General features: G+C 45.1%; 3 protein-coding genes and 1 long non-coding RNA gene across 5 annotated transcripts; 2 read left to right on the top strand and 2 right to left on the bottom strand.

Annotated features, from left to right (window-relative positions):
* The first annotated feature begins 6,199 nt into the window (after positions 1-6,199).
* Positions 6,200-8,535, top strand: LOC136493010 (dolichol-phosphate mannose synthase subunit 3-like). Its single transcript, XM_066489038.1, has 4 exons — positions 6,200-6,453; positions 7,278-7,398; positions 7,492-7,599; positions 8,139-8,535. The coding sequence occupies exons 2-4, from the start codon at positions 7,297-7,299 to the stop codon at positions 8,196-8,198; spliced, it is 270 nt and encodes an 89-aa protein (XP_066345135.1). The 5' UTR covers positions 6,200-6,453; positions 7,278-7,296; the 3' UTR covers positions 8,199-8,535.
* Positions 8,536-8,644: 109 nt separating this feature from the next.
* On the bottom strand, positions 8,645-10,757 carry LOC136493009 (putative HVA22-like protein g). 2 transcript variants are annotated; one of them, XM_066489037.1, is made up of 6 exons: positions 10,432-10,757; positions 10,219-10,317; positions 9,661-9,717; positions 9,508-9,571; positions 9,201-9,407; positions 8,645-9,100 (listed from the first exon to the last, which is right to left on the bottom strand). In XM_066489037.1, exons 2-6 carry the CDS (start codon positions 10,296-10,298, stop codon positions 8,984-8,986), a joined length of 525 nt encoding a protein of 174 aa, XP_066345134.1. In that variant the 5' UTR covers positions 10,299-10,317; positions 10,432-10,757; the 3' UTR covers positions 8,645-8,983. The 2 variants fall into 2 exon arrangements, with proteins under 2 accessions (XP_066345134.1, XP_066345133.1); XM_066489036.1 differs by having other exon boundaries at positions 10,436-10,757.
* A 6,973-nt stretch (positions 10,758-17,730) lies between these two features.
* LOC136490765 (transcription repressor OFP13-like) lies at positions 17,731-18,932 on the bottom strand. Its single transcript, XM_066486958.1, has 2 exons — positions 18,394-18,932; positions 17,731-18,295 (listed from the first exon to the last, which is right to left on the bottom strand). The coding sequence occupies exons 1-2, from the start codon at positions 18,916-18,918 to the stop codon at positions 17,849-17,851; spliced, it is 972 nt and encodes a 323-aa protein (XP_066343055.1). The 5' UTR covers positions 18,919-18,932; the 3' UTR covers positions 17,731-17,848.
* A 14,567-nt stretch (positions 18,933-33,499) lies between these two features.
* Positions 33,500-34,524, top strand: LOC136494288 (uncharacterized). The gene is made up of 3 exons (XR_010768551.1): positions 33,500-33,601; positions 33,972-34,082; positions 34,403-34,524. It is a non-coding gene; the product is annotated as an uncharacterized lncRNA (long non-coding RNA).
* Positions 34,525-65,928: the final 31,404 nt, after the last annotated feature.

The following is a 65,928-nucleotide window of genomic DNA, read 5'->3' as shown; positions in this document are numbered from 1 at the left end:
AATGCATATATTTTAGAAACCCTCGAAGGGGTTGTGATTCCCAGAGCGTTAAATGAAAAATATTTAAAGAAATATTACCCTAGTATCTGGATAGATGCATAAAAGTATAAGTGCCGATAACAGTACTATCGGCTAGAATTATGCAAGGATGTCAATGTCTCATAAAGTGCCGATACAATAAATAAGATTACACGTTCAACAAGGATTGGATAGCTAATATCGCACGCAGGCGAATCTGGTCGGCTTCCTCCATTTCTTTGATATCGTCATCGGCAGCACCCTCCACAGGCTTGAGTTTTTTCTTCATGGCTAAAGCTTTGCGAGCTTGGATATCTCTTTCTTGCTGAAGGGCTTTGACGGCATTGGGTAGCTGGCTTTCTTCTTGTTGAGCATGAATTAAGGCTGCATCGATTTCTTTCAATTCAGCCAATAGAGCTATCTTCCTTGCTGATAGATCCAAGATTTTCTGCTTAAGTGCAGCACCCGAAGTCTGCAAGTTGACGATGCCCTTGTGCTTCTCATCAGCGATTTGTTTCAGTTGTAGCATCTCTTCTTTGAGTTGAGCTTGAGCTGCTCTATCGGCAATGCGCTGAGCAGCCCGTTGATATTGCAGTTGGCGGCTTTCTAAGTGAGCTGCTGGGAAGAGTACTTCTTCAACATCGGCAGGGACCTGGCCACGAATTGTTTTGAAAATTGCCTTTGCGGGGTCCGAGTCATCTACCAGTTGGGCGGTACCTTGCTGTAGCAAGTTCAGGAGGGTTTCCAACTTGGATTTAGTCTCTGCCGATATTGTTCCCAGTGCAAGGGAAGAACTTGTTTCCTCTCCATCGTCGTCAGAAATGTCAATGGCAAAGGAAAATAGGCTGTTCGGGGAATCTTGTTCCTGAGAGAGAGAAAAGGAGATCAGTTAGGGGTAAGTATGAGTATTGTAAAATCAGCTAGGTTGATCGGTTTACCTGTTTCAAGGCAATTTCCTGTGCTTGACTGGAGGAAGCAACCTGGAGTATGTCGTGTGGGGGATCGGCTGAGCTTGCCGATGGAATATCCTCTGTGACTTCATCGGTGGTGGGCTCTTGAGGTATGATGACCGATGACATTGGGGCAGATGTAGGGATCGGCATAGACCTTTGTCGTTTTGGCTGTGCTTCAGTATCTGTTAAAGCTTTACGCTTTGCTTGGGCATCGGCAATGATTGGCTGGGGGGCATCGACACTTGTTGGTTGTGAAGCTTGGACATCTGGTACGTTTGCCGATGTACCCAATTGTTGTTGCAAAACAAGTGTAAGATATGATATTTAACAGATAAAATGTAAAGTCAAGAAGCTACCTCTGAAGGTTCATCGAAAGAAGTGGTGCTTGATATCGGCGGAATTGCCGATGACGATCCAGTAGCAGCTCTTACCCCCTGATGATTAAGGTTAATACAGTTTGTGATCGGCATAAGTGAAAATAAACAAGGTTGTTACCTTAAATGCTTTGACCAAGGTTGTAGCAGCAGCCGATGGAGTAGCCCTGGATGTAGCCAATTTGGACTTAGAAGTGATGGTCTTGGTACGAATCTTCTGGTGGGTCAAAGCGGCTAAGGTGGGAGCATTGTAGCCGATCGGCGATGTTGGGGAAACAGGCCGGAGATTGAAGGGTTTCCCACTTTTGCTCACCGATGGTGCTGGGTTGTTAACCTGTTACAAGAGAATCAGTTACTGATATATGAAGGGAAAAGCAGAAGGGAGTTAAAGGAAACTTACCGCGTCGTCAGGGATGGCATATTCAGGGTCGATCATGTGCCGATATGTGTGAGCAGAAGTTGCGAACAGTTGTTCTTTCCACTCTCGCCACCATTGCTTATATGACTCGGTGATGAAAGATATTGGTGTCCAGGTGGATATATCAACATCTGTAGTATCGGCATCGGGGGAGAGTTGTACTACCTTGTTCCAATCTGTTCCGCAGGTGATTGTTTCCCTGGGTTTGATCACATCGGCAAAGCAGAGTTTGATTGGCAGTTGCCCAAAAGCCAATTGGCGGGATACTGCCGATGGGTTGTAAAATTCATATGTAATGTTGGTGTTTTTCCCGCTACCGAATGTGTTTACTGGAATTGCCCTGGGAGTGATGATAGCCATCATGAGCTCATTATCTTGATTTAGAGTGTCATCGGCAAAGTTGAAAAGAAGGGGGAATCTGTTTTCTTCATCAATATAAGGCACCCAGGCCCTATGATCACGAGAAAGACCATTGTAGAAGCTTTGAAAGAATCTGCCGATTTGGTCTTCGTTGGCTTCTGTTCCAGGAAGGACAATTATGGCTTCACCAAAATTGAGGGGTGAGCGTGTTGCCGATTCATCATCCCCAAGCACATAGTCTTCAGCAATTTCTCGTGGGAATTGTTGAGCAAAAAAGTCCCATTGCAAACGTTTGTGCATATGGGCATTCAGCCACATGTTGATAAACCACCACGGGCCTCCCAGGTTGCCGATGGGTTCGCCAAGCAAAAGTTTCTGAGACACTTGATGAAGAAGATGATAAGTGGAGCTCAGAAGGTATCAGCCAAGAGGAAACCTTACGCCATTAGCCAAAAGTTCAGCTGCAGGGAGGAAGGCGTTGGTTGGTCCTACTGATCGACCACAGAAGATAAATTTTTCTAACCACATATTCAGGAATGTGGCATGTTCCCTCTGGCTAAGTGTCCCGGTTTTCTGGTATTCTTGAATATATCCTATCCAACCGCCGATGTTGCGGGTATTCACCCTATATTCAGACTTTCTACCATAGATGGAGCCTTCATCGGCAGTTGAGATGTCCAAGCCAGTAAGCATGTGGATATCGGCAAGGGTAGGAGTAGCTGGGCCATGTCCAAACATAAAAGTATTGGTCGTGTCTGACCAGAAATAAGCAGCTGCAATTATCATTGATTCATTTTTCTGCATATCGGCAATAGAGAGCCTAATGCATTGGTCTAACCTTCGTTCTGCCCAGTATACTTGCATCGATCTATTAACCCTCAAGTACCAATCTTTCCACCCTTTGGTGGTTTTGGGCCAAGATCGGAATGTGTCTTTCCACAAATTCAGAGAGAAATTTTGGGCTCTAAAGGGGATTCTGTTAACCTCTGCATTGATCAGATCGGTTGGATCTGGGTTGCCCATTGGTCCAAGGCATTGGACGTGCGGCTGATCGGTTGGGATAACTAATTTGTTGCGCAGTTCCTAAGGTTATGGAATCCAGAAGACAGAAGAAAGGAAAAATCACCAACTGAATGAATTTGCAAAAAGATCAAAGTAAAAGGTAATGGAAGTGGAGCGAACCGCGGGGACGTCGAAGTTGATGGCCATTGTCTTGAGGAAGGTGGAGGTACGAGCCGGAAACTTGAAGTTAGCGCCGGAGAAGGGTTCTTGTTGGTTGAGGTCGCGCGGTTGTTCGTCGGAGTCGCCGCCGGAGAGAGAGAATGCCAAGGATTGGAGGCTGAAGGTAGAAAATGAGGGTTCCGGAGAAATCTATTTATAAGCCGCCCAGAATAAGGGTATTTTGGACTTATCTCTATGTCGCGCGCATATGGGTCAAGGCGGTTCAGAGGGATATGGTAACTGTTCGCGCGATAATCAGGGGATTGTACAGATGAGTTGATGACAAGTAATCATGACTTAGAGGGGATATCGATACATGATATTTTAATTCTGAAAATGGCAGCATTATCATGTTAAGATCTTGCCGATGGGTTATTGTTTTGGTATCTTAACCATAATCAAGGCAAGAGTGGTTGGCGATTGTGCGATATTTACTGAAGTGCGTGAATCAAGATTAGATTTGATTGGATTTGATAACAAATCAAGTTTTGGCTTGGAGAATGAGTTACGGTAATCGGGCAAAGGCAAGCATTATCTGGAGTAAATTTCGGAGCATTAATGGTTTTATACTCCGAAATTGGGGGGCATGTGTTGACACCGTTTTTTGCACGTGTCAAAATAATCGGAGTGGACTAATCGGCAAGGGGAAAGTTATTGAATACTTTGATAGCCGATGAAAGCCAGTTTGTAAAGATGGTTGCCGATAGCTGGTGATGGTCGATGGAAGGGTTGATTTGGACTCGGGCGTTGCCGATGAGGTTGGAGGTGTTATTGTCGATGCCGATGAAGGGAGGCTTGAGGACTACTGCCGATGAAACATGGAGTATGCCGATGAAGGGAGGCTTGAAGACTACTGCCGATGAAACAGGGAGTATGCCGATGAAGGAAGACTTGAAGACTACTGCCGATGAAATAGGGAGTATGCCGATGGGAAGGAGGACGGTGAGATTTCCATCGTAATTGAGACGGACAGGGAAATAGATAGGAGTTGATTTCCTTTTCTATATTTGTTAGGGTATGATTCATGTAAGAGTCACGTGTTTCCTTAGATATGGGATTGGTGTCCTAGTTGTGTTTGGTTGTGTCTCTTTAGATCAGGGTATAAATATGGAGTAAGGGGCAATGTAATAGATATATCAATCAAAATCAAAACCAATTTTTACTCCTATTTGCATCTACTTACTTTTCAGCGACTTCGTCAATTTGCATATTTTTTTCTTTTTTTACGAGTTCTCATTGATTCGGCGAGCTGCATCGTTTCAGTGCGACCTTCGGCGATTCTCGAGTTCCGCGTGAGCACCTCTTGGCCGTGACTTCTGGGCGTATCGCTGTTGTCAGGACCAAAGTGTTCGTATCTTCATCCTTGTCGATTAGCAGGTCAAATCGACTGGCACGCTTTGGATATCGATTCGGGTATTAGCCCTTTGTGTTTGCAGATCCACTTTTGCATCAACAAATTCTAAAATACCTAGTCTTGTATTCCGTGAATCCCGCTAGCTAGAAAGAGCGAGCTGGCGCCGCTCCCCATTACACTATGTGCCGATATGTCCACCAATGAGCGTGGCCTCACGTTCCTGCATGTGTGCATGCGGCGGAGGAAGATGGGGTCTGTGATGACGTGACAGATTATAAAAAATAGAGAATCGAAAATTTAGAAAGACTGTTGCATTGCACTACTTTTTTTAAGAGATGTTTTATTTTAGACCATGGCTAAATCTTTAATTTTAGAATCTAGTTTTAGACAATCTTTTTGAGTTGCTCGGTCTCAAAATTGGTATTCTTAGCTATTTTCTGGCTCTAATTCGCGTCAAACACAAAGTAGCCCACAGGCCACACCAGGCCGAACGGCCCAATGGCCCATCTGGCCTTCCCACTCCCCACTCCCCAATTCCCCCACTCCCCCACCCATCTGGCTCAGGGTGGGCAATCGGTTTAAACCGATCATTCGGTTCGGTTTGTTCGGTGTTGAAAAACTTCGGTTTGCGCAAAACAACAACCGATCGGTGGACGTCAAAAACAGAAACCGACGTGTTCGGTTTTCGGTTTAATTGGCTCGGTGTTCGGTTTCCCCCAAACCTCAGCATATGTCCCTGCTGCTCATCCGCTCCATCGACTCTTGCTCACGTCTCCCCAACAAGCCAAGAACCAATGAAAATTAATACCTGTGTGGGTGTCGCATGCCACCATCGTAGTTCAAAGTGGGTTGGTGCCTGATTTGATGACCAACAGTGCTCGCTGACCAGCTTCGCTGCACTTGCATCTTGCTGCGCTGCCTCCCAGGGCGCTCAACTCGCACTCGCTCCCTGTGCCTGCGCCATCTGCCGCGCTGGCCGCCGGGCTACCACGCGCAGCCGCGCCGCCTAGCTTGCCATGCGCGGCCACGACGACAAGCTTGCCGCTCGTCCGCACTCCACACTCGCTGCTCACAAGCACGGCTGCGTCGCATGAGCGGATAGATCGAGATTTGAGACTCGAGAGAAGAGCGAAGGAGAAAGAGATAAGGATGAAGGAAAAGGAAAGGAGAGAGGGATGGCAAGACAGGGACACGGGCACGGGAGTCCTTCCTTTTGGCTGCAGGCTCTGGGAGCTTCACGTGATGGGCCTTCTTGGGCCAGGACTGGTGCCGTGCGATTGCGAGCGGCAGGGTGCGCTACAACAGAGTTCGGTTTGATCGGGTGTTCGGTTTTCGTCGCCTGCAAACCGACGCCGAAGCCGAACACCGAAACACTGGAAACATGAAACCGAAACCGAAACCGAAAGACCGAAAAACCAAAAGTTCGGTTCGGTTCGGCTCGGTTCGGTTCGGTTCTCGGTTAAAATATGCCCAGTCTGACATCTGGCCCGCCGTAGGGCAAGCCGCCAGCAGCTTCCGAGCTTCGACGGACGCCGGGACGCGGAATCACTCCGCGCCGCCGCCACCCGCCCGCGCCTCCAGCCCTCCAGCCGCGCCACGCGGTCGCTCGCGGCGCCGGCCGCCGGCGCGCTGCCCGCCGCCCTGCCCCCGTGGCCCGCGCGTTCGGCCGCCGCCCGCTGGGCGAGATCCCGCAGGAGCCGGCCTGCTCCAGTTGTCTGCTGTCTGCTGCGAAGTCCGACTGTCCGAACCTCCGAGGTAATGAAAATTCGAACCCCCTTTGGCCTTTGCTATGTTCTGTGTCATTGCCAATTGCAAAATTTCATAGATACGCATTTGGTTCCTGGTAGGCAGTGGCATTTCCTTTCAAAAAATGAAGAAGTCAAAGTCGATTGATCTAAAAGTCAAAGTCTATCGAGTTTATGGTAAACGGGCCCTCTGTCCGATCCCATGAAGTTGGCTTAGTATTGATAGCACAAAACCACATAGTATGTTGATGCTGCTGGGTGACCTAGATCTGTTCGTGAAATTGTGAAGGCTCCCACAATAATCCACATGTTTAGCTGCTGCTCAAAGAAAAGGTGCATAGGATCACCATTCATGTATTGTACCTTTTCGTTAACCACCTGGATCGCAACTGTAATGCTCTAGGTGCTAGCATTTATGGTTCCCCTCCAGCAGTGTATCCTTCTCAAAGATCTATACATTTTGCCCAGCTTAAATCAATCTAGAGTACCGTGTGCAACTAAGGGCGCGTTTGGTTGGTTTACATGGCCAGCTCGCCTTGCTTTGCTCGGCCAGGCCAGGCTTTGCCAGCTACAGAGAGTGGTTTCAGCTCGCTTGGGTTGGCGACCGAGATTCTCGATAGCGCAGGAACCGAGAACGGAAGCAAACCAACCAAACGGGTATCTTGATGCCGAGCCAAGCAAAGCAAGGCAGAGCGAGGCATCCAAACGTGCCCTAAACCCACCAGCAGCAGCATGAACATAATTAAGCTGTGCAACTGCTTGTATGTTTGGAATAAGTAATCGTATCAGCTATGTTTTGTTTGTCATCCTTTTATTTTTTTTCTTTTATGACAGGAAAGCACCTCATCCCCAAATGAAGCACATATTCAAGATTGCTGCAATACTGGTAGCAATCTCAGCTACCTGGATTGCTCTACTTAAAACCTCAACTGTTCCTCGAAGTTATACTTGGCTGGTCAGCGTCACTGATTTTTTCTAGTAAATATCTTTAAAAAATAGTGAAAGGCGATTAGTTGTTTGTTTATGAATTTGGTTGTTCCTGTTTCAGCTTCCCATCTACTTGGTCGTGGCTCTTGGATGCTACGGCCTTTTTATGGTTGGATTTGGACTTATGTTCTTCCCAACTTGTCCTCAGGAAGCTATACTACTGCAACAGGTTAGCTATTTTAGTCTTAGGGACTAAATTTCTTTTCTGAATCTATCCATGACTAAACTGAGGAACCTTGGAAACTTCTTGAGCTGTCTTTGCAGTACATCTCATGAATCTTCATACATACCATGACAAAGAAATCCATGCTAATTGCTAAGGCCCCGTTTGGGAGAGCTCCGCTCCGTGATTCTTCAGCTCTGCTCCTTGATTCTCTAATGTAGTGATTCCATTGGATTCCTAGGAGGGAGCAGGGTGGGGAGTTGATGAGAATTGATTCTCTGCTGATCCCCACCAGAATATAACAGGGAGCAGGGTGAAGCAGGTTTTTTTAGCTCCTAGCTCGTAGTGTAAATGGAGAAGTGATTCTCTGTTGATGCCCTGCCCACCTGAATCAGTTGGCATTTTGAGCGTTTGGCTGGTTAGAAGTGATTCTGTTCGGAGAAGCTGAAGCTTGAGCTCTCCCAAACGGCGCCTAAATGATTTTTGTTTTGGCTGTATGACCATACCTCGTTTTATTCTATGTCTGAGATTGACGTATTATGCAGGATATTGTGGAGGCAAAGGAATTCTTAGCAAAGAAGGGTGTTGATGTGGGCTCTGAGTGAGATCAATTTTAAGTGGTTGACAGTCATGACCGTCTTGAAGGTTCACCATTCTGTTCCTAGGAATAGGTTGCTTTTTTGGATACTTACTGTAGATAGGAAACATATCGCTATGTTCAGCTATTACTAACACAGTTTTAGTGAGTTGGCATGTTACAGTTATGCTTTTCAATGACGGGGCTCACGTTGACTTGCTGGTATTTTTTTAAGTTTGAAAAGTGAACTTTTCTAGGAAATATTTGGTTTCTATCTCGATTTCCAGGCAGTGGACCCTTTACCAATTCTGCTGTTCAGTATATCACCTTATGCCTTATGACAGTTGCTTGTACTCGCAAGTCCTTTTGTGGATTCAGTTGTGTTGGTTTCAGTCAGGGCTTATCAACCATGGTACAGTATTTTCCTATCACAACAAACCAGTATCAGCCGGGCTTATCAGCCCAGAAATCAACTAGTGTTTGAAATTTTGTCCAGAACTTCCAAAGTTTCTTCCTTTCAATATGGCATGTTACAAATTTACAATTAACAGATATTCTGATTTGTTTAATGCCACAATTGCTAACAATGAGCTCTTTGAGATCAGAATGTCAGATGGTAAATATTCTTGCTCAAATAATCAAAGGTTTCCTAACCTTGAAAAGATAGAATCCTGAAAGTTTTGTCCGTAAGCCACCTGTGTTCAAATCAATCTGGTTCACAATGGTTTGCTTGAGTTGATCCTACCTAAGCCTATACGAGTAATCGTTTCTGTTTCTGTGCACATCCTATACATCCAGTGGCTACTTGGTCTACTAGTAGCCACTGCGTGGCCGGCGGTGCCTTCCCCCATCCCTCCGGTCGCCGCCAGTGGCATAGTCATCGGCGAAGCTTGGCCTCTCCGCCCGTTCCCCTCGGAACGAGAAGAATCTCTGCACCCCACGGGAAACAGACACAATTCACAAAACTTGCACTAACCTCTGAAGAAGAGAAGAACATATAGCCAAATTGGTGAAGGTAGTGTGTGTGTACCCGTGTTCTTGACCCTCTGGACGCCTGCGACCGGACGTAGTCGAGCACCCGGAGGAAGAGGTCGTAGCCCCTCTCGGTGAAGTTCTTGAGGTAGAAGACGAGGATGTCCCCGGCGTTGGCACGCAGGTACTGTAGCCTGGCCTCGATGTTGGGCTGGTACTGCATCACCAGCGGCTGGAGAAAGGTCTCGTACACGATGTCAGTTCCCTGGTTCACAGCACAACAACATTCAGTTCCGAGATTTGATCAGCGGCTTGCAAGTACATCTTTTTGTTGGTGAACCGCAGACAGTATTTCTAGTACATACCCTTGTCTTTGGGTACCACAAGTAGACGAGGAAGGCTAGCTTCAGCTCGTAGTACATTGGAATCCTGTGACAGGAATGGCAGGGGGGAAATCGTCAGACCACTGTCACTTTTCTGAAGGAACATGAGTTTCAGATTTGTGTTTTGGTGATTACTTAGAAATGAGAACCCCGGCAATTTCATCCAACATGACAAGGAGGACCAGGATGATCCTGCAAGATTGCTGAAACTAGTCAAACTTAGCAAGACCAAGACCCAAAAGTGAACGTTATGACACTGCAGACTTTCAGTTTCAGTTTATCGTCTGAAGTCAACCACCACAAAAAAAATCAGCAACGAACTAGAAGATGGTGTGCTTATTTATCCCAACTACGAACTTGCTACATATATAATCCTTATCATAAAGGAGAATGGGATTTGCTACTGAATTTATTTTACATAATTCTTTGATTCATAGAAAGGGGTAAACAATAATAATTTGCTACTGAATTCCACATCAAGCGAAACAAACACTGTACCTACTAGATAGAAGAAATCGATCCCCTTTTGTGGACGAGCATCAGGTTCGACAGATCCAAGTATCCAGCCCTCTCTATTAGTACCAGTTCGAATTCGCATCACCACCCAACACCCAGTTGAGGAAATGAAATCACATGAAGCTAAAGGCCTAAAGCAGATTAATCACCCAAAGAAAAAGGATTCTGAATCATTACCAATACTCGCACCAGAAGCGGAGCTGATCTGTCCGGCCGGGCCGCTGCTCGATCGCCTTGAAACACTCCAGCGCTGGCATGGCATACCCGAACAGCAATCTGCAATAAAGTCAAATTAAACAACAGATGAGCCCAGCAACACAGTCGCCCGGCACCGCAAAGCCCCACCAAATTTCAGGCAAGAAAGGCCTGGACTGGGGTTGAAGGGGGCACCTACGTGAGGAATTTCGTCAGGAGCTCGGTCGACATCCCGGACCAGCGTGGAATTCACGACGGGAGGAAGAGGAGGAGGACGCCTTGCCTGAGTTCTCGATTTCTTGGTCGCGCAAACGATGGATGGGTGGGCAAACAGCCTATCCTAACGACTTGCTTGGTGAGAGCCGTAAGACTCGCTGGTGGCTGACGGGTGACGACTTGCTTACCAGCCAAGTTACAGACGACGAGACAAGAGCCCGGCAGGTGGTTTAGCTCAGCTGCTCCGGCACCGGCAGAACTCCTCTTCGGGTGGGAGAAATTACGGAATTGCCCCTTGCAGCTGCACCTGATAGCATTGGATTTAGGACACATGATGATGATTGATGAGTTGTGGATCAGGGGAGAATTTTGTGAATATACTAAAGAGAAAGTTGAATTGGGTGTGTGTGGAAAGTAGAAACTTAGAAAAAAGGAGCTGAATAATTTAGTCATAATTTGGGGCCGTTTGGTGTGATGTGACATAAAACCCACCAAAACTGAAAGTGAAGTCAGAATTATTGACGGAACAAGGAGAGTCAATTAGTGATTGTATCTTCTGTTTGTAGTCATGACCCACTCTATCCAATCCAATTGGAAATGAACTGTTCATACTGAGTCATGAGACGTTTTAATTTGGGAGAAGTGTTCAGGTGGTTTCTGATTTATAGCCGAATTAATTTCAAGTGCATTACGTCTGAACTAATAGCAGAGGAGGGCCACTGCTCTTTGAGTTTTCTTTTATTCAGCGGTCCCATATTATTAAAAGTCTAAATTGTGTATATATTATTGTAATGATTTGCGTTCAGTAGCGAGATAAGGTTTAGGTAGTGGCCAAGTATATATGCACCTCTAAATCCTTATCCATGAGCTTTTGCTTCGAATTGCTACTGGAGTGGTGTTGATGCTGGGACACCTTACAACTCTGTTGCAGCTAGCATACAGAATTGCATGGGCAAGTTTGACAGTCTCCGTAAAGGGAGGCAGGCAAATTATTAACAGTAAGCTACTTTGACAACTGCTAATATCTTCAGCGCTGAAAATTGTCGTCAGGTTGGTGCAGCTTTGATGAATGATACTCCAAGATGCCCACCTTGGAGAGATTCTCTTCAGAAACACCAATCCATCTATCAGTAACGCAAGCTGGATGTTTAATATTGTTTCTTTTTCAGTGCGGTGGATCTGAAGGTACTGAATGTCTGAATAAAAGATTTTAATATTTTTTGGTGCAGTGGATCTGAAGGGACTGAATGGAAGAGTGTGTGTTTTTTTTGAGTGACAAGGGCAGCACTGCGGTAGAAGAAAAGAACAACAGAGGCTGATACTTTCCAGGAAAAAAAAAACTCATCACGGGATCTTTCACTTTGCGCATGGCCTGATACTCGTATCCCCCACAACACGCGTGGACCAACCAACAACCTTTGGTCCTGGCTTGGCTGTACTTGTTCATCTCAACAATCAGCTGCAGCATAATCCATGCGTACGGGACGATGGCACGCACACGCATCAAAATGGCACACGGCTGGCTGGCTGGCAGAGCGGCGCACGGTTGGTTGGTTACGTTAGGTGCTCGCGCGATTTCGACGCGGCGGAACGCGCGCTGGTGGTCCTCGTCCTACAAGCATGCTGGCGCGCGCGCGCGATCGCTGTTGCCGCCGCCGCGTCGCCCTACCAGTGCAGTGCAATGAAGGCGCAGAAGCCCGGTGGGCCGGAGCCCGGAGGTGCCCAGTGCTCTGCAGCTACCTAGCCCGTTCAAGCCAATGGCCGCCAGGGTATGAGCTACAACATTACAAACTCTGGGTACATGAGAAATAATACATGCAGAAAACTCAAAAAACATTTGAGTTTTGATCTCAGCCATCAGAATTCCAATCACTGATCTATCCGTAGTTGGGTCTGATAAAGCTTTAGCAACGGTAGCTGCATCGGTCTCCAAAATAACACGATCCATTCCTAATGCAGCTTGCGATCTGTTTGTTTGGGGCTGCTGAGCTGCGGCAACCATCAGGGGGAGCAAGGCGGCCCCGACGGGCTCGTGCTGTTGCAGAGCAAGCACCTGTTGGCCTGTGACTCTGTGAGTCCGTGGCTCCAGCCATGCAAGCATCGCTGCAGCAGTCTAAAAGCTAGGAGCTGTGTTCTCCAGGGCCACACAGGAGGAGGGTTAGGCCTGGTTTAGTTCCTAAAAATTTTCAACCCAAACTATTACATTGAATCTTACGGTACATATATATGGAGTATTAAATATAGATGAAAAAAAATTAATTGCACAGTTTGGTTGAAAATCGCGAGACGAATGTTTTAAAACTAATTAGTCCATGATTAGCCATAAGTGCTACAGTAACTAACATGCGCTAATGACGGATTAATTAGGCTTAATAAATTCGTCTCGTAATTTCTAGGCGAGCTATGTAATTAGTTTTTTTTTATTAGTATCCGAAAACATTTTCCAACATCCCCGAAACATCCGATGCGACATCCAAAAGTTTTTATTTCGCGAACCAAACGCACCCTTACTTGGAATTGGAACGACAGTTGCAAATGGTGTACTCCGTACTGTAACACGGTAAAAAGAAAAGAAAAGAAAAACTATCGGTCAGGAAGATTCGTGTGGAGCTGTACAATGCCAAGGAGAGAGAGCGATACGGAACTTCTGTTCTGATCACTCAAGAGACTCTATACCCCTTCTAACGGTTAGAAATAGAAATTTTGTTAAAATACCCTTCAACAACTTCTGTAATTAGTTATCCAAATATATCATATTTTATTTCAGATTTTCCGCAAGCTCAAAATAGAAAACGAAAATAGCTTTTTAAAGTGCACACAAGATATAGAAAAATTGATTGGTTGTGAAAAGACATAGAAAACAATTTTTATGCAAATGACTCTCAAAATAATAATATTAAATGTGGGATTTACAAAGACTCTTAAAAATGTTTTAAGTTATTAAGGCCCATTTGGGGAACTTTTGCATAAGTTAATGGTCTGTTTAGTGAGGTTCTCGCTCTGGCTTCTCTTTTCGCTCGACGGGCGAAGCCACACCAAACACCCTCACGAGGAAGAGGGCTTCTAGGCGGTAAAACCTAGAGTCGGAACATATTTCGTGTATAAACGTGGAGCTGCAAAAACTGGCTCTGTCCGAAGGGCTCCAACTTTGCCCGCAAAGCACATGTGGCTTAGCGGTACCAAACATGCTCTAAGTTTCTTTCAAATAGCACTAAAGTTGTACACGGTAGTTTATAAGAGTGTAGCATTTGTAGCAACAGCTGTGCTTTTATAGAAGTAAAAATGTTTAATTGAGTTTTGGTTTATCTTTTCCTCTTTGGTTCCCTTATTAAGTAGGTGAACCGAAAGAAAACTCTTGTCTAGAACTAACTGCCACCGCGGTCGCAGGTGCGCGGTGCGCTTTGTTTTAGTAGGCTCTTTCTGAGTCGAGCTCTGGCCTCTGACAATTAATAAAGTTGAGAATGAAACTCGAAATGATGCAAAATAACATCTTATTAGGTTCTCTTTGGATTCATTACCATTAAAAAGTAGTAGCTAAAATTAGTACAAGTATTTTTAAACTGACTTGCTAATTATTAACTAGACTAGAGGATGTTAACTTATTAGTCATATTAGCTAGTATGAAGTCGCTAATAGATGCTAACTGTTTACATGGATCCAAAGAGCCCATATCGAGCAACGATTTTCAGCTCAACTTGGCAGCCTAGGCTAATAGGGCAGCATTTTACTTTTACGGATGTACTACGCCCCATGGAAATTTTCACACGGGTAGCTCTTGACGACTGGTCAACATGAGACTTGGATTGTTGTCCAAAAGAAAAAGAAAAAAAAAACATGGGACTTGAATTGGATGGCTGTTCGCTTGGGGGGTGTTTAGTTCCCCCAATTTTCAGAATTTGGCACTATGCAAAAAGAAGATTTCCCGTCACATCAAACTTGCGGTACATGCATGGAGTACTAAATGTTGATGAAATCAAAAACTAATTGCACAGTTTTGTTGTACTTTACGAGACGAACGTTTTGAGCCTAATTAGTCAACGTTTGGACAATTATTACCAAATACAAACGAAATGCTACAGTAGCCACTGTGGCTACAGTAACTCCGACGGCGCCGATTCCGCGCTGAACTAAACGAGGGCTTGGTTGGATTGGACGGAATCAGCTGGGACCTCACCTAGCTGAGGACGATATGTCCTGTGAGGCTGTGAGATTGTCAAATCATGATGAACAGCTATAGATTCATGGACCCCCTTGTACGCCTGCTCCACGCGCATTCAAACCGAGAGGGACTGCCGGTGACGTACTGACGGACGTGGGGACAAGGCCCTCATTTATCCTCCGTAAGGCGTATTAATATATCTAGAAAGTGTTTAATATGACTACATCTTACTAGTAGCTATCAATTTCTCTTACAACATTCATCAGTTATTATTATAAAAATCATAGCCATATTAAAAGGTTTTCTGCAATACGAGTCTCTTAATATGACTTTCATACGGTAAGTTATATTGGTATATAATTTGAATTATTGTTAGTCAAGCTTTGGAAAGCTTAATGATTTCAAATCCTAATCTGCGCCACAAAAGAAGAGGGTGTATTTCAGCTAGCAATGACAATCTCCCGTGGATGTGGGTATCCACAGTTTTCGTATGACTTTCTCCTATGGTTCTGTTTGGCTTACCTCATATTCAACTGGTTCGATTTTTTTAGTTGGAACAATATTTTTCTCTCACAACAATTCAGTCGGAACAGTGTTTTTCGGTCAATTTTAGCCAAAGTTTCAGACCAGTGAACGAAGCCATAGAGTTTGTGTGGGTACCTAATTTTATCTGCGGGTGTCTATCGGGTACCTGAAATACGGTGTAATGATTGTGTAAATGTGATGTAACTATTAAGTCCTTGTGTTATTTGTGTGAATTTTGATGTACTTGAGTCCGTGTTTTGAACGGTTATTCGTGTGAACCGTGATATAGTATGAGCATCGACCTACTGGTACTCAACTTATACCTCATGTTTTCGGTTCATCTCTTATCTGTGATGAGTGTGAGTTTGTGAACCATGAAGTGTGAAAATGAGACTTTGCTTAATTATTTACTAATTTTTTCATTCTTATTCTTATAAACATATGGGTGGTAAAGCTGGTACTGTACATGCTGTTGTGACTATATATAACAACACGTTATTTGTTCTATCATGGGTAGACCTAACGGGTACTCGAGACCCAGCAATTGCGGATACAAAATCCTGCCGGTTAGGCTTTACTGATGTTGTAAGCTATAGGTTTTGGCGTTTTAAATATTCTTGTAGATGAGTATTTTTTCGATCAATCGGCCTGTTCGCTTCTAGGCTGATAAGCTTGGCTGACACTGGTTTATTGTGAGAAGAAAATACTATTGGCTGGCTGATAAGCCCTGACTAAAACCAACACGCGAACAGACTGATTATCTTATTGGCCCCGTTCGGATGGTATGGTTCTGGAGAAATTTAGATGGTTTGGAGAAATTCTAGATAAATTTATAAGAGAAAAACACTGTTTCAAATAAAAAAAATAAAAAAAGATTTAAGTGCACGCGAACAGAGCCATTGGACCCGTTGATATTTCTAATTTTAGTAGGCTCTCCTCGTAAATCGTAATAGCATTAGAGTATTCCTCGTGGAACTCAACTTCTTTCCACCCATCAAATTGCTCAGAGTTCTTTGGTCCTGTTCGTTTGACTTATAAGCTATACTTTTTTAGTTAATGAATAATATTTTTCTCTCGTAATAAATCAGTCTAACAGTATTTTTAGTCATTGCTTATCAGCCAAACGAACAGGACATTTACCATTCTCCATTGTATATACTCCGTCCATCTGAAATTATAAGTTATTTTAACTTTTTTGAGAGTCGAAACATCTCGAATTTGACCATATTTATATAATAAAACAATAACATATATAATACCAAATAAGTGTCGTTAGATTCTTCATTGATTATATTTTCATAGTACACATATTTGATGTCATAAGTTTTTGTAATTCTTTTTATAATTTGGGTCAAACTTGAGATGTTTTGGCTCTCTAAAAAAGTTAAAATGATTTATAATTTGAAATGAATTGAGTAGATTTTAACAATCTTGCATTCCAACGAGTTTCTTACCGTTCCCCGTTTCAGTAATTTCGAGAGAACGTGCCAACCGCATCTCCCTTCTAAAATACCGACGTCCCAACGCAACTCATTGACTGAAGAATGGCGCGTAAGCAAAATGTGCTCGCCCTTCTAAAATGCCATACTTCTCCCTCCATTTCAAATTATAAAATATTTTGATTTTCTTAATCTATTACTTTAACTATGTATTTAGACATTCTGTATATCTAAGTGTACAGCAAAAAAAAAAACTATTGTATATAAAAATGTTAGAATATCTTATAATTTAAAATGGAGAGAGTACTAAATAAAAAAAATCATTCTAGCTATTAACCCTCAAAATTAGCCAAAAGAGATAAACCTGGACTGATTTTACCGAAATCGTATACTTAAATAAGAGCTAGTGCAACCATGGGGCTCGATCATATGATGGTTGCCTAGGATTAATATGGTTGCGATCTGGTAAAAACATAAAACCCAATTAAGTAATAGCTACTAGTAGTAAGTAACCAGCAACGTAAATCGGAATGGACACTGCTCGGACCACAGACGACCTCTGCTAAGACCCTGTTTGGATACCAATGTATTCATCTCAATTTGTCTCTTTGCTAAGGCCTTATTTTTATAACAGTGTATTCACCTCAATCCATATGGATTGTTCATTGGAGTATAGTTTGGTATGGAACTTAAATTCTCCAGCATATGGATTATTAGAGTGAATATATGAGTATCTAAACAAGGCCTAGCGCATGGAAGGGATGCAAAAATCTCAAAATCATGACATGTTGGTGAAGCATTTATACAGAACTGAGGAAAACACCAACACTGCTTAATGCTTCTGCAAGACTAAAGGGCCAATGTTTGATTCACTCCTGCATAAATAACTTGGGCCAAGCTAAGCTGCTCAAATGCCATGGAAATCGTTGAGACAACAGCTAATCGCAGCTGCTAACAGCAACAGGCACAGAGACGAACATGCTTCAGAGTTAGTAGACAAGTTAGTTCACACGCAAGAGACAGGCATCAAAAGGACAAATAAAAAACATGCAGAGAAAATAAAATATGGTCAATTAGTTGTCTAGGCATTAATCTCTATTCTGATGGTAAGCATCAACTAGTTTTAGCAACTGTACATCCATGGGCTGCATTCAGACCTCACCTTCCATTCTTCCATAGGCGCACAAAATAATTCACAAAAAAAATGCAATCTCTGAATGAGACAAGAAAAAAAAAATTAAAAACAGCGAACACGGAGCACCTCGGCCTCAGCTCAGCTCTTGCCGTCTTCCTCGTCAAAGGTTGCCGAGGAGTACTCCTCGAAGGTGATGCACGACGACGAGGGCGACGGCGACGGCAGCGACGGCGGGGACGACGCCTGCGGCTGCACGGTCACGAGAAGGTCGATGAATGCACCGACGATGGCAGCGTGGACGCCCTTGGCGTTGAGCTTGAGGTACCACGCCAAGAGCTCCTCCAGGGCCTCCCAGTCGCGCAGCCCGTGCGCCGCCACCATCTCCGCCATGGACGCCCTGAAGTCGCCGTACGGGTCCTTGGACTCCACTGTCACCACCACCGCGCTGCTGCCCTTCGCCGCGACGGCCTCCGCCGCCGGCTCGTCCTTGTCGCGCGGCGCGTCTGTCGTCGCTGGTTCCTCGCTCTTGACGCCTGCCACTGCCACGGTGGCCGCCTCGTTCTTGCCTCTCGACGGAGCCACACCCTGAAACCTCTCTCGGGTTAGAATCAGAACTGACCGGCCCGAATGGTGCCTTCTCGTCGGACGACGGACGGCACAAGAAGACATGCAGAATGCGTTACCTGCTTGGGCAAGAACTCTGCGCCGGCCGGCTCGAAGAACAGCCGCTCCGAACGCATGCCGCGCACGACGGCCGTCTCTCGCAGCTCCTTCTCCTTCTCCTCCTCCTCGTCCACCTGCTCCGTAACCGCAACGGCCTCTCCGAGCAACGACAGGGGGCTCGGCCGGTCGACGCACGCCGCCTCATCGATGGACGAGCGCCAGAGGAACTGCTCCGAGGTCGTGTCGTAGACGCTGTTCACGGTCCGGAACACCGCGGCGTCGTCGTCCTTGGGCCCGCGGAACGAGCTGGTGCGCGGGTGCCGGCACGACGGCCAGGGCCACGCGGACGGCGGCGGCGGGTAGCAGCGCTGGGCGTAGTGCGCGGAAGGGGTCGACGGCGCCAGCGGCGACGCAGAGGGCGGGCGGTGCACGTCGCGGAACTTGTAGAGGATGGCGGCCAGGCCCTTCTTGGCCATGGCGGCGGGGTGGTGGCGGCGCTTGAGCTTGTGGAAGTGGAGGTGGGGAGGGTGCAGGGAAGGAGGCATTGTGCCGCTCTCGAGTCTCGAGTGGCCGGCGGGAGCTGGCCTTGCCGCCCTGTTCTGTTCCCTTGTTTTATAGAAGGGCAGGGAAGAAGACGAGAGGGAGGAAGTCTTGGTCAATCTCCATGCTCATTTACTGTAGGGGTTGGAGAGGTTTCAGTGAATACACCCATTGTATGGCTACTGATAAAATATACAAGACCACGTCAAATCTTTTTTTTTTCTTTGTTCTGAAATTCTTTACCAGGACCGGCCAATATTCATCAAGTGAAAAAAAATGATTAGGAGTAAATATCATATACTATTTCCTAAATGTTTAATTCTGCCCACATAGGATTTAAGAACACAACGTAAAAAAGAAATAAACAACTCACCTACTACTATCGCCGCCCGAGACAGAAGTTTGCTGACTTTAGGGTTTATGGTTTACGGTTTTTTTGGGTGGGGTGGGTTCTACAATTTAGGAGGAGGCCGTCGGAGAGGATGCCGAATCGGCGACAGTGGTGTAAGTGACTAGACTGTGGGCACAGCTTGACGATGAGATAGGAGAGGCCAGTTGGGCAGTGGGAGTGGCAGGGGCGTTGGCTAGAGGAAGAGAAGAAGCCGACTTCGATTTAGCAATAACGGCGACGGAAGGAGGCGGTGCCCAGGTGGGGTGGTGCGGTGGCGAGGGCACTGGAGCTCAGACTAGTGCAGCTTGGATTTAGCAAGGGCAGAGGTGGAGGCAGTGTGGGCGCCGCAAGATCTAGGCGGAGTGGGGCTAGTGGCGGGGGAGTGCGGAGTGGAGAAGATAAGGTAGAAGAAAGGAGTGAGCTGGCCTAGTACTTTTTGCGTGCGCGTCCACGCGTTAGTGAAGTCCATACTATTTTCTTTTTTCATAAAATGGATACTATTTTTCTTAGTTAAACAGAGTATATATATATGGTAACATGGTAATCTTTTAGGAAACAGAAGGCAAAATAGTATTTTTCATCCCCTAACTTTTTGATGGATACATATGTCATCTCCGTATTTTCCTTTTCAGAGTCCTTGCTTTTATGTTGAGTGACAAATTTACATGCCTAGTTGATTTTGATATGTTAGAAAAGTCAAATAACCACATCAATATGTGTTTCTATATGGATCACATGGGCCGATCCTGTGGCGAGACAAGGGATATAAATTTTTGCCATGGTTAATAGAGGAGGAAAAGAGGTAAAGAAATAGAAGAATAGAATGAGTCAAGTGGAAGAACCCCGCTCATCTAGTGCTGAAGCGATGAAATAAAACATATTGTATGAATATACACCATTTGTTCTAAAAAGAATGTTATTTTAGCTATAAATCTAAACAATTTGTTAAGATCCATAGCTAGAATGACATTTTTTAAGACAGAAGGTATACCTTATAGCCAATAGAGCATGAGACGGCATGGCTTAGATCATGAAACCCTATACCGTTTATCCTAAGTGAAGACATCTAAAGTCTAAAGAAGAATAGAGGAAGGACCTTCATAATCAATTAAATATGCCACTATGTGCATCTATACCTAATATAGTGAAAAAAAAATTCTCCTAAATTTCCATCCTTCACTTTCTTCTGAGTTCTTCTGTACCTCCCTTGAGCTAGCGCAACCATGCCTAGTTTTACTAAAAAGTAGTCGTACGTGATGAATTAGAGAGTTCTAATTGATTTATTATAGAGTAGGTGACCTGAACTCACGGCCTGTGCTTATAGGAGTTTGAATAGTGTGTGTCCAATCACGATACATGTCCTGAAGCAAATGTGCGGATGACTAAGACCATGCTCATTTCATCTTTAGTTTTTAGATTGTAGCTTTTATAATCACAAGCTGAAACAGGGCAAACATTTTTTGTATCTCAGCATTCCACAAATCCAGATGCCAGATTATCACAAATTTCATAATCCACTCTACACCAATTTTTGCTAGTACCCACCTTATTCGTGAGGTCTAAGGTATACTTATTTCACTAGGGACGAAGTGGAGAAGCTTGAGATTGAAAGATGTACGTACCCTTTAGAGCCAATATGACCTTCCACATTGGATCAAGAAATAGTTTGATCCAAATGAGATGTTTGGAAACCTCTCCATCCACTGTTGCTATTCCGTTAGAATTTGGGAAATGATTTTGGCCTTGTTTAGTTCGCGGAATTTTTTGAGAAATAGTACTGTAGCATTTTCGTTGTTATTTGACAATTAGTGCCCAATCATAGTCTAATTAGGCTTAAAAGATTCGTCTCGTGAATTTCGTCTAAACTGTATAATTAGTTTTATTTTTTATTTATATTTAATGCTTCATGCATGCATCCAAAGATTCGATATGACGGGGAATCTTGAAAAATTTTACAAAATGAAGTGCAACTAAACAGACACTTATGCCCGGCTTCCGACTAATTTAGAGACATGCATGGTCAGTGCGTGAATTCAAGTTGCACTTTTGAAAGGTTGACCGTGAAAGGCCTTTCAAATTCTAATCCTCACATGTTGGAAAATCTGTAATGAGCGACATGCTAGAATTGTCAACCGAAGGCATTCTTCGGTGGTCTCCCTTTGGTGAAAATTAAGGAAAAGGTGACGACTTGGGCCCTTGTGCACGCAAGGTGCCTAAAGAAGATCCTCCCAAGCACTTACGAATTGATTGGTTCTGGAAACAATGCTCGCCTCACCTTGTCGAGTCAGAATATAATTGCTACCGTCAGCGAGCCAATTTGGCTCATTCGAGCTGACAAGGATTGGCTTGCTCACATGAAACCAAACAGGCCCTTAGTTTTTCCTTGCTCCCTTTTCATCACGTTTGTTTTAACAGTACAGTTTTGGATTTAGGTTCCTTCCTCTATGTTAACTAGCCTGTTTGTGTTTGCTAGTGGGGATGATTCCATGTTAACCCAGGTAACGTTCTTGCCTGTTTTGCGTTTGCTAGTGGATAGTCTGTTAGCCATTTGCTACTGCGGACGATTCCACATTAGCTCAGCTAATGGATGCGTAACTGAGAAGTACTTCTCATGGATGGAATGGACGCACAGAATAGAAAGTAGTTGTACAATCCGACGGACGGAGTTTTGCCGATGACGTGACTTAACGTGAGAGTAGAGAAATAAACATTAATAACTTTTAGTGGGTTCCATCTATATATAAACTATATATGGATGATTAAATGGCAGGTTATGTCCTTTTTACATACATTAAAAAAAGAGAAGTTTGCATTAAAAAAAACAGAGAGAGAAGTTTAGAGGCTCAGGGGCCAATTTAAGAGATGTTGAGGGATAAAAACATAAAACTAAGCCATGGGCAATCGAGGGGTGAAAATGCCTATTCCACCGAAGGTAGCGAACTTTTTAAACAGTCGAAGCTTTCTGGTTTTGTGACAGATTGACAGAGCTCCAGATTAGAGACTAGTAGTTAATTCTTGGCAGAAAGTTATGTGCTGTTCTACGAAACTTTTCGACTTTTTCCTCTGAGATTGACATGTTTGTTGCAAAGATTGGGTGTGCTCATCATGTTTGTAGTTCGTTGCCCTGTGGCTCTGATCAACAGCTTTTGTTTGCGCTTTTTTAATTCCATTTTTCTATTATGTCCCAAAGCTGCATTTATAAACTATTCTTGTGCCTAGTAGCTGTTTTCTTGCTTCCTGCTAGAAGGAAAAACTCAGACATTTATTTATTTATTTGACAAGCGTCGCTCAGCTGCTTGCCTCAATCCGTCACTTGGCAGGCCAATGGATGCTAGCGGGAGCGACGAGCCTAGCAGCCCGTTCAGTTGGCTGGTTCGTATCGTTGCTGGTTTATTTATGTGAGAGAGAAATACTGCTGGCTGGTTCAGATGAACAGTACTCATGTGAGGGGGCTGGTCGGCCCGACCAGCCCCAGCGATCAGGCTTAGGTTGTTTAGTTTCTGAGTAATAGGCTTTGGGAGTTCTTGGCTAGGGGAGGGGTGTGCTCATTTCATATACTTTGCCTCGCGCGTAGCCATGGCAACTATTTCTCGATCTTAATATAAAAATACATAAATTTTTTGCGTATTCGAGAAAAAAATTATTTATTTTTGAAGGAGAGAGAACAAACAGAGTGTTCGGTTGGGATGAAATAAAGTATTGCTTATACTGAAAACACTGTTTATATTGAAATTTTGTGAGAGAGAAATACTGCTCCGACGAAAAAAAAAAACAAGCCAAACTTGGTCAGCCGATCAAGCTGAAAATCTAAACAGCTGTGCTGGTCAAATAATGTCATGCTGTCTACAGGTATTGCGGGCATTGGTCCTATTTTGACCTGTGGATTGCTGTCCATCTCCTGAGAGCATTTACAGTGCACCCTGTGCATTTCTCAGCTTCATGCTGGCACTCCCTGAATGGCTGAATCCCACATTCAATATTTTCCTGAACTGCTAGTACTGTATACTGTTCTCCTGTTGGTTTTTGATTGTAAAAAAAGACAGATGCAAAGATCTACAGGATGCCTGGCACGATCTGCAAGCAATTGAATGAATGCAAGGTGGCAGGTGTAAGATGTTACTTTATGGTCCTGCTGTCCTGCAAGTCAAAAAAAAAAAACTTGCATTGCAACAGGACATTCATCCATCTATCTGCAACGTGTTCGGTAGGCTGGTTGGGGCTGGGGCTGGACCAGCCAGCCCAGCCAGCCAGTTGTAGTCTCCAGCCAGCATTCAGCCCACTGTATTTTTTTAAAAGTTCAAATAATGGCACCAATAGTAGGTCATGGTGATTTTAACATTTCAAATTCAAACTACCAGCCATGTCATGATCATGCTGAGTTCGAAATTCCAGCCAACAACAACAGGTTTAACCATGCATCTACAGTACATATGTTACATCCACACAACACACAATCAACATTTGTTCCATGGATTCACAATAACTTGTACAACACCATACAGATTCATTCACCAAGCGTCGATACTCAAAGTTCCCGCTATTGGATCTCTTTTCATATGATGCCCATAAAACTCTTTTCCAGAGTACTTCGTACCATCAAGTTCAACCATATCCTTCTTTATCACTTGCTTCAACTTGCCTGATTGCAGAGAACAATGTCAAAAGATACACTGGAAGTGACAAATGATGCAGCACAAGTTATAGCCAAAATATGATTGCTAATCAACCAAAAAGGGAACAAGAAAGTCATGTCACACATTGGTTGCTACTTGAATAAACATCAATAAGAATTTTACGATAACACAGTAGAGTAGCCGTCAGTTGGAAACAAGGTCAAGCAAGAAAATTACCGTGCCTCCTCTCGACATCCATCAGTGATGTCAATGGTGTTACACCAACAGTCCATTCTGCTACCGGACCTGCAACGTTGCCAACCTAAGCCAAGAAAAAAAAGTACAGCAATCAAAACATGCAAGTACATAAGATCAGCCACAATCACATTATAAAAGATCTCCCAGGTACTCCTAATACTGTAGGTGTCTGTTTGCGAATCTCATGTGTCTACATGCCATGACTTTGTATCTGTAACCACTTCGCAGCGCAAGGTGAAATCAAATGTACAAAATTTGCTAGGCAACTTTGAATATTGGGATGGTCATGTTTACATAATTGAACACTGGTGCCTATCTTTTACAAGGTACAGTGCATGTATGCCTCATTTGAGTATGATGGTGCTAATTCAAAGTTTTGAAGAAGATAAGCTATTGGATCTCTTTTCATATGATGCCCAGAAATCAAAATAAAGCATTGGTGCTTTGGCGCCATCTGATTCTTATGGATTAGTTACGAGGAATAATAGCAAATGCATCTTTTTCATAAAAGAAAGATTCTAAGTTTTGATCAACATGTACTGAAGGCAAACTAACACCTAAAGAAAGGCAAACCATCTGGACACCAAAACAGAAAAGAATAAATTTAGTTGTAACAATCTGAACCCTTTTAAAGTGCAAGAAACTAATAGACAACTGTTCGTAGCATCTCAAGAACATCTGATATAAAAGGCACAGCTATACGTACCACATGTCAATTTATCTCCTTTATATACACTAGGAAGGGCAGGAAGAGTACCTTTCACTGGTGGGAAGCATCATGACAAGGTCGCCATCCCGAACTCCAATGGCGCTGAGCTTCTCAGCGTTCTGTAATTCCTTCCCATTGAGGTGAAGCAGCTGCTGCTGCAACAGTGTTCGGTTCTGGCCGCACACACACATAGATAGGCAAGACATGCAATGTAAGATCAAAGCAGTAGCAGCAATGTTTTGTTCACATCACCGATCAGTACAGAACTGACACTTGTAGTTCTGTCACTACAATTCATCATACATCAATTAACACAATATCATTCAACATACATCAATGAACCTTTTTATTCAAACGACCATAGTCCCACACAACCTTACACACGCACACGACAAGACTGCCATGGAATTGAACCTACAGCTACTGGTTAGTTAAACAACTGCCTGGACCTAAATCAGATATGGCTCCACACCGCCGTGGATATCAGCTCCCTAAGTCCAGAGATAGGGGTGTCTAAATTTAGGTCAACCCACTGTGGCACCTCGTACGAGGGTGGATCTGCGCCGTACTTACGCATCCACAAAAAAATATCTAAAGCAAAGCATGAAATGATTATCATAGCCTGCTTCATCCTACTGCAGTACGGCACCCCGCCTAGAATATGCCAGCGTTCTTTCAACACCCCAAACCTCCTTTCAATTACATTCCGCAACTTTGCATGAATGTAGTTGAACTTCTCCTCCCTCTGCAATTGCTGCAAATCTATGCCCCTAAAGTCGTTGCTGTGATACCTTGTGTTTTTGTAGGGAGTCATGTAACCTACCATCTCCTTGTAACCCGCGTTCGCTAGGTAGTACCGGCCTACAAGCAATGAAAGCAGACATCAGCTGTGTTAGCAAATTGAACACCAGTATGCTTCAATTCATGTACTGCAAGCAAAAAACAAGGACTGTGAACAGTTAGCCATCACGAACCTGGTGGGGGATGTGGGAACGAAGTGTCGTCCTGACAGTCTTTCAACACCGCCATGTCATGACATGCCCCCGCCTTCCCAGCCCCACGTATGTGAAACGGCCATCTATATCAACGATGGCACAAACATTAATTGTTGTTTTGCCTTTCCTATTAAAGAAATCAGCCTTTGCTTGGTGGTTTACCTCAACTTTTATGTGCGTGCCATCTATAGCACCTATGCATCCATTAAACCATGGTGAATGTGCAGCAAGTTTGTGGCTTACACGTGCGTAGTTCCTATCTGCTGGCACTAGAACAGTATCTGCCCAACGATACATTACCTCGGCAACTAATGTGATCTTTCTACTAACTGTATCTAAAGACATCTCAAACCTATCCTTGCACTCTCTACTAGCTGATTGGTGGGCACAGGTCTAGATGTACATGCCTAGAGCTTCTACCGACGTGCACTTATCTGTTTCTGGCAGCCCAAACGGCAGCAGGATTTCATGCAAATGCATGAAGGCATCAGGTGCCATGCGCAAATTCTCTAAGCATCTGGTATTGTCGGCTAGTGTAAGATGCATCCACTGGGCTCCCGTTAGCTTTGGAATGGGACAAGGAGGATTTACCTCAGGCCTTTGCTGTGACATAAGCCCTTTGAGCAGGACAAATGCTGCCTTTGCCACGATCACAGTACTCGGTCCTTCACTGGAAGTGTCGCTGTAGGACGACTCATCAGTGCTGCTCATGCTGCTCATGCTGCTACCTGCAATTGGAAAGACATAAGATAGATTGTAATGCCGATATTAGGAACAAATCAAGTGCAAATAACTAAACATGTGACGATACCTGAACTAGGTAGGACCTTCAAAACAGGTTGGAATGTACATGGGAAAAGTGAAACACGCATAATTTGTTACAACACTCACAGCAGTACACTAATTTTTTATTCAAAACACGTGACAACGACATGCACTTAGTTCTCAACAATTGTCTTTGGTTATAAGAAAAAAACAAATATAAGGATACAACAACCCAAATGAACTCAACATGCACATGGTGGATATTCACAAACAGGTGAAAAACAAGGAATGCGCTGATCAGTGGGACTTGTTGGAGCACTCAAAGGCCCACGTCACTTTGATCCAGTTCAGCCGGCCCTCTTTAGATTCCATGTCTAGAAAACCCTGGCGACTGAGCCTGTCTCTGCAAAGGTTCAGGGCTTGCACGAATACTTCATCAGCCTTGCTAATACCATCTTGTAGCAGAATGTTTCAGACTTTGGCCAACTCCTGAGCATCGGTTTTGTGACGGGCCTTTTGGGACTTTGCCTCTCTGAGAAATTGGCCGAGGTCTTCAAGGCACTCTTCTACAGATGGAGTTTGGCTACTCTTCTTGTTGCGAGGACTGTTAACTGAAAATTCCCTATGGACTCTCTTCGAGGGCTGATGAGTACTAGGTGGGTCGACCGGCTCGTCCGACAAGGCTGGAGGAGTGCGAGGGCTTCCATTAGTGGGTGACTTGTCAGATCGATGGCCCCCCGCCGATACCAACTAGGCCCCTGTCACGTGGGGTGCGTCCCAAAATCGTGATCAGTTGCTCACAGCATTGGGGCCGTTTATACTTGTTTCTAGCAGGTTGGCTACTTTCCTGCACGTGTGGCAGTGATGTCGAAGTTAGTACTTAGTTAGTAGGAAGCCAAATGCTACAAAAAATCAAAGAAATGCGTGTAGTTAGTACCCCGGGGCTGGCGCCGTACCACACGGGGTCAGCTGTAACCTCTCCAGTCAGCGGGTCACGGCCTAGCCCAGTATGGGTCTGGCCGTCGCGCCAGTTGAAGTAACAACGTTTCAGCTCATTGTACTTGTTCTGGCAAGTTTTCTTGCTGTACCCAAGGTCCGTGATTTGGTTGAAGTCATGAGTGATTTTGGTCCACGCTAGTGAGGTTGGACCGTGGGCAGAGGTCCAGTGGCATAGCTCTTTTTGCTGGAGGATAAGATCAAGAAGGACAGAGGTTGCTCTGTCCTCCCACACAGCATGGTCCTGGCTCATCTAATTCAAGGATCGACAAAGCTATTAGTAAACCACCAGTCGCAAAATCTACTGGTATAGATATACTAATTGATTTGTAATGTTTTGTTCTATCACGGATACTACTAGTTGCCTGAAATGGTATGCAGCATAGAGCAAACCAAATAACTCAATAACTAGAACACTTGTCCCTTAAATAAATTATAGGAATCAATTGGTACTGTGCTAGTTCTGCACCATAGCCAAACCCTCGAAAAATGTTGAAAACTAAAAAGGAGACAACAACAAAGGCAACACACACAAAAAAAGAGAGAAATCACAGCCATGTGGCTTGTGGCAACAGCCTAGAGGATGGAACTGCACACAACCAAGAATCTGCTGCAAACTGAGAGCTGAGCATAGATTTGCAAAGGACAACGGAAACCCAAATGCATACTGCAAAATGATAAATAGTAGCCCTAACTTGCCTTTAGCGGCCGTTTTCGGCCTTTTGAACGGAGGTTGTAGTGCCTGGCAGCAGTTGGAAAGCAAGACAAAGCCGACGACGCTGCCAGTTTGGGCAGCGCTGCTCACAACCGGACGAAACGTCCCTTCTATGTCTGCACTGCAAGCATAGAGCACAAAAGTAAGATGATTCCACACCTAGTTGCATGAAAATCAAATAACACAAGTGCACCGGAGATATATATCTGAGTAACCTAGCATCTCGTCATGTACAGATGACTTTTAGTAATAAATCTAGAATTGAAATATCAAAAAATAGGACCTATTAATAATTCATGAACATGCAAAGGATTTTCTAGTTGTCAGTTATCACCTAAGTCACCTACTAAAGACAACTGAATGCCGGCGACACTTGGATGAACCAACTGAATGCTGAATGCAATGAAAACCAAGAGTTGTAACACTCCATACTTAGCATTCAATATACAAGTATAGAATAAACTCATTAAATCAGGTCCAGTTTGAAATATATGTTATCTCCTACTGATATAGTAAAATAGCACAAATATTGTTCAAATAAATAGCACTTCAATGAAATGGAATCATATGGAATGCTGGTAGTGACTGAACACAGTAGTTCTAGCACTCAACTAATACTTTGCAAGCACATAGTGACACAGGAGGCACAGTACTGATAAGGAGTTTAAACCTGCATTCTATAGAATACTTAGCAGGTATAAAAAAGCAAGGGGAAGAGATCGAACTTAGTTGTGGTAATAATACATCAAAAAGAGACATGACTACATGTTGGATCTCAGATCCGGCGGGGACAAAGTGCGCGGCGTCGGGTTGGAGGGGGCTTACCGTGGTGGAAGGAGTCGCCGTTGATGGAGGCGGGGTCCGGGGAGGAAGGCCGAGCCCACTGTCACCGAGGCCGGCGAGAGTGGGGGAAACCCTAGCCGCGCGGAGCTCAACCTACAAGACAACCAACTGCGACTTAGAGGCGGCCAGGTGAGATGACGGAGGCGTGGGATCCGGGTTACCTCGCTGGCCGAAGTCGTCGTCGACGGAGCCGGGGTGGGGGAAGAGGACGACGACACTTTCACCGTAGCCCCGCCGAGGAGGACGGAGTACAGAGGCGGCCGAGCCCGGATCTAGGGGCCACCGACGGCGGCAGTTGACGCGGCGCAGGCTACCGCCCGTACTTGCGCGGCGCGAAGGCGAGGAGCGGCGCGTCAGTGGGGAACCCTAGCCACCGCGAGCGACGGGAGGAGCGGCGCGTCAGTGGGGAACCCTAGCCACCGCGAGCGACGGGAGGAAGGGGAGAGAGTGACGAACATGAGTCCGCAATGGATATAAGCCCAGCCGTTCGGCTGGGCCCAGCACCAGCCAGCCCAGCCAGCATACCGAACGGGCTGCTGAACTTCTGAAGAAGCCATGCTCAGCTCAGGTACGGCGTGCTTGCGCGTCAGGTGATGGTGTTGATGCATCATGCATGGATGAATGAAATGCATCTCGGACATCTCTGAAGAAAGAAGTGAAGATTATAAACGGAGATTGGAGAGATCCATGCCTGACAGACAATCACAGGGTTGGTTTGTTGGTTGGGTTGGGCAATGTGACAAAAATTTGAAACCTCCCATAGAAAAATCTCTCGCTTGGCCTCTCCTTCCCAGTTCCAAGAGAGATTATAAAACAAGGCACTCGCCACCCCTGTCCTGCTCTCGCCGTCAGGCCCAACGCCACAGTGGGCAGTGGCCATGCCTGCAGCTCCCTCGAGACGAGCTTAACCTCCACGCGCGCGAGCGTGTCGTCGTTCTCAAGGCGAGAAAAAGGCCGTGTCCGATCGCTTAACTATGCGTAGTCCTCCGCCATCGCTGCTTTTCAGGAGGAAAAGCTTTGTCTGTTCGTGTCATGGTTAAAAAAGTATACTACTGTTTGTCACTAGTGTTCTGCTGTTCTTTAAGTTGGTGTCGACTGGGAGTTGTGCACGTGTGACAGCCCGCCGTCGGATCAACCAACCGACGGTCCACCGGTCTTCGATCGAGCAGTGCATGCATGTATCTTTATAGTTTGTGTTTGCCGCACACCATGGCCAAGCAGTTTTTCTACATGTCTTTGCCTCTCTTTGTGTTTCTGCCACTAGTGTATGTATCGTGGAAGTGCAGATGCAGGTCCTGAAAAATACTGTTCTGGTTGAATTGTTGTGAGAGAAAAATACTGTTCCGACTGAAAAGACAAGCCGAACAAACCGGTTTCTGAGTAAGCCGAACGAGGCCGCAGCTTTCAAAAGATGAATATAATGCAGTATTGTGTATATAATTTGATTTGAAGGGACAAATGGCCATGAATCCTTGGAATGCATATGGTCCCTGAGGCCATGTTTGGCTTGCTAGAAAAACGACTGATGCTGATTTGTTGTGAGAGAAAAACACTGTTATTTTGCTGAAATGGTACGGCTGATAAGTTCAAGTGAACGTGGCCGTCTTCTTCGAAGCTTTCCTTCCCTGTTCCTCAGGACAAGAAAAAGCTAGGTGGCAATGGAATATACAACCGAGCCACTTGCATTGGTTTGGTTCCAACAGAGAAAGCTGATGGATCCTACGGCTAAGGTTGACCCAACGTGGCAGCAGTGCTGACTCTTTCCAGGGCTAATGGCCTGTTCCCTTAGCAAAAGAATAACAAGGTTTCAGGCAATTATAAGCCGACAAATGCACGGCCGTTTAGCTTTGGAGGAGGCTTTCCTCCATGTTTTTGGCTGTGTTTGGATGCCACCTTCTTGTTCTCTTATGCCGATGTCCTTCTTGTTGTTGTTCAGGTTGTGTGGGTGGAGCAGAAGCCGCTGTCTGTTGTTGCAGGTGTTTTAAACTAGATGAAAAAAAAATACTAGTACACAAGCTGACAAGTACATAAACAATATTGAGTGTGTTGGCAGTTTACTTAAGAAGAGCCGTATAATCTGGATGTTTAGTGTGTTGCAGCTGGTCTGTTCAGATGGATTCGGTCTGTTCATCATCATATATAAGTAGCTTTTGTCGTATACTATCATCAGCATGTGAGAAATCACGGGAAGATCAGAGAGTGCATGCATGCATACTCTCTGAAGTCTCTGAACAAACAAACCCTGACTTGCAACCGTTGGATCAGCGTCTAAGATAATTGCATTCTTGTTGATTTTTTCTTTAGAAAGAAATGACTCTTCTACTTATCATTGGACGTAATCACCTTCGTATTAGTTAACTAGTTATGAAGGTTATTAGGCTATTCCTCTGATGGTGCCGAATTATGGGAAACAGATTTATAGCATCAGACTGGGAGCACAAGACACATACGTCTCTGACGGCCTGAATTAAATAAGGGCAGTCCCAATGAAAAAAACTAGTAGTTTCTATAACATAGGATACCGCATAAAAAAAGTACTGTTTTCCAACCCATGGTTTCTATGAGTAATAACTATTTTCTCTTTCTCTCTCTCAACTCTATCTTTTCCTCCAATGGGAGTGCGACACGAGCTTCCTAGAAACTGGTGGTTTCTCTCCAATGGCGATTTCATGATTTCTTGGTGCATTGGGTCAAGAGTAGACCTGGTTTCTTCATGAAGAAACCATTTCTATGATTTTTGCTCTCTTTCTTCATTAATTATGTTGCCATGTCAGTATTTTGCCTACGTGGCAAGTCATTTAATGAGGATAGAAACCATCATCAATGCACCATTGGGACTGCCCTAACAACATCGGCGTTCTATATACAGCAAATCTTCATAGAACGAGTTCCAATCCAAATGAATAAATGATATGGAACGGAGTCAACAACTACGTACGTATAGCAAAGGAATTCACAAGGATAATGATGCTCCGTCTGCACATGCAAAGTTGACTAGTTCCTTGTCTCTAGCACATCAAGCTGGTATAGAAGTGTCGCCCCTGGGATTCCCACCGATCACCAGCTTCGAGCATGTTGAATTGCTCGAGGGACACTGGCTGGAATTGAGAGCCTGCCGGCTGGTCCTTGTCCATGTCCATGACTCCTCCATGGTTTGCAAGATTGAAATGAACAGCACCACCAAGCGTGCACATAGTTTCCCACTATTAGGGTGCGTTTAGATCCAAAATTTTTTGGATTTTGGCTCACTGTAGCATTTCGTTTGTATTTGGTAATTAGTGTCTAATTATGGATTAATTAGGATCAAAAGTTTCGTCTCGCTATTTCTCGACCAACTGTGTAATTAGTTTTTTTTTCGTCTATATTTAGTACTCCATGCATGTGCCGTAAGATTCGATGTGACAGTTACTATGCAAAATTTTTTGGCAACTAAACAGGGCCTTAGTGCTTGATGAATCCATCGTGTACAGTACAGCATTGGGAACTGCATTAGCAGGACCTACATATGGCAATGGCATGGTGAAAATGCACATGAGCCTTTGGTCCGACCGACAAGAGTGGCCTAAACAAATCAGAGAGGTTGCTGGTAGTAGGAGTAGTAGTAGGTAGGCAGCCTCTCTGTTTTTTGCGGCATGCCAATGATAGGGAGCATGTAGGCTGTGTTTTCTATCTATGGCCCCATTTAGATGCTCTTAAATCTGGTTTGATCTGTTTTTTTTAATCTAGAATAGTGTTTTTCTCTTACAAATTCTTCCAACATTCCTTCAAACCATCTAAATTCCTCGAAGCGAAGAGGCCCTGTCGTCGGACCGGCCAAGATTCACCGGCCGAGGTGACCTGGTCGTTTGCCTAACATAACATAGCTTATCCTCCCACCAGATTCCACAATCGTTTCGTTTCTTTACAATTATGCGATTCCTCTTCAATTTTTGCTGCTTTCCAGACTAGCTTGACTGTGCATCTTATCTGCCACCTCCGGACCTGAAATAGTTTTGCACTTCTATTATACAAATTTGATTTTTGATTTTTTTTTTGAGCAAGCAAATTTGATTTTTGATGATCCATGCCGGCGGCGATGGGATGGGCCGATGATTCGGTGGGTTGGCACAAAGAAAGGCGCCAGCCGAAAAAGGCTCCTCTGGTCAAGCTACGGGCCGGGCCAATTATGTTCGGACCGACGAACCTCCGGCGAAGTTGGGCCAGACTGAGATTGCTTGGTCTAACGCCAAGCGAGCCCATGTCCAGCCAGCGGTTGCCGGTTGTGACCGTCGCTTTCGGGCGACGCGAAGCGAAGCGGCAGGCAGCGCTCGGCTTCGTCGGCGCGTCGCTGTGACGCCGTCCGGAGGCAGAAGCTTCTCCTTATCCTCGGCGGAGGGGATTCTGAAATCGAGGTGCGCAAATAGGTGAGCCAGTTTCCACGGTTGCGCTTTTGCTCAACATCGGAGGCGATTGAGGTGTCGATTTTTCTGTGACTTTCTGGGGGTATTTTCACCTGCATTTAGTTTTTTTTAAAAAAAATCATACAACCCTAGTTTGAGCTGTTTGTAGTCTTTTAGGGGCTATTTTAGCTAATGTATTTCTTTCGGTTCATACAACCCTAGTTTTAAGCTACAATTCGTGCTATACTTGCAGTTTTATGTCTCTCGTGCTGTCGTGCACGTCTCCAATATCGCTGTTTGACTGTATGTCAGGCCGAGATTGCTTTTCTCCTCCCGTATCTTGTAGTCCCGTTTAGATATTTTAATGTGAGATGACGTGATGTGATCTCTGCAGGATCGCAGCCGGCAACGTGCTTCGGCGACCTTTGGGTGATTGCATATACACAGCCAAACTTGTCGGCAATCGGCATTGGGACCCTTGGTGGATGAATGGGGTCTGCATTAGGTGAATGTTCTTGTCTTTCGTCTTCAGATGTTGCGCTTAGGCCCCTTATGTTCCATTGGACTTGGACATATCAGGATAGTTGCAGCCAAGGATTTCTCTGTTTTCCTTTTCCCTTTTGACCGCAAGCATTCAGGGAAATTGGAACTTAAGGGCTTCAGCCATTTTTTAGTGCACTTTGCAGCCAAGGATTTCTCTGCTTTCCTTTTCCCTTTTGACTGCAAGCCGTCAGGGAAATTGGAACTTAAGGGCTTCAGCCATTTTTTTAGTGCACTGTACCTTTTGTCTATCCAACTCAAGGCATGCTCTTTGTGAATTATCAGGTCATTCATGGGCATTGGTATCTTGCCCTTTAGGTGGCGTTAACGCATTGTGTTGCTCAACCTGAACACATATGGAGTGGTCGAAAGGGTGCTGTAAACATATTCAGACTTCAGAGCGTAAAGTATCCTATTTGGTACTGTACAATATCTTGCGGTGCACGCCGAGCAACGCCGTGCACGCCTTGATCTTGTAGGCTGGGCCACTTCTGTTGGTTCGGCCCATGTCTTGTCTTGTGGATACCGGTGGCCATACCCCCATAGCTAGTCCCCGAGCCTGACAGTAGGTGACGTAGTCACATGGTGCTAGGGTCAGAAAGTAGAAGAAAGGTAGAAGACCAGCCGAGCAGACAATCAGTCCACGGGCGGAGCCCCGAATCGGAAAGCACACATTCACCGCAAGGTGAAGTGTGCCCACTTAGTCCCCGAGCCTGCTGGAAGATGAAAAATGAATCTTGTAGCAGGGTCAAAGAAAAAGAAGTCTGAAAGCTTGCCGACGTCGTCTGACATACGCGTATCAAAACCCCAGACGTGCTGCCCAAGATCAGCACCCTGATCCGAACAACATGGAGCAGCTTGATAGCACACCGATGAGACGTAGCAAGGTCCGACCACCAAGGGAGTTTTCGGCATAGCTGGCGATGTCCGAGCACCGAGGAGATCCCGGATGTCCGAGCACCGATGAGTTCCCGACGTAGCTGGCGATGTCCGAGCACCGAGGAATCCCTAGCGTAGCTGGCGACGTCCGCGCACCGAGGAGTTCCCGGCGTAGCTGGCGAGGTCCGAGCACCGAGGAGTCCTCGGCGTAGCTGGCGACGTCCGAGCACCGAGGAGTCCCTGGAGTCGCTGGCGATGTCCGAGCACCGAGGAGTTTTTGGCGTAGCTGGCGACGTCCGAGCACTGAGGAGTCCCCGGCGTAGCTAGCGATGTCCGAGCACCGAGGAGTCCCCGGCGTAGCTGGCGATGTCCGAGCACCGAAGAGTCCCCGGCGTAGCTGGCGATGTCCGAGCACCGAGGAGTCCCCGACGTAGCTGGCGATGTCCGAGCACCGAGGAATCCCCGGCGTCGCTGGCGACGTCCGAGCACCGAGGAGTCCCCGGCGTAGCTGGCGATGTCCGAGCACCGAGGAGTCCCTGGCGTAGCTGGCGATGTCCGAGCACCGAGGAATCCCCGACGTCGCTGGCGACGTCCGAGCACCGAGGAGTCCCTGGCATAGCTGGCGATGTCCGAGCGCCGAGGAATTCCCGGCGTAGTTGGCGATGTCCGAGCACCGAGGAGTCCCCGGCGTTGCTAGCGATGTCCGAGCACCGAGGAGTCCCCGGCGTCGCCGGCGATGTCCGAGCACCGAGAGTCCCCGGCGTTGGTAGCGATGTCCGCAAGGTGAAGTGTGTCCACTTAGTCCTCGAGCACGAGGAAACCGAGCGCCGAGGAGTAACCGGCGTAGCTGGCGATGAAGCACGAACGACGAACAGTCTGGTCAACTGGTTGACGGCGAAGTGAGCATTGAGTAGAAGCGATTGACGAACAGTTCGATCAACTGGTCGGCGACGAAGTCCATGAACCTAGCGGTTCGACCAGTTGTTCGGTGGAGAAGTCCGAAGGCCGGTGGTCCGACCACCTGGACGATGATCCTGCAATATAAATATGTAGAACAGGTAGTACATGATGTAAAAATATATGAACTCCGGAGAAAAAAATAGCGTATGTAGTTCGGCGATCAGTTGGTGTGAACACTTAGTGTTTTTCTGGAGATGTATTTATATTTAATATAAACCGCCCGACCAGTTAGTGTGTAACTGAGTCTCCAGCCCTAGCTAGCCTGTTAACCATAACGTCGAGCGCGGAGCCCGTGCACGTGTAGGAGGAACAAACGTGACCAAGGAACCGCTGTCGACCACCCATAACGCAGAGCACGGAGCCCGTAGCACGTGTAGGGAGGAGCCGGGGACAGGGCCGTCTCAGGAGGCGTCCGAGCATCAACACATGACTATTCGGGGGTTCGAAAAATCGTTTGGAGAGCAGACATGGAGAAAACAGCTCGGAGAAACATTATGGCGATATACGGAGATTGGGGAATATTTAGAAGAATATTAAAGCGTGACTTAGCTTTAGACAGAACATCTGGTCGGCGGCGTATGACGTTATCTGGTCGGCGAGAGGATGGATGTCTCCAACCTGGTCGGCGAATTTGCCCCTGAGGGCATCTTGGTAAGCGGCGGCGACGTTGGCGAACCCGAAGGGTAGGGCCGTAACCCTTGGAGTCTTCCGAGCAGCCTCCGATAGATCTGGATCGGAGGGTGGTTGGCGCTGAACCAGAGTGTCCAGAGCTGATTCGGCGATGGGGAGGCAATCGGCGAGCTTCTGACCAACCTGATCGATGGATGCGATCAGATCGTCGTTGTTGATCTGCCTCCTCTGGTAGCGAGGAAGCTGGCAGCGAGTTGTTGATGAAGGCGACCTCGGAGGCGGTTCCGAGATCGGATCTGCAGTCGTAGGTGTTGGGGTGATCGGCGCAGAATCGATATGCACCGGCTCGATGAGCTCTCCGACTCCGTTATGACCCATGAGATGGATCCGACCGTGAAGATCTGGCCAGGCTGCGGGAGGGACGAAGAGCCTGCGGAAAAAGCCATCTTGTTCGACAAGGAAACAACACGCACTCCGCTACCTGGCGCGTCAACTGTCGACAGAATATCGTCGGCAGTCCTCCGAGGGGTATCCCACGAAGGTAGACTGATCGATAGGGAAGCGTGTAATCAAGAACAAGAAGGCAACAGAGACACACACGAGTTAGACAGGTTCAGGCCGTCAGTATGACGTAATACCCTACTCCTGTGGTCTGTTGGTTTGTATTAGCTATCGTATGATATTGCGTGTATATAGCTGTATGTATCTTGATGTAGCCTGACGACTAGGGGACCCCTGCCTCTCCTTATATACTCTGGAGGGGAAGGGTTATAAGAAAAGTATCATATTTGGTACTATACAATATCTTGCGGTACACGCCGAGCAGCGCCGTGCACGCCTTGATCTTGTGGGCTGGGCCACCTCTGATGGTGCGGCCCAAGTCTTGTCTTGTGGATACCGGGGGCCATACCCCCACACTCATATTCAGATGGATGCTCTATGGAAACAGAGTGACGCATGCTGAGATTAATCAGTATTTATTGCATGGCGTCACACCAACTTTTTTTCAACCTTTTTTAAACATATCTCTTTCCAATTTGAAATTCCATCACCATTTCAACTTGATGTCTTCATGGGTAGTTGATAGAGTTCATGAAGCACACATCTTTTTGTTGCAACGTGGATGCAGTAATGCCAATTGATCAGTCCAGCTAACCTGTGATACTAAGGCCCCGTTTGGCACGGCTCGCACCGGCTTCAGCTCATCCGACGGAAACACTGTAGCAGCACTGTAGCAAAAGCCGGTTTTCTCTCTCCTCCCCTCCCCCTCTCACTGACGCCGTCACTGTTCATCAAAGCCGCACAAGCCAGTTTTCCTGGCTTCTCCCCGCGCGCTACAAGTCAGATAAGCCGAAGCCGGTTGAAGCTGTCCCAAACGGGGCCTAACATCCCATTTCTGGGGTTGACTGTTCTTCCTGTGTTATCCCCTTCTTCCTATGTCGGGCGTGGATACCTTGTCCAACTCAGAATAATGAGGAAATTGAAACCGATACTTGGAAGCTTGGATTTGAAGCTCCTATGGATGATAGAATGAAGTTACTTCTCAATTTCACTATATCAGGGTGAACTTTTCTTATCTTGAAACGAAAATATAGGAAGTCTGGTCCTATGTCTAAACAAAACTATTACATTTAGAGCCGCAAAGGAAGGAAACAAGGATGAAAGATATAGCCCACTCGTCAGTGTATCTGTGATATATCAAAACTGTGATACTAGCGTATGGGTGCTAGCTTCGCAATTTTAGTATGGATATATCACAGTTACACTGAAGAAATGACTGGACAAAATAGAACTACTGGACCTAGGACTTCATATAACTCTTTTTCTTGATGTTGTGCCGCCTAATGGAACCATATTGCTCATCCCCTCCTGCTCCTCCTGCTGTTATTATTACTGTTGTTCTTACTGTTGTTGTTGTTGTCCTGCAGGAAGTCAAGGAGCACAGGGCTCTTGCACTGGGGGCACCGAGGGTCATCTTGTGGGAGCATGACGTAGATGAAGCATCGAGGACAGGCAGCAAGAACCATGGATGTGGCCTCAGGGCTGTTGGACCACTGCAGGCCATGCTCATTCTCTGACGACAGGCAGGAGCTCGGGGATGACTCCTCATCAGCCATCGCCCTCCTGGAGGAGCCCCCTGTTGCAGGAAGTGAGAGGTTCAGTTTCAGGTCAAGGCCCCTAGAGCTCTTCCTGTTGCTGCGGCTCATCCTTTGGAGGTATGTGCTGTCTGCATCCATCAAACGTTGAATCAGCTGATTGAGATACACTTCAGAATGGATGCACTACTGTTACGAGGATTAGAGGCCTAGATACAGATAGCAAAGGGACTTACTGTTTTGCAGAGTGAAGAGGCGCTGGATGCAAGCAGGTGGAGATGAGAGTGATGTGAAATGCTTTGGAAGGAGAGGACTATGAGCTTTAGAATGCTCAGAGGTGTTTCTTTGGTGTTGTTGGAGAAGAGATGGCTGGTATTTATAGGGGGTGAAGGATGGGAGGTCAATTGGTTTTCTTTAATGTGACAGTAAGAGCCACGCTCCCACTTAATTATTACTCTCTACTATATTTCATAGTAGTAGCAACAATACAACTGTACGCATTTTATTGCCTATCATATTCATGGTTGGGGAGTGGCAAAGGAAGGATTGAATATGTGTTGGGTGGAAGAGAAGTGCTAGGTGAGAGGTTTTGTGGTGGCCTGTTGGGTCATATGCAAAAGATCAACAAATCTGAATGAGGAAAACAGGACCTGGGACACATATCTACAGTTGAGTTTTTACTTCGCTTTGCGTTGCTTTTTACACAACATTAACCAGTCCTGAGAAACTTTTACGTGGTTCTTAACAAGTAAATTTGTATTTCTTTTATTGTTATTCAGTATTTATAGCCAGCTAGCAATGCACTTGCTCCACAACATTTTCTAGATTTAGGCTTCTTTTTTATTGCATTTGGGTGACAGGTTAGACTCGCTATCTATATTTAAAACATGTTCCAAATTTTTGAAAATGACTGACATCCCACAGATTTTATGAATAATACCTTATGGCCACTGGAAAGTTAGTTGGGCCAATCAGATAATTATGACAATTATTATTTGTTGTGTAGTTGAGTGTTGAAACCACCAATTTTGTTTCCTTTTGATTATTTATAAAGCTTGTACAGTTGAAATTTGACTGGCTTCCAATTGATTATTTATAAAGCTTGTACAGTTGAAATTTGACTGGCTTCCAATTGATTTCACAACTTGACCCTGTTTGCTTGGGCTTGTTTGGCTTATAAGCCGTACTTTTTCAATCAACGAACAATATTTTTCTCTCACACCAAATCAGCCAACAGTACTTTCAGCCATGACTTATCAGTTAAACAAGCCCAATCGAACAGGGCGTTGATGTGGCCATGAATGGAATTTATTGGGCACAGTATTTCAATGCACAGTATTGCTAAGAGAGCACTAAATGGGCTTGAATGTTGAGCCATTTTTCTTGTTTATTTGAATAAATGAGGCTCTTGAATATAGATGGAGTATGCTGCTAGCTTATGAAATTAGGTATTTAGGTCTTTGAATGACGCAAGGCAAGGCCTGTGCACCCATACATTGCCTGGTGCGCATCTTGATACAATGGCCAAGAGATAAGCAAACTCATTAATGTCACTTTGTTTGATGCACATAAGAGCAGCCTCCTCTAATGCCATCTTCCTCCCACCCTATGAATTGCAGCTCTGGTATTTTGCTTGTTTCCAGCTTGCAGTGTTTAAATGCTGACAGTGTATATATTAAATTCGATGGTTGACTTGTTAGTATTCTGGAGATATTGCATCCCGGGTTTGCGACTTAATCGCCTTTCGATTAAGAAAAGGGTGAAAATATGTTCCTCAAGTCATAGTAGCAACCCACTAATGTAATCCCCCAAGGTTGCTTCCATATCCCACCTTGGTTAATGACGATGACACACAACTCACTTAAAGTTGTTTTGGTTTGTGTGTTGCATTGGGTCTGGTCAATGGTACTGCCTGCTAGTAATCTAGTAGTACATGGTTAAGAGAGAGACATCTGTGCATTTCTTTTTTTTTGTGCCTTTGCTGGAACTAATTCCAGCATTAATGCCACTTTTGGGGCAAATAGAGGCAGTAGTTAATGGTTTTGGGATCCAGAGCCAAATTGTATTCGCCTTGGGTTCAAAGATTGAAATTTCGCTTTACCCGATCGCATATTATTTTGCCATCATTCGCCATGATTCGATGCTGACGTGTTTAACATTGCAGGAGAAGAAGGCTCGGAGTTGAATGCAACTTCAGCCCAACTACGGAGACATGGGGGGTTGACCTTAATGTGGGCTCATAACTGTGGCACTAGGTTAGTATTAGTGCAGGATATAGTTTAAAAATGATTTTGCATGTATAAGTTGTGATTAGTCAGTGTTTTGGGACCGATCCCATGTGCCCTTCTTTAAATTCGTGGCACGATGAGGCGATCTATGGTGTTAACTAAAGCTTAACGAAAATTAGACCCATGCTTTAGTCATGCCGTGTGTGTTCATCCGTTGCAACTTGTTATACTATTCTTTGTTCATGCAGAAGTTCGTGGAGCAATTTATGGAAATGTATATGGACAAGTAAGTTTTTCTTTTGAATTTCTTTTTGCGTGTAGTAATTTATCTTGAGTATTGATTCTTTCTGGTGTGGGCCGGTTGTGGCGCTAAAACTATAAATGACGCCCATATGGTGTTAACTGTTGATGACTTACCCTTCCGTGATTTGAGTGCAATTTAAACTCCATTCTTAAGCCTTACCCTTCCGTGATTTGAGTGCAGTTTTAAACTCCATTCTTAAGTCATACTAGGTGGCTAGGATATGTAGGATAGTCGATCGAGCTGAGGACTGCTCTCGTAGTGCCGTAAACATTTCTGTTCTGCATAAAACACACCAGTTGGCAACACACGCTTTAGCTCATGCAGTTGTGGTTTGTAATTATTTGCTATTTTTACTTTCCACAGCAACAAAACGGTCTCTGGGAAGTTACCGTACAACAGTTTAAAAATGTGCCACTAACAAATTTTAAATCCTAATGTTTTTGTCCTAACATTCTAGAAATTTCTACATACTTCCCAAATCATGCGTTCCTACAGCTTTCTCGCCTTTTACTGAAATATTTCCATGGTTAACCCTACTTATTTCTACAGAATATCATTTATTATTCCTTATAAACACCGCATCTATGCCATCTAGCAATCAATCCTCTTGGTCTAAAATTTACCTTGCCAGCAGCAGCCTGGTACCCAATAACTCTAAACATAAGTTGGAATAATTACTGCATTTTTTTCAAGGACATATGTGATGTTTCATCCTCAATTGTTCTAGAGACAATGAGGCGATATGGATCGGCGCAGCTAATCACGTAACACCGATAACATTAAGCAAAAACTTATCAGTAAAACATTTGCCCAAAGATCTCAAGAATTTGAAGTAATGTGTATGTGGCTGCCCCAATATCTCAAAAATTGAAGTTATGTCTATCATAGTCCAGGATATGTAAATGTGACACTGATTTGTAAATCTGAGATCTCATATTATACTGTCTGCAATCCCCTCATCCTGAAAAGAGAGAGAAAAAATGAATTCTATAACCAATTATTGTACTAGGAACCTCTAAACTCATATAATCACAACTCAATTCCCAATTTACCTGATGCTAATTTAATTGCCAATTTACCTGATGCTGACATTTTTGTCAATAAAAGAAAAGATACATAGAAAAAACAAAGAGCAATCTTCTTATTGGCGGTTGGCATTAGTTTCCATGACTTCCCCTATTGTTGTATTGGAAGAATAGACAAATACATCATTCCACCCACGAAGGGGACATCTTGCCAATATCTTAACCTCGTGACACCGTGGGGTTTAAGTGCCACAGTGCTCTGTAACTCGCGGTTCAAAAGCTAGTTAAGGCTAAATATCATATTCTAATCACAAAGGAAAAGATCCTGCGCATTAATGTTGCAGGGGTGAGTCAAACGCCTAATCTTCTCACACACGCACGAGCGCGTCCAACTAACGATGCATTAAAGCATCCGAAGCATCCTTCAAAAACTAAAAGAATAAAATGAAGCATTAAGCCTAGGGCACGTACAACGGTTGTGCCGGCCGTCGTCTCCGTGGGTTGATTTTGCAAAATTCCCCTCTGTTTGCTACAGTATGAGGAGAGAGAGTGGAGCCATCGTGTCATGAGACGACAGCGAGCGCTCATGCTCCCAGACGGACTCGACGGCTGGCTTCGCGTTGTACGGAGCCTGTCTACTTCAGCCGACCCCGCGCGGATCAAGCTGCGCGCGTGAGAGGTGAAAAAATCACGCCAAAAATCAAAGTCGTCTTCTCCGTCCCTTTGTCTTGATTGGCGCGCGCCTACAACAACCTTCAAGCCGGAGCTCGAGCTAGGATTGGGAGGACCGGAGGGGACCGAGGGGGAGGGTTGGAACGCCGGCTAGTGCCGCTGCTCGCCGCTACCGGCCGCGGGGCGCTGGTCGCGCAGCCGCGCAAGGGCACAGGACCGAGGGGGAGATGAGCCGGAGGAGGGCCGAGGGAAGGCTGTCGTACTGCTGCGCTCCTGCGCCACCGGCCGCCGGCGCTTCCGTCCTTCCGCAGATCCCCAGTCGATGCGAGCGAGAGACGAGAGACAGAGAGAACCGAGGGATGATGTTTCTGCTCTGCCTTCCTGGGCTGCTACTGCTGGCTTCTATTAGGCTTACAGCCCATATAACAAACTACATATGCTGAACCATTATACATATTATATACATACATTTATGTTTGTTATTTCTAAAACATGGGTATATTTGATTTATGAAATATATTACATTACATTATATATATAATATAATATATGATTTACTTTGAAGGATTTGTTTTGTATCAATTAGCAACATCATTGTTGGGTATCGATATTAGGGATACCCAAAGCAAGGAAGTTAGAGCACATGCTGACTTCCCCGGATGGCTCGAGATGTATTAAAAGGTCTCGCCCAACCTCAAGGCCACGGGCTCCGTCTCACCCGACCTCGAGGCCGCGGGCTCCGTCTCGCTCGACCCCAAGGCCACATGTTCTGTCTCGCCCAAGGCCGCGGGCTCCGTCTCGCCCGACCCTTTGGGTGCGGGCTCCGTCTCGCTCGACCTGAAGGACGTGGGTTTCATCTCGCCCAAGGCCGCGGGTTCTGTCTCGACCAAAGCCGCGGGCTCCGTCTCGCCCGACACCTTGGGTGCGGGCTTCGTCTCGCCTGACCCTAAGGACGTGGGTTCCGTCTCACCCAAAGCTGCGGGTTCTGTCTCGCCCAAGGCTGCGGGCTCCGTCTCGCCCGAGCTCGAGGCCACGGGCTCCGTCTTGCCCGACCTCGCGACCGCGGGCTCCGTCTCAACCGACCCCTTGGGTGCTGGCTCCATCTTGCCCGACCCCAAGGACACGGTTTCCATCTCGCCCAAGGTCGCGCGCTCCGTCCCACACGACCTCGACGACGTGGGTTCCATCTCGTCCGATGGGGATCCATACCGCCGCCAACCACTCCAGGTCCAAGCGTATGGGCCTAGGTCAAAACTCTGACGCTAGGGAAGAGGCTGGCATGCCTTGATGTAACCTGGGGATTCACATCAAGAACAGTGTCGGGCATGCCGGTGCTGTTCTGCCTAATTCTCGTACGGACGCTGATAGGCGCGTTAGTTCACCATGGCGTCCACCGGGACAGAGTGGAATGCCATGACCGTCAGATGATGCCTGCGCAAGGCGCTAGTGACGAACAGGGCCACGACATGGAGCCATCCCTGTTGACATCTACAGGATCGGCAGGACCCGCATGAAGGAGAAGAAGGACCCAGCGACCCTGGAAGCCTTTTTCTCTCTCGTTCTTCTACTTTTCTTCCTCTGTAACCCATGCTTTCCCTTCGTCTATAAAAGGGGAAGCAGGGCGCCCCATGGAGGGGATCTAAAAAACAAGAGCACGACATGAGCACACGGCTGGGGGGCAAGCAAGCTCTCAGCACCTGTTTACTCCTTCCACCAGAGACATGTGATCCTCTCCCTCTCTCGCCTGTTTGTAACCTCTACTGCAAATCAAGTGCCGGTAACACGAGCAGCAGCGAACTCAATGTAGGGACATTCTGCCCGAACTAGTATAAACCCTTGTGTCCACCGAGCACACCATCCAAGCCAAACGCGCAAATACAAATTTACTCGTCGGTGGTCCAAAAACACCGATAGTTGGCGCGCCAGGTAGGGGCTTTTTACGTGTCTCGACGTCCACATCAGGCCTCGGATGGCTAGTCACGACGTCAGCTGGGTCCTGGGCGCGCACGTGCGCTTCAGGAACCTAGACTTCATCGTTACGACAGAGGAAGAGTTGGCACAGGTTCTCGTCGCCGTCCAACCTCTCCACTCCACCGGCCTCAACGCGATCGCTGAGGCGCTTGAGGAGCTACAGCTACACGCACCAGAGGCCCAGGCCCCTAGGAGCGACCAACTCCTCGACTTTGATTATAGGAGGCTAGAGCGCCAGCTCGGCGCCTTCCTGGGACCCCGACCATCCCGGGAGGACCTGCGCCGCCTTACCTTCTCATTCGCCAACGTCATGACGTAGCTTGCTGGAGGAGAGCCACTCTTCCTAGAATACCTTGTCCAGAGCGCCCCGATAGTGCTCCCGTTTGGTCTGTGCAATGCCGTAGAGACCGTTGGCCACCTTGTGGAGCAGCGCATGCCCCACCCCCTACGAACGATGAGTTCGTGGGGATGACCGAATACATCGCGGAATCTTTCCATGACCTTCTCATGGGAGAATTAGAGTCGCCCTCCGACACTAACTCTAGCAGGGGGAGCCATCACCCCTCGCGAGAATGTTTTATGGTAGGTACCCCCGAGGGATACATCGCAAGCATCCATGTGAGAGGGGCTACCCCAATAGATGACCTCGACGATGAGGTCGAGGGGGATACAGGGGCCCCACCTCACCTGCCGGTAGAGTAGCTGAGGGCGCTGCACCAAGAGCTCGAAGAAGCACAACTCCAGCTTGAGCAGGAATGCGCGGAGCTTGAGCGAGAGATCGAGCACCACGGAGATAGTGGGCGTGCGCGTGCCGTGGCACACGACATGAACCGGAGGATCATCGAGGACAACGAAGCCCTCCCACACTTCACCCAGGCAAGTTAGAACATCGCTGCCGCGGCGGCCTTGCTCTGGGGGCTTTCGAAGACCGCAACACCCGAGGATCGTCGGGCCTATCGTGAGATTCACAGGCTACTCGAGCGTGCGGTGGCACAGCAGACCGAGAGCTCGCTGTTTCGACGACGCAAGCTCGACGCCAGCCAGTGCATGCCCTCAGAGTGACCCAACAGGAATGTGTCAGTCCACCAGGCGCAGCGAGGTGGCAGGCCGCACACCTGAAAGCTCTAGTTTGGTTTTGGTGAATTGATAAAATCCTAAGTGCTAACCTAGTTTATCAAAGTGATTATGAGATAGGTAGGTCTACTCCAAGTGGTGAAGCAAATGAATATCGTGACATGATGATGGTGATGCCATGGTGATGATCAAGTGCTTGGACCTAGAAAAGAAGAAAGAGAAAAATAAAAAGCTCATGGCAAAGGTGAAATTGATAGGAGCTTTTTGGTTTAAGTGATCGAGACACTTAGCGAGTGTGATCACATTTAGGATCGATAGCCATACTATTAAGAGGGGTGAAACTCATATCGAAATGCGGTTATCAAAGTGTCACTAGATGCTCTAACTTATTGCATATGCATTTAGGATCTAGTGGAGTGCTAACACCCTTGAAAACATTTGTGAAAATATGCTAACACATGTGCATAAGGTGATACACTTGGTGGTTGGCACATTTGATCAAGGGTGGTGAAGTTTGGGGTCAAAAGGAGAAGTTTCGTATTGATCGGACTCTAACCCCACGTTCGGTCAGTGGCACGCAGTGAAGGCCGCCCTCGGTCCCTTGACTAGACGCTGAAGAGAAAGAGGGACCGAATGCATAGGGGGTGCATCCGGTCACCTAGTGACGTACACTGATGCAAGCAACAGAGAGAGGCTAAGTTGACCTGACGTAGGCCTAGGTCTGGTCATGAGCCACCGGACGCGTCCAATCGCCAATTTTCGCCTCTGGAACCTTACTGGAAGTGACGGACACCAGGGGACAGTGCGTCCGGTCCTACACTACAGTGCGTCCGGTCGCAACTTAACATGTGGCATGAAGCTGACTAGCCGTTAAGATCGGGCGCTCAACATTTGAGGCTGATGACACGTGGCGAGCATCGGGCGACCGGACGCTGGGGTCCTGCGTCCGGTCAACCTGACCGGCTGTCTGGTCAGACTGTTTTTCACTAGACAGAGGAGCCAATGGCTCTATTCATGGGGTCTCTCGATTTAAGCCCCATGGCCTGCTCAAGCTCACTCTCTTGACCAGTTGCATTGACATAGCAACCTTGTGAGCTTAGCCAAAGCCCTCCCACTCATCTCCATAATTGATTCATCATCTTTGTGAGATTTGGAGAGAATCCGAGTGCATTGCTTGAGTAATTGCATCTAGAGGCACTTGGTGTTTATGTTTTGCTGCGGGATTCGCTTGTTACTCTTGGTGGTTGCCGCCACCTAGATGGCTTGGAGCAGCGAGGATCGTCGAGCGGAGGTTGGTGATTGTCTCCGGCTCCGATCGTGGTGATTGTGAGGGGGTTCTTGACCTTTCTCCGATGGAGAGCCAAAAGGTACTCTAGTAAATTGCTCATGGCTTGTGTGATCCTCATCTTGTGTTGGTTGTCGGCACCCTATTGAGGGTTTGGCGTGTGATGCCAATTAGCGCGTGGACCTCCAAGTGAGTGAATCGTCACAACGAGGACTAGCTTGCCGACAAGCAAGTAAACCTCGGTAAAAATCATTGTGTCATCATTTGATTCCGAGGTGATTGGTCTTCATTGGTATTCATTCTTGTGATTGATTGGTGAAAGATCCTAATGGCTAGAGGGGGGGGGGGTGAATAGCCTAATAAAAATGTCTACAACAACACTTAATAAAAATGGTTAGACAATTATGAGGCGAAGCAAGTGTTGCGCTAGCCTACTCAAAATGCAAGCCACCTACCACAATTCTAGTTTAGATAGTATCTATTCACACAATAGCTATGACACTACCTTATGTTAGTGTGCTCTCAAAGACTAACTAAAGAGCCACACCAACCAAGTAAGCAAGCTCTCACAACTAGTTACACTAAAGAGCTTGACAACTAGTTTGCGGTAATGTAAAGAGAGTGATCAAGAGGGTTATACCGCCGTGTAGATGAAGGAACCAATCAATCACAAGAATAAATAACAATGAAAACCAATCACATCGGAATCAATGATGAACACAATGATTTTTACCGAGGTTCACTTGCTTGCCGGCAAGCTAGTCCTCGTTGTGGCGATTCACTCACTTGGAGGTTCACGCGCTAATTGGCTTCACACGCCAAACCCTCAATAGGGTGCCGCACAACCAACACAAGATGAGGATCACACAAGCCACGAGCAATCCACTAGAGTACCTTTCGTCTCTCCACTGGGGAAAGGTCAAGAACCCCTCACAATCACCACGATCAGAGCTGGAGACAATCACCACCCTCCACTCGATGATCCTCGTTGCTCCAAGCCATCTAGGTGGCGGCAACCACCAAGAGTAATAAGCGAAATCCATAGCAAAACACGAACACCAAGTGCCTCTAGATGCAAACAATCAAGCAATGCACTTGGATTCTTTCCCAATCTCACAAAGATGATGAATCAATGATGGAGATGAGTGGGAGGACTTTGGCTAAGCTCACAAGGTTGCTATGTCAATGAAAATGGCCAATGGTGTGAGCTTTAACCGGCCATGGGGCTTAAATAGAAGCCTCCACGAAATAGAGCCGTTGTACCCCTTCACTGGGCACAACACGGGCTGACCGGACGCTTCGGTCATGTTGACTGGATGCTGGACCTCAGCGTCCGATCACCCGACGACAGCCACGTGTCCCAATCTCAACGGTCACTTGAGTTCACCAGACGCCGTGCTATAACTGACCGGACGCTGAGCCTCTAGCGTTTGGTCGTTTCTAGTAAGGTTCTAGAAACGCATTTTGCCCACCGGACGCGTCCGGTCAAGCATGATCGGACCCTGCCATCGTCCGGTCAGAGACCCTAGCCTCTGTGCGCTGCCCGACAATAGGACCGAACACTCCCCGCCAGCATCCGATCGCTGAGCGATGCCAGCATCTCTACTGTTATAACTGACCGGATGCGTCGGTTCCTCTAGGACTAGTGTCCGGTCACCTCGTGACCAGCGTCCGGTCACCTCGTGACCAGCGAGACTAACTCATTTTCACCTCTAACTTCTTCACCCTTGCTCAAATGTGCCAACCACAAAGTGTATCACCTTGTGCACATGTGTTAGCATATTTTCACAAACATTTTCAAGGGTGTTAGCATTTCACTAGATCCTAAATGCATATGCAATGAGTTAGAGCATCTAGTGGCACTTTAACAACCGTATTTTGATACGAGTTTCACCCCTCTTAATAGTATGGCTATCAAACCTAAATGTGATCACACTCTCTAAGTGTCTTGATCACCTAACCAAAATAGCTCCTATGGTTTATACCTTTGCCTTGAGCTTTTTGTTTTTCTCTTTCTTCTTTCTAAGTCCAAGCACTTGATCATCACAATGGCATCATCATCATCATGCTATGATCTTCATTTGCTTTACCACTTGAAGTGTGCTACCTATCTCATGATCACTTGATAAACTAGGTTAGCATTTAGGGTTTTATCAATTCACCAAAACCAAACTAGAGCTTTCAATCTCCCCCTTTTTGGTAATTGATGATAACCCTTTCACAAAGATATGAATTAAAATTCAATTGAATCAATATTGCTTGCCCAGGCATGTTTACCATGTGTAAAAGGATATGGACAAGTTTCATGAACTCCAAATGATAGCAATTGCTCCCCCTACATATGTGCTAAGAGTTTGGATTAAAGCTTGCACATATGCTTAGATAGGAAATATAGGAGACAATGTCTACCAAATGATGCTAAGGTATAAAAGATGGACCTTTGAAGCGTGATACCAATCGGAGTGCACCATTATACCATCCTTAGCACCATGGTTAGCTTTATACCACTAGGAAACATACTTTGAAAAGATTCCACTTGTAAAAACTTACTTGGAAATGAAAATTATCTAGTGATTTCATTTCATCATTCAATCTTACAACTAGCATACATCACACAAGCATGGATGTTGAAATTTAAAACTTGTGCCATGCAAGCAAACATATGAAATGCACATTCAAATGCACCATACAAGTTCATGAGCTTGCTCCCCCTACTTGTGTGCTCAAAGTTTGATCCCTTTCCTTTTATCATATCTCTCCCCTTATATCAAGTTCCCCCCCTATCACTTGTATCTTTATTTCTCTTCCCCTTTGTGTTGTCTTTTCACTTATCTTTGTGCACTATCTCTCCCCTTTGTCACTTATGTCTTTGTTTCACTTATATCTTTGTTTCTCTCCCCCTTTGTCATCAATGACCACAAAGACTGAAAATATAGATAGTACCACTTGTAGGGTCAAGATTATCAATGTCAATCAATGAGGTGAGGATCATTTTCTTAAATTTGGTCCAATCTAGATCATTTACCAAAGATATTTAACTCGGTTTGATCCAAGTACAAGCTTCTTCACACCTTCAAATAAGGGTTATCTTGTACCATGTTGAGTTAAACACTTAGAGTTCATTTTCTAGATTAAACACTAGGTTTACAAGCCCACAAACATGTCATATGCTACCACTAGACCAAGTCAAGCATAGAAGCAATAGTGATACCATATAAACATCAAATTTATTTGATTTTCATGAATGAGCCTAACAAAATAGAACCATTTGAAAGGTCCTACTAAGATAAAAAATGTGACTAGATGCACTAAACATGTCCATAGCAAAGATGTATGTCATGCCAATCAACTTTTACCTTGGATTGTTCGAAGAAGAGGCATGTCATATGAGTGGGGGTGCATCAACACATATTTGAGAAATCCAATATGTTCAACTTATTCCTTAGCTTGCAAAATCTTTTCTCATCCAATGGCTTGGTGAATATATCGGCAAGTTGATCTTCGGTGCCTACACTCTCAATGCAAATATCCCCTTTTTGTTGGTGATCTCTTATGAAATGGTGATGGACATCTATGTGCTTTGTTCTTGCATGTTGAACCAGATTGTTGGTCAACTTGATTGCACTCTCATTGTCACATAGCAATGGCACTTTCTTGAACTTGATTCCAAAGTCACTCAAAGTGGCCTTCATCCAAAGTATTTATGCACAACAACTACCGGCGGATATGTATTCGGCTTCGGCGGTTGATAATGCAACACTATTTTGCTTCTTTGATGACCATGAAACAAGTGACCTTCCCAACAATTGACATGTGCCCGAGGTGCTCTTCCTTTCAACTTTGCATCCCGCATAATCCGAGTTGGAATAACCAACTAACTCAAACTTTGCTCCTTTGGGATACCACAAACCAATATTTAGTGTATGCTTCAAGTACCTCAATATTCTCTTTGTAGCCTTCAAATGTCTTTCTCTTGGTGAGGCTTGAAATCTTGCACACATGCATACACTAAATATGACATCCGGTCTTGATGCGGTCACATAGAGTAGGCTTCCAATCATGGACCGATACAACTTTTGATCCACCATATTTTCACTTGCATCACTATCCAAGTTGCCATTGGTTCCCATTGGTGTACTAATGACTTTACTATCAATCATTCCAAACTTCTTGATCATGTCCTTGATGTACTTGCCTTGACTTACAAAGGTATCATTCTTCAATTGCTTGATTTGAAGACCAAGGAAGTAACTCAACTCTCCAATCATGGATATCTCAAACTCATTAGCCATCATCTTTCCAAACTCATCATAAAAATCTTGATTGGTTGATCCAAATATGATGTCATCAACATATATTTGCAACACAAATAGATCTTTACCAATCTTCTTGATAAAAAGAGTGGTGTCAACCTTGCCCATTGTGAACCCTTTAGAGAGTAGGAAATCCCTCAATCTCTCATACCATGCTCTAGGTGCTCGCTTCAAGCCATACAAAGCTTTCTTCAACTTGTACACATGGTTGGGCTTCTTGTCATCTTCGAAACCGGGAGGTTGCTTAACATATACTTCTTCATTGATGTAACCATTGAGAAATGCACTCTTAATATCCATTTGATAGAGCTTGATGTTGTGGGGACAAGCATAGGCTAGCAAGATTCTTATTGCTTCCAATCTAGCAACCGAGGCATATGTTTCTCCAAAGTCAAGACCTTTAACTTGTGTATAGCCTTGTGCTACTAATCTTGCTTTGTTCCTTACTACTATCCCATCTTGATCTTGCTTGTTTCTAAAGACCCATTTGGTTCCAATCACATTGTGTCCCTTTGGTCTTTCTATCAATTCCCATACTTGATTTCTTGTGAAGTTATTTAATTCTTCATGCATAGCATTCAACCAATTAACATCCTTCAATGCTTCATCTATCTTCTTTGGTTCAATGGATGACACAAATGAGAAATGCTCACAAAATGAAGCCAATCTTGATCTAGTTTGCACACCTCTAGAAATATCACCAATGATAGTGTCCAATGGATGATCCCTTGCAACATTTGTTGGTTGGAGTATTGGAACTTGATTGCTTGCACTTACTTGATCATTCGATTGAGATGATGTACTAGTCACTTGATCTTGTTCATTATCATGAGATCCACTTGTACTAACTTGATTTGTATCAACTTGCACATTTGAGTTAGAGAGCACTTGTACTTGATCATCTTCATCATTATTCACTTGCCTAGGCCTCAATTCACCGACATCCATATTCTTCATGGCATTTGAAAGTTGAATGCCTCTAACATCTTTCAAGTTCTCATTCTCTACTTGTGAACCCTTGGTTTCATCAAATTCAACATCATGAACTTCCTCAAGAGTACCACTATCCAAATTCCAAACTCTATATGCTTTGCTTGTAGTGGAATAACCAAGTAGGAATCCTTCATGACATTTCTTGTCAAACTTGCGCAATCTAGTACCTTTCTTCAAAATATAGCATTTGCAACCAAAGATCCGAAAATATGCATTGTTGGGCTTTCTACCATTCAAGAGCTCATATGGTGTCTTCTCTTTCAATGGGTGATAATAGAGGCGGTTGCTACAATAGCAAGCCGTATTGATAGCTTTGGCCCAAAAGGATTGACTCACGTTGTACTCACTAAGCATAGACCTTGCCATATCAATGAGTGTTCTATTCTTCCTCTCAACAAGGCCATTTGATTGAGGTGTGTACTTGGCCGAGAATTGGTGTCTAATTCCAAATTCATCACATAACTCATCGATTCTAGTGTTCTTGAACTCACTACCATTGTCACTTCTAACTCTCTTGATGGTTGTTTCAAACTCATTGTGAATGCCCTTGACAAATGATTTGAATGTTGCAAACATATCACTTTTGTCCACTAGAAAGAATACCCAAGTGTATCTAGTGTAGTCATCCACTATCACAAAGCCATATTTGTTTCCACTGATACTAGTGTATTGTGTTAGCCCAAACAAATCCATGTGCAATAACTCAAATGTTTTACTAGTGCTCATCATGTTTTTCTTGGGATGGGTGTTTCCAACTTGTTTTTTGGCTTGACAAGAGCTACAAAGCTTATCCTTTTTAAACACAACATCTTTCAAGCCTTTAACGAAGTCATGCTTAACCAATCTATTCAATTGTTTCATTCCAACATGACCAAGCCTTCTATGCCATAACCAACCCATGCTAGACTTAGTGAACAAGCATGTAGATAATCTAGCTTCACTAGCATTGAAATCAACCTAGTATAGATTCTCATATCTAAAACCTTTGAAGATCAAATTAGAGCCATCTACACTTATGATCTCTACATCATCTACCCCAAATATGCATTTAAATCCAAGATCACACAATTGAGCCATGGATAGCAAATTGAAGTTCATGCTCTCTACTAGCAACACATTGGATATGCTCATGTCATTGGATATTGCAATCTTACCAAGCCCTTTGACCTTGCCTTTGCCATTGTCACCAAATGTAATACTATCATAACCATCATTGCCATTGGTGTTGATTGAGTTGAACATTCTTGCATCACCGGTCATGTGTTGAGTGCACCCACTATCAAGAACCCAATGCCTTCCTCCAGCTTTGTAATTTACCTACAAAGGAAGATCAATTCTTTTTAGGTACCCAAACTTGCTTGGGTCCTTGAAGGTTAGTCACTAAGCTCTTTGGTACCCAAATGACTTTCTTCTTTGAGCCCATCCATGGTTTACCAATGAACTTAGCCTTCACACCATTTGTACCTTTAGTAAGCACATAGAAAGAATTAAGCTTAATGGAGGATACATTAGCATGTTTGCTTTTGTTGTTGCATTCTTGCTCTTTATGACCCACTTGCTTGCAACTAATGCAAAACTGACCACTGTTCTTCACAAAACTAGTCTTGTGAGGAGCAAGGGCCGCCTTGCCTTTCTTGGGGGTATAGCCCAATCCCTCTTTGTAGAGAGAAGCTCTTTGGCTACCCAAGCACATAAGCAAGCGGTCCTCACCACCATAAGCCTTAGCCAAGGTGTGAGTGAGTTTATTGACCTCCTTCTTGAGGTTCTCATTCTCAACCATTAGTGAGGCATCACAAGTGAGACCATCACTACTAGATGAGGTAGAAGTGGAAGTGCTACAAGAAGGGTTAGTGAGAGCAACAATGATAGGCATAGATAGTGATTCATCAATTATATCACAAGTTAAACCTACATTGCAAGTTTTAACATGCTTCTTTTTATTTTGCTCATCAAGCAAAGAGGAATGAGCCTTTTCAAGCTTTTTGTGAGCTTTGCCAAGCTTCTCATTGGCTTCCTCTTGCCTCTCATGATTTGCATTGAGCTCATCAAAGGCTTGCTTAAGGGCTATTAGTTCCTTACGTAAGCTTTTGCATTCCCTTCTCTTGATGTCAAAGTGTTCTTTAGCATCTTCTAGCATGTCAAATAATTCATCTTTAGTAGGTTCATCATCATCACTATCGCTATCATGGCTATTTTCATTTTCATCATTATGTTCTTCATCGCTTTCATCATCACTAGTTTGTACCTTAGTGGCATTAGCCTTGAAGCATGATGAAGATTCGAAGAGAGAAGGCTTCTCATTGATTGCAATGCTTGCAAGAACCTTCTTCTTGGTGGTCTTGACATTATCACTATCATCATCATCATCATCACTTGAGGAAGCATCACTATCCCAAGTGACTACATATGAACCACCCTTCTTCTTCTTGAATGCCATCTTGTCCTTCTTCTCTTTCTTTTCCTTCTTGTCCTTCTTCTTGTTCTTCTTGTTGTCATCATCATTGTCGCTATTGTATGGGCATTGAGCAACAAGATGATCTTTGCTTCCACACTTGAAGCACCTTCTTGACTCTTCTTTGTTCTTGGATGAAGACATCTTTCTTCTAGCACGGTAGCCCTTCTTCACCACGAACTTGCCAAATTTCTTGACAAAGAGAGCCATCTTCTCATCATCATCATCATCCCAAGATTCATCTTCTTCACTTGATGTTTCTTGCTTAGCTTTGCCCTTGGATGATGTGGCCTTGAATGCCATACTTTTCTTCTTGTCATCCTTCCTCTCATCTTTCTTCTCCTTCTTTTCTTCCTTCTTATCATCATCTTTATATGTATCATCGGTCATTTTATCTCCTAATACTTGGTTTGGTGTCATGGTGTCCAAACCGCTTCTCACTAGAATGGTGACCAATGTACCAAATCTTGAAGGCAAACATCTCAAGAACTTATGTGAGAAGTCCTTGTCCTTCACCTCTTCACCAAGTGCTTTAAGATCATTGACAAGCACTTGAAGCCTATGGAACATCTCCGGCACACTCTCATCTTCCTTCATCTTGAAGCTTGCAAGCTTCTCTTTGAGGATGTATGCCTTTGCACCCTTCATGGCTTGAGTGCCCTCAAATAACTCTTCCAACTTCTTCCATGCCTCATGAGCCATCTCAATATTTTTGATTTGCTCAAATGTTCTTTCATCAATTGCATCATGAATAGCACTTAGAGCAATGTCATTGTTTTGGAGAAGCACTTCTTCGACCGCAGTGGGATTCTCTGGATCACCAATCTCAATTTTAGTTTCTACCACCTTCCACACCTTTCTATTGATTAACTTAATGTGTGTGGTCATCTTTGACTTCCAATAAGGATAATTTGTGCCATCAAATTGGGGTGGCTTCTTGGTGTTGTTGATTTGAGCCATTTTTACACCGAAGGTTGTTAAGCCTCAAATCATGGTGACCTCGGCTCTGATACCACTTGAAAGGTCCTAATGGCTAGAGGGGGTGAATAGCCTAATAAAAAATGTCTACAACAACATTTAACAAAAATGGTTAGACAATTATGAGGCGAAGCAAGTGTTGCGCTAGCCTACTCAAAATGCAAGCCACCTACCATAATTCTAGTTTAGATAGTATCTATTCACACAATAGCTATGACACTACCTTATGTTAGTGTGCTCTCAAAGACTAACTAAAGAGCCACACCAACCAAGCAAGCAAGCTCTCACAACTAGTTACACTAAAGAGCTTGACAACTAGTTTGCGGTAATGTAAAGAGAGTGATCAAGAGGGTTATACCACCGTGTAGATGAAGGAACCAATCAATCACAAGGATAAATAACAATGAAAACCAATCACCTCGGAATCAATGATGAACACAATGATTTTTATCGCCGGCAAGCTAGTCCTCGTTGTGGCGATTCACTCACTTGGAGGTTCACACGCTAATTGGCTTCACACACCAAACCCTCAATAGGGTGCCGCACAACCAACACATGATGAGGATCACACAAGCCATGAGCAATCCACTAGAGTACCTTTCGGCTCTCCGCCGGGGAAAGGTCAAGAACCCCTCACAATCACCACGATTGGAGCCAGAGACAATCACCATGATTGGAGCCACTGACTGGACACTGAGCCACCAGTGTCCGGTCATTTCCAGTAAGGTTCCAGAAACGCATTTTGCCCACCGGACACGTCCGATCAAGCACGATCAGACCCTGCCATCGTCCGGTCAGAGACCCTAGCCTCTGTGTGCTGTTCGACAATAGGACCAGACACTCCTAGCCAGCGTCCAGTCGTTGAGCGACCTAGCGTCCGATCATTTGATCGGCGCCAGCATCTCTGCTGTTACAACTAACCGGACGCGCCGGTTCCTCTAGGACCAGCGTTTGATCACCTTGTGACCAGCGAGACTAACTTCTTTTCACCTCTAACTTCTTCACCCTTGCTCAAATATGTCATCCACAAAGTGTATCACCTTATGCACATGTGTTAGCATATTTTCACAAACATTTTCAAGGGTGTTAGCATTTCACTAGATCCTAAATACATATGCAATGAGTTAGAGCATCTAGTGACACTTTGACAACCGTATTTCGATATGAGTTTCACCCCTCTTAATAGTACGGCTATCAAACCTAAATGTGATCACACTCTCTAAGTGTCTTGATCTCCTAACCAAAATAGCTCATATGGTTTATACCTTTGCCTTGAGCTTTTTGTTTTTCTCTTTCTTCTTTCCAAGTCCAAGCACTTGATCATCACAATGGCATTATCATCATCATGCTATGATCTTCATTTACTTTACCACTTGGAGTGTGCTATCTATCTCATGATCACTTGATAAAGTAGGTTAGCACTTAGGGTTTCATCAATTCACTAAAACCAAACTAGAGCTTTCAATTGGTTCATTCCTTGACTTAGCGGTATAACCATCTTGCTCTCTCTATTTACATTACCACAAACTAGTTGTCTAGCTCTTTAGTGTAGCTAGTCATGAGAGCTTGTTAGTTTGGTTAGTGTGGCTCTTTAGTTAGCCTTTGAGAGCACACTAACTTAGTATAGTAACATAGCCATTGTGTGGATAAAGACTATAGAAACTAGAATTGTGGTAGGTGGCTTGCTTTTTAGTAGGCTAGCGCAACACTCGCTTCGCCTCATATTTATCTAACCGGTTTGCTAAGTGTTGTTGTAGAAATTTTTAATAGGCTATTCATCCCTCCTCTAGCCATTAGGACCTTACAAGTGGTATCAGAGCCGTGGTCATCGTAATTTAAGGCTTAACAACATTCGGTGTTAAAATGGCTTAAATCAACAATACCAAGAAGCCACCCTAATTTGATGGCTCAAACTATCCCTATTGGAAGGCTAAGATGACAACATATATCAAGTCAATCAATAGGAAGGTTTGGAAAGTGATGGATACCAAGATTGAGATAGAAGATCCAGAGAATCCAACCACCGCCGAAGAATTGCTTCTCTAATACAATGACATTGCTCTCAGTGCCATTCATGATGCCATTGATGAGAGAATATTTGTGCAAATCAAGAACATTGAGATGACTCATAAAGCATGGAAGAAGTTGGTGGAATCATTTGAGGGCACTCAAATCGTGAGGGGTGCCAAGGCATATATCCTTAAGGAAAAGTTTGCTAGTTTCAAGATGAAGGAGGATGAAAGTGTGCCAGAGATGTTCCATAGGTTACAAGTGCTTGTCAATGATCTCAAAGCACTTTGTGAGAACATGGAGGACAAGGACTTCTCCCATAAGTTCTTGAGATGCTTACCCTCAAGATTTGACACATTGGTCACTATTCTAGTGAGGAATGGTTTGGACACCATGACACCAAACCAAGTATTGGGAGATATAATGGCCGATGATACATATAGAGATGATGATGAGAAGGAAGAAAAGAGGAAGAATAAAGATGACAAGAAGGATGACAAGAAGAAGAGTGTGGCATTCAAGGACACATCATCCAAGGGCAAGGCAAAGCAAGAATCATCAAGTGAAGATGAAGACCTAAGCTTTGATGAGATGGATGATGAGAAGATGGCTCTCTTTGTCAATAGATTTGGCAAGTTCATGATGAAGAAGGGCTACCATGCTAAAAGAAAGAATTCTTCATCCAAGAACAAGGAAGAATCAAGAAGGTGTTTCAATTGTGAAAGCAAAGATCATATTGTTGCTCAATGCCCATACAATAGCGACAATAGTGATGACAACAAGAAGAACAAGAAGAAGGACAAGAAGGAAAAGAAAGAGAAGGACAAGATGACCTTCAAGAAGAAGAAGAAGGGTGGTTCATATGTAGTCACTTGGGATAGTGATGCTTCCTCAAGTGATGACGATGATAGTGAAGATGACAAGACCACCAAGAAGAAGGCACTTGCAAGCATTGCTATCAATGAGAAGCCTTCTCTCTTTGACATTCCATCATGCTTCATGGCTAAGGCCACTAAGGTACAAACTTGTGATGATGGAAGTGATGAGAAACATGATAATGAAAATAAAAATGAGAGTGATAGTGATGATGATGAACCAACTAAGGATGAATTACTTGACATGCTAGATGACGCTAAAGAACACTTTGACATTAAGAAAAGGGAATGCAAAAGCTTGCGTAAGGAACTAAAAGTCCTTAAGCAAGCCTTTGATGAGCTCAATGCATCTCAAGAGAGGCTAGAGGAAGCCCATGAGAAGCTTGGCAAGGTTCACAAAAAGCTTGAAAAAGCTCATTCCTCTTTGCTTAATGAAAAAATGATAAGAAGCATGTTGAGACATGTGATGTAGGCTTAACTTGTGATATAATTGATGAATCATTCTATAAATCTATCATTGTTGCTCCCACTAACCCTTCTTGTAGCACTTCTACTTTCATCTCATCTAGTAGTGACGGTTTCACATATGATGCCTCACTAATGGTTGAGAATGAGACACTCAAGAAGGAGGTCAATGAGCTTACTCACACCTAAGCTAAGGTCTATGGTGGTGAGGACTGCTTTCTTATGTGCTTGGGTAGCCAAAGAGCTTCTTTCTACAAAGAGGGATTGGGCTATACCCCCAAGAATGGCAAGGCGGCCTTTGCTCCTCACAAGACTAGTTTTGTGAAGAACAATAGTCGGTTTTGCACTAGTTGCAAGCAAGTTGGTCATAAAGAGCACGAGTGCAAGAACAAGAGCAAAAATGCTAATGTATCCTCAATTAAGATTGATTCTTTCTATGTGCTTATTAAGGGTACAAATGGTGTGAAAGCTAAGTTCATTGGTACACCATGGATGGGCTCAAAGAAGAAAGTCATTTGAGTGCCAAAGAGCTTGGTCACTAACCTTTAAGGACCCAAGTTGTCGATGTTTGACCACCGATAGCCTGCCACGGGGGTCCCTGGGGCAGTATGTTCGAGCTTCAGCGTATGCGGAACTCGACGGTTAACACAAGAGACAGTCAATTTATCCTAGTTCGGACCCTCGATCGTAGATCGAGTAATAGCCCTACGTCCAGTCGGCCTTAGCCTTTGCGTTGGATTGATCGTAAGTGTTGTGTTGTACAATTGTCCTATGAACTCCCGATCCAAGGAGCCCTGCCCTCCTTTATATAGTTAGGAGGTCAAAGTCCTAGTCGGTTTACAATGAGAGTTCCTAGTAGGATTACAGAATAATACTACTACTAAGATTATAGGTGAAGAATCCTAGTTAGACTAGTTCTTCTCCCTTCCTTGCGGGGTATCCTGTGGGTCCTGCACCAACAAGCCCCCGAGCACTTCATGGTTGAGTTCTGGAAGCCTCATCTTGTTCCTTCAAGTCTTGTCGAGCAGGAACAAGCATCGTCCGAGTGCTTTCTTGAGCGAAACCATGTAGCGCTTCGTGAGATCTTCGCGTGGTGTGTACCTTTTTGAAGAAAAAAGTACTCCCATTTGGATGTAGCCCCCAAGCCTCTTGCTATTTGGCATAAGGAGCTTGAGGGTCTTTTCTTGAAATCACCCTGATTCTTCGTCGAAGGGCTCCCGAGCATATACCCGGGTTCTTTGTCCAAAAGAGCTCGGATTTAGTTATGTCCGGGTTCTTTTTGTTGAAAAGAGCTCGGATATAGCCATATCCAGGTTCTTTTTATCCTGTGGCCTTGAAGTCATCTGTCTTGAAGAAGTCTTCTGAGTGACGTGCGCTTTTTGAAGGAAAAAGTGCACTCACTGAGTGTAGCCCCCGAGCCTCTTGCTATTTGGAACAAAAAGTTGGAGGGTCTTGAATCTTATGTCGTTTGAAAAACTGTTGTCTTGAAGTAGTCCTCTTGGTGACGTGTGCTTTTTTGAAGGAAAAAGTGCACTCACTGAGTGTAGCCCCCGAGCCTCTTGCTATTTGGAACAAAAAGTTGGAGGGTCTTGAATCTGAGTTGTTCGAAAGAACTGTATACCTCTCCTGTTGCAGCCCCCGAGCATATATCCAGGTTGTTTTGTTTAGGAAGAACTCAGATGCAGGGTCTTGGCATATTCTCTGGTAGTCTGCTGTTGTTAGATGTAGTTGTTTGGTGGTGGTTGAGTGTGAATGCTGTTTGTTCACGAGTTGTACAGTGTTGGTATATCCTTTCGAATATGCTTATCCTTGAGTACTGTTCCTTCACGCCTGAGTCCTCTTTCATTGAATTCTATCTTTTCACTGTGTCCTTTGTTAGGCTTGTTTCGTTGGTGCTCCTGGTCCATGTGGACCGCTCCTTCGGTCTATAAATACCCTCCTGAAGTGCTGTTTTGATTCATTGAGCGTTTTGTTGCTTGTTCTGAAGTCTCTATAGTCATGAATATGGTAGTTTGTGAAGTAGAGCAGCCCCCGGGCATATTTTACAGTTCTTGTGTGTCTTGCTATAGCTGGAGGGAGTCTTGTGATAGGGATTAGAGGTAGGCTAATCTTGCAGCAGCATTGTACTTTGAAGTACGTGGCGGTAGTTGGAGGGAGTCTTGTGATGTGGGATGCGATCCTTCATCTGGTAGTTCTGGGTTGATCCTCGTCGCCTGCCTTGAGACTGTCCAGTGTAGATCAGCATCATATCCAGCATCAGATCAGACTTGGGTAGACAGATGCCTATCGTCCTTCTCTGCTCCATGTTGTCTCGCCATGCTGTTGATTTCTGCCTTGGATGCACTGCGCCCATCCTTTGAAGAAAACAGTGTAGCCGAGGGCGGTTTGTCCTGCCGAGTAGCAATTTGGAACACGTCGTTCTAAAGCCTAGCCATGTCCGGGTTCCTCTTTGCTACTTTGCTTTTCGTGGTACCGAGTTCGTTGGGTCTTGTAAGATGTGTAATCTTCTATTTTTGAAACTAGTTATAATGGGAAGAATCTTGTCCTCTGAGTTGCAATTCTTTATTTTCCTGGTGTCCTGGTTGTTGATGAGATTTCTGAGTTCTTTCTGTAAGGACTGGGTTGTTGCGCTCCTTGTGAAATAACTCTTCTTTGCTTTATTGTTGATGAGTTCTTTTTGTGTTGATATGATAATTCTGCCATGGTGCTGGATGGATAAGTCTGAAATCTATCCATTGAACTGTACCGTTGTGTGTATTTGAGCCATCCGTCATTTTAGCTGCGTCGGTAAATGGACCATTGCGTCCTCATGCCGTGTTAAAACGGGCCTGGTGGGCCACATTTTTACCGGTGTAAAATCTATTTAAAGGCCTTTCTCCTCCTTTTCTTTGGTACCCTGCCTTTGCCTTGAAAACCCTAGCCTTCGCAACTCCGCCGTTGCCATTGCCGCCGCCATCTGAGCGCCGCTTTCCGAACCTTCTCTTTCCCTAGTGCCTTTTTGCCTCCGTTAGTACATGGGTAGGAAGAAAACCGTGAGCAAGTCCCAGGTAGCCTTCATGGATGAGGAGTCATCACTTTTCGTGATCGAGAACCAAGAGTTCGTGGTCATGAGGGCTGCCTAGAAGGCTTGGCCGGATCTGACAACGACTAAAGACCAGCTTCGCAAGCTTGTTAGCAATGGACTGATCTAGAGCAAGGACATTGCTGAATGGAGGGCTCCGAGCGAGCATTGGGTCCCTGCTCCAGGTCCTAGTGAGATCATTCTCTTCGTTTCCTTTGTTCGTGCTGGACTTTGCCTCCCAGCTTTTGCTTTTCTTCATCGGTTTCTTGGCTATTTTGGGATTAGCCTGAATCATCTTACTCCCAATGTTGTTCTCCATCTTTCTGTCTTTGTTCATCTCTGTGAAACCTTCCTTGGAATTCCTCCTTCTCTTTCCCTCTTTCGTTACTTCTTTCGTCTGAAGCCCCAACCTCGCCGCGATGACACCAGCATTCTTGGTGGCTGCGGAATTCAATTTCGCCAGGGGTTTAGAAGTAAATTCTTTGACTATGACCTAGTTGATTCTGTAAGAGATTACCGTACTGATTGGTTTTACGCTGCCAACTTGATTCCTCCTCTTTCTGTTCACTCCGGGTCTGGTCCCTTGGTTAATGACCGATGGGAAAAGAACCCGGTGACGACTACTGAGCTCCAAGCAATCCAAACATTTCTTGAGAGGATAAGTACTCTGAAATAGCAGGGCTTGACCGGCTTCGGTATCGTCTCGAGTTTTCTTCGCCATCGTGTTCAGCCTCTGAAGGAGCGAGAGAACTTTGGTTTCGAGTACTCTGGGGCTGAGGATCCTTCTCGCATGGTCCCTGTCCTTGAGTTGACCGATAGGGAAGTGCTCGAGCGTCTCTAGAAGATGTTGAAAGGAGTAAGCGTTGTTCTGCTTGCTGTCCCTGAGTATAGCGCAAAGAACCCGTCCCCTGCTGTGAGTTGTTCTTTTCTTTATTCGGGTACTTTTGATTTTCTTTCATTGTATCCACTTTTGCTTAATCTTCCTTGTCTCGTTGTTTTATACTTTTATAGGAATTGGGGCGTAATTTTGCTGATCCAATTCCCCTTGATGATCTCCCTACAAATGTGGATGCTGGGGGTAGTTTTGATGGTGCGTCCTTGACCAGTAAGTTTCAAACTGCTATTATGCTTCCTGGTGTTTCTTCCGCATTTTTTGACGTATATGAAGAGTATGTTCCTCGTCTAGTTCCTCGAGGCCCTCGCAGTGTCAGAAAGAGGGGTCGAGCTGAAAGTTCTTCTGGTTTGTCTTTTGCTAAGAAGTCTTGCCAGTCGAGCACTCGTCTAGGTACTCCAGTTGTAGCTAGCATGCTCTTAGGTGAGCATATTAATGCGCTCTACCCCTTTATTTTCTGTTTTTGTCTTTAACCGAGTACTTTTGTCCTTTTTTAGCTGGTGCTTTGGCGACCTTGGTCGAGAGTGAGGAGGAAGAGGACGATGATGTGCCTCTTGTCGTGTGTCGGTGAGTTCTTTTTCTTGTTTTCCTGTTGTTGAACCCCTCCTTTGTTCTGACTTTGGTCTTGATTTCTTTGTAGTAAGCGGTCGTCGGATACCAGTTCTTCTGGGGCTCCGGCACCGAGTTCTTCTTTAGCTCTGGCGCTGAGTTCTTCTAGGGCTCCGGTACCGGCTACGCCGCTTCTATCGCAGGGAGGCGGTGATGTTTTTGCCGCTGTGGTTCCTTCTGCGAGGTCTTTTTTTGGCTTTATGAAGAAGAAGATAGCTGGGTGAGTGAATTCTGGTTTTATTTCTTTGCTTCTGTTTTCCTTTTTTCTTATTCTTTTTTGACGAGTTTCCTTATCAACTTTTAGGCCTTCATCTTCCTCGAGCCTCCAGTCGACTTCTTGTCAAACCTCTGGTGCGGCCTTGCATACTGAGTCTTAGGACTCGAAACGCACGGTCGCTGAGGTGGCTATGAGGGGTTTAGAGTCCTCTGCTGCTGAATTGCCGACTCCCGAGGTGACCGTGGCCATGGTGGTGGGTTCATCTGATGGATTGGCCGTTTCGGCTCTCGAGGTGACCGTGGCCATGGCGGTGGGTTCATCAGAGGTATTGGCTGTTGCTTCCTAGGAGATTGCCCTGGTCGTACCTTCTTCGCCTCAGCCATCTTCTCCCTCTCCTTTTCTTGCTTCTGGTGGTCCGCCTTCGGCTGATGATGTGGTGCAGCAGTTTGATGCTACTCATCGATTCTCAGAGCTAACCGCCGCCTAGGGAAGCATGTCGACCCTTGCGACTTCTTTTGGGGAAAGCCTTCAGGTAAGTTTTTTCACAATTCTTTCTTTGGGTGTTCATTTTTCTCCTATCCTCATTTCTTGTTTTTCTTTCTTTCTTTTTGCTTAGTCTTTTTTTCATGATCATACCGGTTTCTTTTTCTCATCTAAGAACGAGAAAAGTTGTCTTCTGAGGTGAGTACTCTGAAGACTGAGCTTGAACTCTGTCGGGCCGAGTTGGAATCTGAGCGTCAGACGTATCAGAATGAGAAGGCCCTCTGTGCCCGGGTAGTTGAGGTGGAAAAACAGCGGGATGCGGCTGCCTAGGAGGCCCTGAAAAATATGGAGGCCATGAAGAAAGAGTGCCATGGTATCACGAGTTCTTTTTTGCTTCTCTTTGTATTCAAATTTGCTTTTCTGCTGACTTGTCTTTTCTTGTTTGGTCTAGCTCTCCGAGTTGAAAAGCAGAAGCTCTCAGAGGGTATCGAGGAGATGAAGACGCTCGCTCGAACTAGCCATAATAAGGCTGAGGAGGTAATTACTCAAGCTGAAGAAGAACTCACGCTTGCTAAATTGATTAGGTGTGGAGCTGACAGAGACCTTGTGCAGGCCCAAAAGACCATCGAGGACTTAACTGGCAAGTTGGCAACGACTACTGAAAATTGGAAAGCTTTGTGGAAGTCTTTTCGGTTAGTAGCCGACCTTCTTCGGACTTTAGCAGACGATGGTCATTCTTGGGCTCAATTCATTCCCCAAGTGCCCACCCGTTTCCAGGAGTTCATGAAGCGGTGTGCCCATCTTTGCACTAGGAACTTTCTTGCCTAGGTCCGGGTTCTTTCTCTGGATTTTCCTTTGTCCAAGGTTGCCGATGAAGCCAAGAGCCAAGAGTACCTGGATGCCGTTGAGAGGTTGGAGCCTGAGGTCGATGACTTAGCTAGGAAGATTGTAGATAATCTTAATATTGATGTTTCTACTACTGATGACAATGCTTGAATGTAATCGACCTTTGCACTCCAGCTTTTGTAACAGAATACTTATACTCTTTCTTGAATGAAGATCCTTTATCTTTGTTGATGTCTTCTTTGTCTGGATGTCTAATCCTTGCTTACTCTTTAAATGTGTTGTCCAAGTGATCAGAATTTTCTCCAAGTAGCTATCCGTTCTGACTTTCATCTGCATTGTATAAACCACTCGGTGTATGTAGATCGTTGTATTTGACAAATTTTCTTGATTTGCCGAGTACTTGTCTGGCTTTCGTCTGTGCCGTGTGAAACAACTCGGTGTATGTAGATTGATGTCTTGATAGACTTCCTTGACTTGTCGAGTGTGCGTCGAC

This window comes from Miscanthus floridulus, chromosome 11, assembly GCF_019320115.1.
Source record: "Miscanthus floridulus cultivar M001 chromosome 11, ASM1932011v1, whole genome shotgun sequence".
Classification (NCBI taxonomy): Eukaryota; Viridiplantae; Streptophyta; class Magnoliopsida; order Poales; family Poaceae; genus Miscanthus; species Miscanthus floridulus.
This window is presented reverse-complemented; position numbering and strand designations above follow the sequence as displayed.

Excerpts from the sequence above, each read along its gene's own strand:
- LOC136493010 (XM_066489038.1), top strand. The coding sequence starts at position 7,297 with ATGAAGCACATATTCAAGATTGCTGCAATACTGGTAGCAATCTCAGCT. Across the intron at positions 7,399-7,491 it reads CTCGAAGTTATACTTGGCTG|CTTCCCATCTACTTGGTCGT; the intron begins GTCAGCGTCACT and ends TTCCTGTTTCAG. Across the intron at positions 7,600-8,138 it reads AAGCTATACTACTGCAACAG|GATATTGTGGAGGCAAAGGA; the intron begins GTTAGCTATTTT and ends CGTATTATGCAG.
- LOC136493009 (XM_066489036.1), bottom strand. The coding sequence starts at position 10,467 with ATGTCGACCGAGCTCCTGACGAAATTCCTCAC. Across the intron at positions 9,408-9,507 it reads TGTGGTACCCAAAGACAAGG|GGAACTGACATCGTGTACGA; the intron begins GTATGTACTAGA and ends GCTGTGAACCAG. Across the intron at positions 9,101-9,200 it reads CCAGAGGGTCAAGAACACGG|AGATTCTTCTCGTTCCGAGG; the intron begins GTACACACACAC and ends CGTGGGGTGCAG.
- LOC136490765 (XM_066486958.1), bottom strand. The coding sequence starts at position 18,918 with ATGCCTCCTTCCCTGCACCCTCCCCACCTCCACTTCCACAAGCTCAAG. Across the intron at positions 18,296-18,393 it reads CAGAGTTCTTGCCCAAGCAG|GGTGTGGCTCCGTCGAGAGG; the intron begins GTAACGCATTCT and ends GAGAGGTTTCAG.